Raw genomic sequence first — 72089 nt, forward strand, 5'->3', positions numbered from 1 at the left:
GAAATGATAGACCGCCCCAGTGAATCCAGCATAGATTTGTGATTGTATTCCTGAAATGATAGACCACCCCGGAGGATCCAGCATAGATTTATTGTGATTGTATTCCTGAAATGATAGACCTCCCCGGAGGATCCAGCATAGATTTATTGTGATTGTATTCCTGAAATGATAGAACCGCCCCAGTGGATCCAGTATAGATTTATTGTGATTGTATTCCTGAAATGACAGACCGCCCCAGTGAATCCAGCATAGATTTATTGTGATTGTATTCCTGAAATGATAGACCACCCCGGAGGATCCAGCATAGATTTATTGTGATTGTATTCCTGAAATGATAGATGGCCCCGGAGGATCCAGCATAGAGTTATTGTGATTGTATTCCTGAAATGATAGACCGCCCCAGTGAATCCAGCATAGATTTATTGTGATTGTATTCCTGAAATGATAGACCGCCCCAGTGAATCCAGCATAGATTTATTGTGATTGTATTCCTGAAATGATAGACCGCCCCGGAGGATCCATCATAGATTTATTGTGATTGTATTCCTGAAATGATAGACCACCCCGGAGGATCCAGCATAGATTTATTGTGATTGTATTCCTGAAATGATAGACGGCCCCGGAGGATCCAGCATAGAGTTATTGTGATTGTATTCCTGAAATGATAGACGGCCCCGGAGGATCCAGCATAGAGTTATTGTGATTGTATTCCTGAACTGATAGACCGCCCCAGTGAATCCAGCATAGATTTATTGTGATTGTATTCCTGAAATGATAGACTGCCCCGGAGGATCCAGCATAGAGTTATTGTGATTGTATTCCTGAAATGATAGACCGCCCCAGTGAATCCAGCATAGATTTATTGTGATTGTATTCCTGAAATGATAGACCACCCCGGAGGATCCAGCATAGATTTATTGTGATTGTATTCCTAAAATGATAGACGGCCCCGGAGGATCCAGCATAAAGTTATTGTGATTGTATTCCTGAAATGATAGACGGCCCCGGAGGATCCAGCATAGAGTTATTGTGATTGTATTCCTGAAATGATAGATGGCCCCGGAGGATCCAGCATAGATTTATTGTGATTGTATTCCTGAAATGATAGACCTCCCCGGAGGATCCAGCATAGATTTATTGTGATTGTATTCCTGAAATGATAGACCTCCCCGGAGGATCCAGCATAGATTTATTGTGATTGTATTCCTGAAATGATAGACCTCCCCGGAGGATCCAGCATAGATTTATTGTGATTGTATTCCTGAAATGATAGACCACCACGGAGGATCCAGCATAGATTTATTGTGATTGTATTCCTGAAATGATAGACCTCCCCGGAGGATCCAGCATAGATTTATTGTGATTGTATTCCTGAAATGATAGAACCGCCCCAGTGGATCCAGCATAGATTTATTGTGATTGTATTCCTGAAATGATAGACCGCCCCAGAGGATCCAGCATAGATTTATTGTGATTGTATTCCTGAAATGATAGCCCGCCCGGAGGATCCAGCATAGATTTATTGTACCAGGATACAAGTTAATGCAATGTTTAGATATTCTGGCAATAAAAACTTGTATTCTTTGTCATTTATTATTCCAGTATATAGACATAAAATTCAATTTTTTTCTTTCATGATTCAGATTTTAAACAACTTTCCAATGTACTTCTATTATCAAATTTTCATCATTTTCTTGTTATCCTTTGTTGAAAATCAGAAGGTAAGTTCAGGAGTGTGCACATGTTTGCAGTACTGTATGACAAAAGTTTTGTAACAATGTTATACATTAGCAAGAGCACTAGATTGCAGCAGTTTTATAACAATGTTATACATTAGCAAGAGCACTAGATGGTAGCAGTTTTGTAACAATGTTATAGATTAGCAAGAGCACTAGATGGCAGCAGTTTTATAACAATGTTATACATTAGCAAGAGCACTAGATGGCAGCAGTTTTATAACCATGTTATACATTAGAAAGGGCACTAGATGGCAGCAGTTTTATAATAATGTTATACATTAGCAAGAGCACTAGATGGCAGCAGTTTTATAACAATGTTATACATTAGCAAGAGCACTAGATGGCAACAGTTTTATAACAATGTTATACATTAGCAAGGGCACTAGATGGCAGCAGTTTTATAATAATGTTATACATTAGCAAGAGTACTAGATGACAGCAGTTTTATAACAATGGTATACATTAGCAAGAGCACTAGATGGCAGCAGTTTTATAATAATGTTATACATTAGCAAGAGTACTAGATGACAGCAGTTTTATAATAATGTTATACATTAGCAAGAGCACTAGATGACAACAGTTTTATAATAATGTTATACATTAGCAGGAGCACTAGATGACAGCAGTTTTATAACAATGTTATACATTAGCAGGAGCACTAGATGACAGCAGTTTTATAACAATGTTATACATTAGCAAGAGCACTAGATGGCAGCAGTTTTATAACAATGTTATACATTAGCAAGAGCACTAGATGGCAGTAGTTTTATGAATTTATCCACCAATCAGCAAGAATAACTGAGGTTATTCACCAAAAATGGGCCGGCATCTCAACTTACATTCTTGCATTTCAAATAAAGATACCAAGAGAATGAAGAAAATTTGATAATAGGAGTAAATTAGAAAATTGCATGCTCTATCTGAATCATGAAAGAAAAAATTTGGGTTCAGTGTCCCTTTAAATAATGATCTCTACCCTTTATTTCAATTCCTGTACTGCTGCTTTAAGACCTTATAGCTTTATTTTTTCCTTATTTTCTAATCAACTTCTAATAAAAAAAATTGTTTTTCCTTGTTTAGTTGTTTTTCTTTTTAAAGAAACATGAAACCCAAACATTTTGTCTCATGATTCAGATAGAGCATGTGATTTTAAACAACTTTCTAATTTACTTCTATTATAATTTTTTCTATACGGCAGCAGTTTTGCATGAATGTTATCTATTTGAAGAGCACTAGATAGCAGCAATATTTCCTGCCATGCTGTGCTCCAGAAAACTACCTATGTATCACTTCAACAAAGAATATCATAAGAACAAAGCAAATTTGATAATAGATGTAAATTGGAAACTTTTGTAAATGTTTTGTCTAAATCACAAAAGATCGTTTTTAGGTTCATATCCTTTTAAGAGGAAAGAAATATGGATGTACCTGAACCCAAACGTTTTCAATAATGCTATAATATAAAGTTTGACTATAAATCTAGTTCAGTTCAGATACACTCACAATGGGAATAGCTAAGTTAAAGAAATGGAGAGGAGTGAATATCCACAAATCCACAGATAATCTTTACAATTGGATATTTGAAATGAAAAGTCTGAACCACTCATTGGCTTAAATTTAGAATTAGATCTTACAAGTTTTTTTTATGATTAACCATATAAAAGCTATTTAAAAGATGAAACTTTCATTATTCAGATAGAGCTTACAATTTATATATAAAAAAATCTAATTAAAGGGATTATAAACCCATTTTTTTTCATGATTCAGTTGCAATTTTAAGCAACTTTCTAATTTACTCCTTTTATCAATTTTTCTTCGTTCTCTTGCTATCTTTATTTGAAAAAGAAGGCAGCTAAGGAGCCGACAGCACCCTGGACAGCATTTATCTACCAATCAGCAAGGACAACCCAGGTTGTGAACCAAAAATGGGCCGGCTTCTAAACTTACATTCTTGCTTTTTAAATAAAGACAGCTAGAGAATGAAGAAAGATTGATAATAGGAGTAAATTAGAAAGTTGCTTAAAATTGCATGCTCTATCTGACTCATGAAAGAAAAAATTTGGGTTCAGTGTTCCTTTAAGTTTAATGATTAAATTGTGCACAATAGCTCCTAGTGAGCATGTGCAATATTTCATAGTATATATGTATATGCATTTTCTGATTGGATGATGGCTGTCACATGATAAGGGGGCAGGAAAAATTAAACTGAAATTTGTCCCAAAAATATCTAATACTCATTAGAAATGAATTCCTATTGCTTGTATTTTTGTTATTCATTTGCTGATTAAAGGGACACTGAACCCAATTTTTTTCTTTCGTGATTAAGATAGAGCATGCAATTTTAATCAACTTTCTAATTTACTCCTATTATCAATCTTTCTTTGTTCTCCTGCTATCTTTATATGAAAAAGAAGGCATCTAAGCTTTTTTTCTTGGTTCAAAACTCTGGACAGCAGTTTTTGATTGGTGGATGAATTTATCCACCAATCAGCAAGGATAACCTAGGTTGTTCACCAAAAATGGGCCGGCATCTAAACTTACATTCTTGCATTTCAAATAAAGATGCCAAGAGAATGAAGAACATTTGATAATAGGAGTAAATTAGAAAGTTGCCTAAAATTGCTGCTCTATCTGAATCACAAAAGAAAAAATTTGGGCTCAGTGTCCCTTTAAGTAATTCTACTATATTTATTGATTCTTTAAAGGAATATGAAACCCCAAAAAATGTATTTCATGATTCAGACAGAGCAGCAATTTAAAAAAAAAAACGTTCTAATTTACTTCTATATAATGTTTTCTTTGTTCTCTTGGTATCTTTGGTTGAAAAGCAGGATGTAAGCTTAGGAGCCCACCCATTTCTGGAGCACTTTATGGCTGCAGTTTTGCAAATAATATTATCCATTTGCAAGAGCACTATATGGCAGAACTATTTCCTGACATGTAGTGCTCTAGATAATACCTAGGTATCTGTTTAACACAGAATTTCATGGGAACAAAGCAGATTTGATAATAGAAGTCAATTGGAAACTTTTATTAAAATTGTATGTTCTGTCTGAATGACAGAAGAAAAATGATGGTTTTTTTCTATCCCTTTAAGGGAAATGTGAGCTTCCATTTGTCTACATCTTAGCTGTTTTCTAATAATAAAAAAAAAACTAAATTTGTCATATTCCTGAGCTTTAGACTTTTTAAAATACCCCTAGGAGGGCTGACTGTTATTATTATAAAGAAGAAGGATCTTTTAAATAACTATTTTATTTTAGAATATGACAAAATTATATTGAGAGAAAAGATTAATTATATTATCCCTAAGGTTTGTTTTTATTTGATTTTACTTTGTATTTTAGTAATATGTTGAATTAATTATATTATGTATCTGCATTTTTGTATATATTTTAATTCATATATATTTTATATATACACATTTATTATGTGAATATAGATGTTATATAAAAGTACACACATATATATTTTATATATACACATTTTGTATGTGAATATAGATGTTATATAAAAGTACACACATATATATTTTATATATACACATTTTGTATGTGAATATAGATGTTATATAAAAGTACACACATATATATTTTATATATACACATTTTGTATGTGAATATAGATGTTATATAAAAGTACACACATATATATTTTATATATACACATTTATTATGTGAATATAGATGTTATATAAAAGTACACACATATATAAGTGTACATATAGAGTACATGGATTAGTGTCACTCATTGGAACTCTATATAAGAAGATACAGTGTGGGAAAACCCCACAGGAGAGTTGCAACTAGTTGTGAGTAAATTTGGTCACATGAGGCCACCGTACCTCAGACTGTGCTATAGCTAGTTCCTTAGCTGAGCTGGAACCGTGTAGATCAGTGCTCTGGGCGGCTTGTGGTGTCTGTGACAGGAAGAGGCTCCGGTGATGAATGTGACCTCCAGCCTGTGAGTACTTTGTGAATAAGCTTTATTAGTAAAATACATTATATTGTTTAACAATGTAACATATAGGATTAGAAATTCCTTCACACAAGTGGCAGCAGCAGAGACTACAAGGATCCTCCTTATCTACACATGTTTAGAGCTGGTTAAAGGGCTGTCTGATGGAGAATTATATTAATGCATTGTGAGTTTTTATATATCAGGTAGACTTGTTTATTGGATTTAGCTGACATTAAAGGGACAGTAAAGTCAAAATTAAACTCATGATTCAGAAAGAACGTGCAATTTTAAACCACTTTTCCTCTGTTACAGAGGGATATATGGACAGGTACAGAGGGATATATATGGTCAGGTACAGAGGGATATATATGGTCAGGTACAGAGGGATATATATGGACAGGTACAGAGGGATATATATGGACAGGTACAGAGGGATATATATGGACAGGTACAGAGGGATATATATGGACAGGTACAGAGGGATATATATGGACAGGTACAGAGGGATATATATGGACAGGTACAGAGGGATATATATGGACAGGTACAGAGGGATATATATATGGACAGGTACAGAGGGATATATATATGGACAGGTACAGAGGGATATATATGGACAGGTACAGAGGGATATATATGGACAGGTACAGAGGGATATATATGGACAGGTACAGAGGGATATATATGGACAGGTACAGAGGGATATATATGGACAGGTACAGGGGGATATATATGAACAGGTACAGGGGGATATATATGGACAGGTACAGAGGGATATATATGGACAGGTACAGAGGGATATATATGGACAGGTACAGGGGGATATATATGGACAGGTACAGAGGGATATATATGGACAGGTACAGAGGGATATATATATGGACAGGTACAGAGGGATATATATGGACAGGTACAGAGGGATATATATGGACAGGTACAGGGGGATATATATGGACAGGTACAGGGGGATATATATGGACAGGTACAGAGGGATATATATGGACAGGTACAGAGGGATAATTATATGGACAGGTACAGAGGGATAATTATATGGACAGGTACAGAGGGATAATTATATGGACAGGTACAGAGGGATAATTATATGGACAGGTACAGAGGGATAATTATATGGACAGGTACAGAGGGATAATTATATGGACAGGTACAGAGGGATAATTATATGGACAGGTACAGAGGGATAATTATATGGACAGGTACAGAGGGATAATTATATGGACAGGTACAGAGGGATAATTATATGGACAGGTACAGAGGGATAATTATATGGACAGGTACAGAGGGATAATTATATGGACAGGTACAGAGGGATAATTATATGGACAGGTACAGAGGGATAATTATATGGACAGGTACAGAGGGATAATTATATGGACAGGTACAGAGGGATAATTATATGGACAGGTACAGAGGGATAATTATATGGACAGGTACAGAGGGATAATTATATGGACAGGTACAGAGGGATAATTATATGGACAGGTACAGAGGGATAATTATATGGACAGGTACAGAGGGATAATTATATGGACAGGTACAGAGGGATAATTATATGGACAGGTACAGAGGGATAATTATATGGACAGGTACAGAGGGATAATTATATGGACAGGTACAGAGGGATAATTATATGGACAGGTACAGAGGGATAATTATATGGACAGGTACAGAGGGATAATTATATGGACAGGTACAGAGGGATAATTATATGGACAGGTACAGAGGGATAATTATATGGACAGGTACAGAGGGATAATTATATGGACAGGTACAGAGGGATAATTATATGGACAGGTACAGAGGGATAATTATATGGACAGGTCCAGGGGGATAATTATATGGACAGGTCCAGGGGGATAATTATATGGACAGGTCCAGGGGGATAATTATATGGACAGGTCCAGGGGGATAATTATATGGACAGGTCCAGGGGGATAATTATATGGACAGGTCCAGGGGGATAATTATATGGACAGGTCCAGGGGGATAATTATATGGACAGGTCCAGGGGGATAATTATATGGACAGGTCCAGGGGGATAATTATATGGACAGGTCCAGGGGGATAATTATATGGACAGGTCCAGGGGGATAATTATATGGACAGGTCCAGGGGGATAATTATATGGACAGGTACAGAGGGATAATTATATGGACAGGTCCAGGGGGATAATTATATGGACAGGTCCAGGGGGATAATTATATGGACAGGTCCAGGGGGATATATGGGGTGCAGGAGCATTACACCATAGTATGTGATCAGTAGAACATTTAGTCATTGCATTCTGTATCACAAAGGTCATGTGACCTGCATGAGTATATTATAGGCAAATTAAATTCCTGTGCTAGTTTTGTTGCACCCACTTGCATGGAAAGGGTTACTTAAACCGTGAGCCACCAGAGGGTGCAGCTGATGGGCTTAAAGAAAGTTGTGGACATAGTTTTTTTTTTTTTTAATGCCTCGCTTGGGGAACCTTAAAGGGACAGTAAAGTAAAAATTAAACTTTCATGATTCAGATAGAACATACAATTCTTAACACATTTCCAATTGACTTCAGTTATCAAATTTGCTTCATTCTCTTGTTATCCTTTAGAAAAGCAAAGTCAAATGGAGAGAGCAGCACCACTGTCCGTGCACGGCCAAAGGGAGTAAACTGCTATTTCCCTGTGTTGTCCAAAATACACAGAGTGCCAGCACAATGGATTAAAATAGAAATTTTATTAAAGACCTTTGTAAAAATACAAGTTGCAACGTTTCGGGGTAACCCCCTTAATCATGCAATTTGATACACATAATGAATACCGTCTTATTTATACCCTTTCAATTTCGCGCCAATACAATGTTGCACTATGTGCATGGCGCCACCTAATGGTCAAAAACATTAAGTATATCTTAACTCTTTATGCTACTTAAACATTATATCCAAAAATTAAAAACAAAGTGTCACCTGTACAAGTAAATATTTCCAATGCACAATAACTATTTGTTGGTGTATTATTAAACATCTTTGTCAGTGACTATTAACACAATAGAATAAATTGCACATTATAGACTACTTTTTATACAGATAATGTGCCAATACCAAAATATAATGGCTACTCAGAAAGGATCTAGTTTAAAGTGATATATAGGGTAACCGTACAGTCTAATAATCTGCCTCTCTCTATATTTTTTCACAGGGGCAGCTGTGATTGACATCGGTTTTAGCCAATCATCAGCTCACCATGCGCCCCCTGTGAAATCGGACCTGCACGCTCCCGTGCTCTCAACTCACTCATTACTATGTACTGGGCATGCGCAATTCTTACGCTAATTGCGCATCTCTAAATGACAATACTAATAATAATGAGTTATGTTATGTTACCCTGATGTTGTTGCTACTAGCACCATTTTTTGCTTTGTCCATAACTGGAATTTCTGAATAAATGCACTAAACTGCTGCCGCTCGGGTGCTTGTCAAGTTTGTGTTTTGTCTACATTGCCATGCACATAGTGCAACATTGTATTGGCGCGAAATTGAAAGGGTATAAATAAGGCAGTATTCATTATGTGTATCAAATTGCATGATTAAGGGGGTTACCCCGAAACATCGCAACTTGTATTTTTACAAAGGTCTTCAATAAAATTTTCTATTTTAATCCATTGTGCTGGCACTCTATGTGTATCCTTTAGAAAAGAGCATACATAAGTAGACTCGGGATCAGCAATGCACTACCAGGAACTAGCTGCTAATTGGTGGCTGTACATAAATGCCTCATCTTTGGGTCACTCAGTGTGTTCAGCTAGCTCCTGTAGCACACTGTTGCTCCTTCAACAAAGGATACCAAGAGAACAAAGCACATTTTAACTGCACTCACGGCAGAACTTTTATTTTTCACCTAGAATAGTAGACAAGCCCTGAAATGGAGACTGTAGGGTGTGGATACTATAGGTGCAATCTGAGGTCTAAATAGCTGAACATTCTCTTCAACAAAGGATACCAAGAGAACAAAACTTTTTATAATAGTTGTTTAAAATTGTATGCTCTATATGAATTATGAAAGTTTAATTTTGACTTCACTGTCCCTTTAAAACATAGAGTGTATTTGAACTTAACTAGATTATATGCATCACCGGTTCCCAGGATACATCAATAGAAATAATAATGCTCTTATAAATACACAGTTGGATACTGGATAGACCAATAGAAAATAGCAGCCCATGAATCAATCCGTCTTTCTGTCCATCAATCTGTCTATATATCTGTCTTTCTGTCTATATATCCGTCTTTCTGTCCATCTATCTGTCTATATATCCGTCTTTCTGTCCATCTATCTGTCTATATATCCGTCTTTCTGTCCATCTATCTGTCTATATATCCGTCTTTCTGTCCATCTATCTGTCTATATATCCGTCTTTCGGTCCATCTGTCTATATATCCGTCTTTCGGTCCATCTGTCTATATATCCGTCTTTCTGTCCATCTGTCTATATATCCGTCTTTCTGTCAGTCTTTCTGTCCGTCTGTCTGTCTATATATCCGTCTGTCAGTCTTTCTGTCCGTCTGTCTGTCTATATATATATCAGTCTTTCTGTCCATCTGTCTGTCTATATATCCGTCTTTCTGTCCATCTGTCTGTCTATATATCCGTCTTTCTGTCCATCTGTCTGTCTATATATCCGTCTTTCTGTCCATCTGTCTGTCTATATATCCGTCTTTCTGTCCATCTGTCTGTCTATATATCCGTCTTTCTGTCCATCTGTCTATATATCCGTCTTTCTGTCCATCTGTCTGTCTATATATCCGTCTTTCTGTCCATCTGTCTGTCTATATATCAGTCTTTCTGTCCATCTGTCTGTCTATATATCTGTCTTTCTGTCCATCTGTCTATATATCCGTCTCACAATTTGTGCCTGATAATAAATAACGCACTCCTTGACAGAGCCAGTTATTATCCTTTCCTGCAAAGCTCTCTGTCAGGTTAAAGGGACATAAAACCCAACATTTTTCTTTCATGATTTGGATAGGGCATACCATTTTAAACAACTTTTCAATTTACTTCTATTTAATTTGCTTCCTTCTCTTGTTGTCCTTTGCTGAAGCCTTTAGGTAAGCTCAGGAGTAGCAAGGAACCTAGGTTCTAGCTGCTGATTGGTGGCTGCATATATATAACGATTGTCATTGCCTCACCCATGTGTTCAGTTAGAAACCAGTAGTGCATTGCTGCTCCTTCAACAAATGATACCAAGAGAATGAAACTAATTTGATAATAGAAATAAAATAGAAAGGTGTTTAAAATTGTATGTTCTACCTAAATCATGAGAGAATAAATGTGGGTTTTATGTTCCTTTAATTCAGCCTGAGAATGAAGAAGATCTTTGTGTCCCTGACGGGTTTATAACAAATGATATGTTGGTATGAAGCGTGGGTTGGCATTGCTTTTCATGTGCATACTCGGCTGTTAGAACTGTCAGTGTAACGTTAGAGTGTGAGCTCTGTGGGGTAAATACGCCCGTCATTTACATTCGTTATCACAATATTATAGACTTGTTAGTAGTTGTGCGCACTCTTGGCACTATAGAAATAAAATTAAATCGTGTTATTTCTTGCAGGTTTGGAGATGATCCTGGTATTTATTATTTAATTGGTCTTCGGAGTTTCTCATCTCGAGGGCTGTTGAGTTATGTGTAGCTAAGGAAGCTGCTTTGCCTCTTACCTGTTCTTGTATGAACACAGAAATGCTTTGATTATGGTTCTGCCCAGAACTGTTAGTGTCGCATACCTGGGTGCAAGGGTGACGCAGTTATCTGATCTCCAGTCTTTATTTACCCATAATCTTCAGTGTAATGTTACTGGTAGGAATATTATATTGGGCTTGTGCTGCAGCTGAGAAACACTGACCGGGTGACTTAACCATTTTATTCTTGAACCTTTTTGTTGACCATTCATTCTCAGTCTGATCTCCTTATTGTAGACAGCTATGGCGGAGTTGATTACGGATCAAGAGGAGGAGAAGCGAGATGGGACACACTCTACATTAGAGAAAGCGCACTGCACTTCCACCACTGCCAAGAATCTCGCCATCCTCAAGGAGCGTTCCTTTGACATTAATTTTGAAGTTGGAGATGAATATGATATTATTGAGACAATTGGGACTGGAGCATATGGGGTGGTGTCATCTGCTCAGAGAAAAGATACCGGTGAGTGCTTATAGTTATGGACATATTACGGCCTCGGCACATATAGTCTATTCCTAGACGTTCAAAATGTACGGGAGAAGCAGATTTTGTGAGGTTGTGCAGTTTCCGTGCCTGGCTCCCCACTTTTGTATATTTTATTAGAAGAAGCAGCCTGTTGCCATACTGCTGAGCTATCTCACAACCTGTGGTATAGTAGGAGTTCTGCATGGTTCCTCCTTGTCTTCTAAACAGTTATCAATACTGCCTCACTGGACCAGGGGGTAGTTAAAGGGACATTAAACACTTTGAGATGGTAATCTAAAATAACTGTGTGTATATATATATATATATATATATATATATATAAAAATCTGCTTTATGCGTTCATTATTTATTTTGCCCCCCTTTCCTGTAATTCCACTCTGACATTGTGAGCTTTTCAGTTGCTGTTAGAAATGGAAGTGCAGAACACTGTTATATTCCACACAGCCATTGGCTGCACACTCTAGTGACCTATTTATAACTCTCCCTAATTGGCCACTGCTGAGAAGGTAACCTAAGTTACAATATGGCAGCTCCCATTGTTTTATAAACACAACAACTTTACACTTATTTTGTCAGTATTTAACCCTTTAAGGACACAGCTTTCAGTTTGCTCAATTGTTTTATGATGGAAAAATTCCGTCATATGTCCTTAAGAGGTTAATCAGCTAATGAATCTATAAACTACACCTACGTGTTATTCTCAGACTAATCTTTTCTTTGCCTCGTTTTACCGAGCATTTATTTAGTTTAATGTCCCTTTAATAACACCACTGATTATATTTCATATCGATTGCACAATGGAAGCCTTTACTTCAAGTCATTTTTAAATGTTCAGATATTTAGACCTTACCCTAAAGTTTTTCTTTCATGAATCAGATATAGAATACAATTTTAAACAACTTTCCATTTTACTTGTATTATCAGATTGGCTTCATTCTCTTGGTATCCTTTGAAGCAGTGCACTACTGAGAGCTAGCTGAGCACATTGAGTGACCCAATATGAGGCATTTATGTGCAGCAACCATTTAGCTCCCAGTAGTACATTGCTGCTCCTAAACCTACCTAGTTATGCTTTTCAACAAAGGATACCTAGAGCAAAAAGCAAGTTCATGCTCTATTTGAATCCTGAAAATGTAATTGGGGCTTTACTGTTCCTTTTTTTTTTTTTTTTTTTTTTTTTTTTTTTTTTTTAAAAACAGTTTATAGTCACTCTGGCGTTCTACCCAATGTCACTGTGCACGCTTGCAAGGCTTAAAAAAAAAAAAAAAAAATTGTTTTTTTTTTTTGCTTTGATTCTTCCTAAACTCATCTCATGGTCATAGGTCAAAAGGTCGCCATTAAGAAAATCCCAAACGCCTTTGATGTGGTGACAAACGCAAAGCGCACCCTGCGGGAGCTAAAGATTCTCAAGCACTTCAACCATGACAACATCATCGCTATTAAAGACATCCTAAAGCCGGTTATATCCTACTCTGACTTTAAATCTGTGTAAGTTTCACAAGATTATTTTTTTTATACCATTAAGTTCAGTTGCACAGGTGTTGCTGCTTCAGAAAAGTGTTCTCGCCCAGGTCTGATCATCAAACCGCGCTGGCAAGGAGATCATATTGTTAGCATTATTTTGTACCGTATGTGCCTCTTTATATAGTGAGAGAAACGGCTCTAAAGCTAACATTTCCCTTTATAAAATACTTTGTGACCTTGCGGTACTGAATACACTGCTTAAGTAATCTTACCAGACCACATAACTGTAGAGAATCTGGCCCTAGGAATTAAACCACAATTTTGAACAAATTTCTATTATCTAAATGTTTGTTTTTTGAGAACCTTTGTTGAAAAGCAGGATGGTAAGTTCAGGAGTGTGCACGTGTCTGCAGCAGTTTTGCAACAATGTTCTAGATTAGCAAGAGCACTAGATGGCAGCAGTTTTATAACAATGTTATACATTAGCAGGAGTACTAGATTGCAGCAGTTATATAATAATGTTATACATTAGCAAGAGCACTAGATGGCAGCAGCTTTATAACAATGTTATACATTAGCAGGAGTACTAGATGGCAGCAGTTTTATAACAATGTTATACATTAGCAAGAGCACTAGATGGCAGCAGTTTTATAACAATGTTATACATTAGCAAGAGCACTAGATGACAGCAGCTTTATAACAATGTTATACATTAACAAGAGCACTAGATGGCAGCATTTTTATAACAATGTTATACATAAGCAGGGGCACTAGATGGCAGCAGTTTTATTATAATGTTATACATTAGCAGGAGCACTAGATGGTAGCAGTTTTATAACAATGTTATACATTAGCAAGAGCACTAGATGGCAGCAGTTTTATAACAATGTTATACATTAGCAGGAGCACTAGATGGCAGCAGTTTTATAATGTTATACATTAGCAAGAGCACTAGATGGCAGTAGTTTTATAGCAATGTTATACATTAGCAAGAGCACTAGATGGCAGCATTTTTATAACAATGTTATACATTAGCAAGAGCACTAGATGGCAGTAGTTTTATAACAATGTTATACATAAGCAGGGGCACTAGATGGCAGCAGTTATATAATGTTATACATCAGCAAGAGCACTAGATGGCAGCAGTTATATAATGTTATACATCAGCAAGAGCACTAGATGGCAGCAGTTTTATTATAATGTTATACAGTAGCAGGAGCACTAGATGGCAGCAGTTTTATAATAATGTTATACAGTAGCAGGAGCACTAGATGGCAGCAGTTTTATAACAATGTTATACAGTAGCAGGAGCACTAGATGGCAGCACTATTTCCTATCGTGTAATGTGTCAGACATGTGCACGATACCTAGATATCTCTACAAAAAAATAAGAGAACATAGCAAATTAGATAATATAAATAAATTGGAAAATGTTTTAACCCCTTAACGACATGCGTCGTACAGGGTACGTCGCACAAAACCTGGTCTTTAAAGACCAGCGACGTACCCTGTACGAGACTGGGGTTGAAAGCGGCTGGAAGCGATCAGGATCGCTTCCAGCCGCTTTCCGGTTATTGCAGTGATGCCTCGATATCGAGGCATCACTGCAATAACATTTTACCCCATCCGATGCAGAGAGAGCCACTCGTTGGTGGGTGGGAGCCGACGTGGGAGGCGGGTGGGCGGCCATCGGTGCATTACGTAATGCAGCGGTGGGTGGGATCGTGGGCGGGCTCGCTGGGGGCGCGCACAGGCGCGCGCGCGGGGGAGGTGGGCGGGCGCGTGCACGGGGAGTGGGAGGGCGCGTGCACGGGGAGGGAGCGGGTGGGAACCATTACACTATGGAACAGATTTTCTATATTTAGAGGGAGAGAGGGGGGTATAAAAACATTTTATATATATATATAATCTAAGAGATCTGGGAGGGGGTGGGGGTTTAGTCTTGGGGGGGAAGCTACACTACAGAAAAGTGGGGGGAAAAATAAAAAATATATATTTTTTTTTGTAAACTGGGTACTGGCAGACAGCTGCCAGTACCCAAGATGGCTCCCAATAATGTAGAGGGGGAGGGTTAGAGAGCTGTTTGGGGGGGGATCAGGGAGGTTTGGGGCTAAGGGGGATGCTACACAGCAGCATATGTAAATATGCTAAAAAAAATAATAATAAAAAAAAAAAGATACCTTTTTATTTTAGTACTGGCAGACTTTCTGCCAGTACTTAAGATGGCGGGGACAATTGTGGGGTGGGGGAGGGAAGAGAGCTGTTTGGGAGGGATCAGGGGGTCTGCTGTGTTAGATGGGAGGCTGATCTCTACACTGAAGCTAACATTAACCCTGCAAGTTCCCTACAAGATCCCTAATTAACCCCTTCACTGCTAGACATAATACACGTGTGATGTGCAGCGGCATTTAGCAGCCTTCTAATTACCAAAAAGCATCGCCAAAACCATATATGTCTGCTATTTCTGAACAAAGGGGATCCCAGAGAAGCATTTACAACCATTTGTGCCATAATTGCACAAGCTGTTTGTAAATAATTTCAGTGAGAAACCTAAAATTGCGAAAAAATTTACGTTTTTTAAAATTTGATCGCATTTGGCGGTGAAATGGTGGCATTAAATATACCAAAATGGGCCTAGATCAATACTTTGGGTTGTCTACTACACTACACTAAAGCTAAAATTAACTCTACAAGCTCCCTACATGCTCCCTAATTAACCCCTTCACTGCTGGGCATAAAACACGTGTGGTGCGCAGTGGCATTTAGCAGCCTTCTAATTACCAAAAAGCAACAGCAAAGCCATATAAGTCTGCTATTTCTGAACAAAGGGGATCCCAGAGAAGCATTTACAACCATTTATGCCATATTTGCACAAGTTGTTTGTAAATAATTTCTGTGAGAAACCTAAAGTTTGTGAAAAAATTTGTGAAAAATTGAACAATTTTTTTTATTTGATCGCATTTGGCGGTGAAATGGTGGCATGAAATATACCAAAATGGGCTTAGATCAATACTTTGGGATGTCTTCTAAAAAAAAATATATACATGTTAAGGGATATTCAGGTATTCCTGACAGATATCAGGGTTCCAATGTAACTAGCACTCATTGTGAAAAAAAAGTGGTTTTGAAATAGCAAAGTGCTACTTGTATTTATTGCCCTATAACTTGCAAAAAAAGCAAAGAACATGTAAACATTGGGTATTTCTAAACTCAGGACAAAATTTTGAAACTATTTACCATGGTTGTTTTTTGGTGGTTGTAGATGTGTAACAGATTTTGGGGGTCAAAGTTAGAAAAAGTGTGTTTTTTTTCCATTTTTTCCTCATATTTTATAATTTTTTTTAATAATAAATTATAAGATATGATGAAAATAATGGTATTTAGAAAGTCCATTTAGTGGCGAGAAAAACGGTATATAATATGTGTGGGTACAGTAAATGAGTAAGAGGAAAATTACAGATAAACACAAACAACGCAGAAATGTAAAAATAGCCCTGGTCTTTAAGGGAAAGAAATTGAAAAATGGCCTTGGTCCTTAAGGGGTTAAAAGTGTTTGCTACGTCCGAATCATGGAAGAAAAATGTTGGGCTTCATGTCCCTTTAATGTTTTACATGACTGATGTCTGTCAGATCTTAAATAAATTTATTTATTTTATTGCTAACAATACGATACAGTAGGAAGAAAAAAGGGACTTTTCTAAAGGCAAATTTGTTGGTGTTGAGGTTCATTTTAGGATTCAGTATAATCTGTATATGAGTAATACATCTCAAACTGTTGTTTGTTCTGGTTTGCTATCAGTATAGGTTCCAAATGGTAAAAACTTTGCATTGGAATGCAGTGATGAAATGTAGTAATTTGTTAGTTTTACATGAATACTCCTTGGTAAGTTTTTGTTTAAACCAATCAGGACTGCCGTATGCACATAGCCTCCAGTCACCAACAGTGTCTAGAATTGGTTGATAAAACAACTGCATCTATGTAGACAGAGGAAGATGAAATACACCTCTGTAAATCTAACGTCCTTCCTTCTATTTTCAGGTATGTGGTTCTTGATCTCATGGAGAGTGATCTACATCAGATCATTCACTCTTCACAACCTCTCACACTAGAACATGCCCGATACTTCCTCTACCAGCTGCTGCGTGGGTTGAAGTACATTCATTCGGCAAATGTCCTCCACCGCGACCTGAAACCCAGCAACCTCCTCATCAATGAGAACTGTGAGCTGAAGATTGGGGACTTTGGGATGGCTAGGGGACTTTGTACCAAACCTGATGAGTACAAGTATTTTATGACTGAATATGTAGCCACTCGCTGGTATCGAGCCCCAGAGCTCATGCTGTCTCTCCACGAGTATACACAGGCTATTGACATGTGGTCTGTGGGATGTATTTTCGCAGAAATGTTAGGGCGAAAGCAACTCTTCCCAGGCAAGAATTACATCCACCAGCTACAACTTATCATGACTGTTCTGGGTACACCTTCCACCCAGGTAATCAGAGCGATTGGGGCAGAGAGAGTGCGAGCGTACATCCAGAGTCTTCCCTCACGCCAATCTGTGCCCTGGACCAGCTTGTACCCACAGGCTGACCGAAAAGCCCTGGACCTGTTGTCCAAAATGTTGAGATTTGACCCACGGGAACGGATTTCGGTGCGAGAGGCTCTTCGTCATCCTTTCCTGTCCAAGTATCATGATCCTGATGATGAACCAGAGTGTGTCCCAGCCTTTGATTTTGATTTTGACAAGAAGATTTTGACCAAAGAGCAGATTAAAGAGGCAATAGTTTCTGAAATAGACAACTTCCATCGCAGGCGAGAGGGAATCAGACGTCAAATCAGCTTTAAGCCTGCACTAACGCCAGCTATTGAGGGATCTGTTGGTGATGTTGTTCGGGAGAGTGACTTTCATTCGCCTCCTCTCCCCCCTCCAACACAATTAGATGTGGACATGCCAAGTGCCAACTCAGCCAGGGAAAGGGTGGACTTTCTGATGGAGTCTCCCATAGCTCCACAGAAAACGGAGACCATTGATCTGACCTCTCCTGTAGATAGTGCCGAGACAGAGGCACATGGGGAATACGAAAAGACTAAAGAGGATGTCCCAGTGGTGAAAGCAGACCCCGAACCTGTGCCAAAAAAGGAAGGAGCCATCTCAAATGATACCAAAGCAGCGCTAATTGCCGCCATTATACGGTCATCCCAGCGAAACAGGAGCAAAGGTAAAAGGAAGAACAAAACTCAGCTCTAATTTATTCAATTTGTAACAAATAGTGCATTTTTCTTTAAAGTGAAAGTAAATCCTAGCGTTTTACAAACGCTAGGATTGACTTTTTAAAAAATAAAGGGGACTTTCATTCATGAAGTATAAGATACTTCATGTAGAAAGCTCCTTTATTTGCTTTAACCAATCGCTGTTTTTTCGCTGTTAAAGCAGCCCACGGCTTAAAAATTTTTTTTCCTAACAGGTGACTTTTTCACCTCTTGGCCGATAGCTGTGCGGTAAATTCGGCTTGGCGCCCATAGGAGCCGGATTTACCGCACAGCTATTGGCTAAAAGGTGAAAACCTCACTTCTTAGCAAAAAATTTTTTTTTAGCCGTGTGCTGCTTTAGCAGCTAAAACGGCGATCAGTTAAAACAAATAAAGGAGCTTACTACATGAAGTTTCTTATACTTCATGAATGAAAGTCCCCTTTATTTGTTTCAAAAGTCAATCCTAGCGTTTGTAAAACGCTAGGATTTACTTTCACTTTAACACTCATTTACAGGAACATAATAGTAAAATGCTCTAATGTGCTAGCACTTTACTACGGTGTGTCTCTAACTATGTGTTTAAAGGGACATAGAAGTCAACATTCAAGTGCACTAATAATTAAAAAAAAACCAACTGATTTTTACCTTTCCCTGATCTTTGAAGAAACCCCCCCCCATAATAGCATACTGAGGTAGGCTCAGGTGTGTGCATGTGTTTAGAACACTACATTGTATAACATTGTTTCAAACGAAGCTGTCATATAGTGCTTGACACGTGCACGCTCTTGAACCTACCTCAGTATGCTCTTTTGGAAAGCAACTATAATTCATCGAAGGATAACAAGAGACATTTAAAAGTTAAATCTAAATTGACAGTTTTACTTACTTGCCCCTTTTAACCTATCTGCCTGGCCTGGACATGGGTTGGTGATTCGCAGCTACACACATATGGCTCCCCTGTTTGGCTGAAAATCCCATATCCAGTTCAGAGACTGAAGTACATTGCCGCTATGGCACACATGTGTATTTAAAACATTTAGCTCTGCAGGATCGGTTACCGCTGTACAAACAGATGATATTAGAGACCTGCAGTAGTTTGCTAGTAAAATGCTGTAGCCAGTTGGCCCCTGGGATTTTTCATGTGATGGTTTTGTACTTTGTAAAAACACAGTTCTCCAAATGTCTCCTTTGGCTCAAAACACATTTGATACATGAACCTTAACTTTTTTTTTCTTTAGTTAGTTTTGATATAACATTTTAAACCACTTTCCAATTTTCTTTTATTTATCTAATTTGCTTTGTTGTTTTGGTATCCTTTGTTGAGAAATGTACCTAGGCAGGTTCAGGAGCAGCAATGCAGTACTGGAATCTTGCTGTTGATTAGTGGCTGCACATATACCTCTTGTCATTGGCTCACTAGATGTGTTCAGCTAGCTCCCAGTTCTGCATTACTGTTCTTTCAACAAAGGATACCAAGGGCCGCTCATTAAAAGCTTGCCAGCATGAAGAGCAATCGCAACATATTTGCTTTTTCCCGAGCATTAAATGGCAAAGTAGGTATCTCTTACATTCAGAACCTGCATAGTGAGATAAACGGAGCTCAATCTAAAATTTGCCTTTAACAAATATATTAAAGACCTCACAGTACTGACGAGACTTAGATAATCTCACCAGACCAGAGAGCTTCAGGTAGCCAGGCCCCAAGAGAATGAAGCAAATTTATTCATAGAAACAAATTGTAAAGTTGTTTAAAATTTGTATGTGCTGATTCATGAAAGAGAAATTTTTGGTTTTCATGTCCCTTTAAACTAACCTGAAACATACATGAGTATTAGTTGCTTATTGGCTGATAAGACAACACCTCTTGCTACCGACACGCCCCAGAAACATGGAAACATTTTATTTTAAAGTAAAACCTCTAATATGTTTTAATACTTTTTATAAAAAAAAAAGTCCCTCTTCGTGTATAAATAGCCATCCATACACCCTCTGGGTCATACAAATCCTGTTAGTCTTCATTTGCTTTGCACTTTTTATTGTACTGGTGGGACAGGTGGGGTTTTTTTTTTTTTAATAAAGTAGGTGTTTTTGTAAAAATGTAACATGACAAATAAAATGATTATTGCCGCACTAACCTATCCACTCTGCACAAGGAGGAACAACAAGCACAGTCTCTTAACGGGCTGCTAATGTGCCCAACGTGTTCTGTACTATACCACAATGGGATTTTTATTTTCAGGATTTCTTATAATTCTCATAAACGGCTTGAGTGAGATGATTGAGTGAACTCTTGTATTCATTTCCTCTCAGCTTATGCCGCCCTGCAGTGCGTCCACCAAGTAATCAAGATTAGGACCACAAATAGCATTGAGTCATACAGATTTGTAACAAAGTACTGCTGGATATACACATCCTCCCTTTTTAATAATTTTATCATTGGAGCATTTCATCTATTGTGCAATCTTGATATTACATGCTGCCTTTCATTTAAAGGGATGTTATATACATTTGTTTAATAAAACTACTTTTATTTGCCAGGTTTATGGAAGCTTTTCCCTCTCCACCAGCGGTGGTGTGGGAGTTGTCTATTAGCCAATGGGAGTTGAATACATGTGTACTACATGTACTTCCTGTTTTTAAAATTAAACGAGATTATTGAAAAGTTGACAAAAACCACTATATATAAATATACTATACCTTTAATACTTACCAAGGCAGCTTGACCATGTTCCATCAGTCTCCATAGAAGCGAGCATTACAGAATTGTATTGGCTGCAGCACTCTGCAGGCTAGGACGACTACACATAAGGTAAACGAGGGTTGATTTTTATTAAAGATATTAACAAAACGTATTATCTTGCAGGAGATTAAAAGAATAGTGTATTTAGTTTCTAAGGGTCATTTTTTTTGGTGCCTATTTAATATTTTTCAAGCCACAAAATATATATTTTCAGCACATTTCTTACTGTTCTTGCAGGATGTCGTTTTGTGTGCAATATCTAACAATATCACCTTAAATATTAAGAGTTCAAACATATTGATAGATTTGGGTTCTGATTAATACTAAACTTGAGATTAATTATTTCCTTGTCTCTTCCCTCAGATGCCCCCAGCTCCATAACAGAGTCTCCAGAAACACGGAAGGCCATAACTGCTCAGGATCGTCAGCGAGAGCGGGAGGAGAAGCGAAAAAGGCGCCTAGAACGTGCTAGAGAGAGGGAGAAGAAGCAGAAAGAGAGAGAGCGTCGGGATGTGAAGAAGACAGAGGGTTTTGGGGGATTGGTGCTGAGCGAGAATGATAAAAACTTGTTGGAGAGGTGGAATCGAATGATCGACCAGACTCAGCACAATCCCCCTGTGCCCACCAACCAGAAAACAACTTTGTCAAACCACATTCCTCAGCCGGCACAGGCTCCTGACCTCTGCCAAAGGACTCAACCTATGTCACAACCAGTTTTTAATGTGCCCAACATGACTCCTATAGCAGAAGTTAGAAGTCAGCAGAATGGAACCATTACTGCCCCAACAGTAACAACCAACATCCAACTCATGCCAAGGTGCCTAAACCCTTGCCAAGTGCCCGCTCTGCTCCAATACGTCCCACCCACCACTGGAGCTTTTCAGATTGCACCTGTGGTGTTGGCTCCTCCTAAGCCAGAGCCTCTACCAGTAACTGCGCAGCTTCCTTCTGATGTCAAGTTCATTAACAGAGGTCAAGTGCATCCAAACCAGTTTTCCACCTCTTCAGGACTTAACCCGACCTGGTCTAGTTGTGGACAACAGGAGAGCTGGCCAGGTGCAGGGGATGGCAAGCGAGAGGCACTAAGTGTGGATCCATCTCTGTTCCTGCGTAATCCCACCAGTCTAGAGCAACCACAGGGAGTGCTGACGTATACCAGCGGGGTAAACTGCCGGGGTCAGGAAGACGCCAAACCATGTGATCTTACACCACTCCCACCCACAACCTTCAGTACTGCTGACACTTCCAGCACCATCTCTCCAGATATCAATTTGGTGACACAGCAGCTCTCAAAATCCCAGGTTAGATTTGCATTTGTTATATAAGGATTGTACATTTTAAAACAGCACTGTCTGGCCTCCCCTGATTCCATTGCAAAATGTCTTGTTAGTGAGTGTAGTTGCATCATTCCTCAAAACCAGCACTGAGTCAGACTAATGTTTAAGAAAATCTTTGTTACTTTTTTTTTTTTCCTTCTGATTACAAAGAGCAGACTCTAAAATGAAACCAAAATAACTTTACTGTTGGATAATTTTCTTATGTTATCTGATTCTTTAATATTCTAGATTTTTATCTATTAGAAACGAGTAACAATATGAAAGTAAAAGAAGGAACGAAAAAGACTAAGGCAGTAGAAAAAAAGGAAGTGGCCTTATCAGTCTTATTTAAAGCATAATTTTATGTAAGAACTTACCTGATAAATTCATTTTTCATATTGGCAAGAGTCCATGAGCTAGTGACGTATGGGATATACAATCCTACCAGGAGAAGCAAAGTTTCCCAAACATTAAAATGCCTATAAATACACCTCTCACTACACCCACAATTCAGTTTAGCGAATTGCCAAGTAGTGGGGTGATAGAAAAAGGAGTAAAAATACAAACAAAAAAGGTACTGGAAATATAATTGTGCTTTTATACAAAAAATCATAACCACCAGAAAAAGGGTGGGTCTCATGGACTCTTGCCAATATGAAAGAAATTAATTTATCAGGTAAATTCTTACATAAATTATGTTTTTTTTTTTTCATGTAATTGGTAAGACTCCATGAGCTAGTGAAGTATGTGATATAAATACCCAAGATGTGGAACTCCACAGAAGAGTCACTAGAGAGGGATACAATAAAAACAGCCATTTTCCGCTGAAAAAATTAAATCCACAAAAAATAAGTTTTTCTCATAAATTAAAAGAAGAAAACTTAAAACATTAGCAGAAGAATCAAACAAACAGCTGCCTGAAGAACTTTTCTACCAAAGACTGCTTCAGACGAAGCAAATACATAAAAATTGTAAAATTTAGTAAATGTATGCAAAGAAGACCAAGTTGCTGCTTTGCAAATCTGATCAACTGAAGCTTCATTCTTAAAAGCCCAAGAAACGGAGACTGATTTACATGAATGAGCTGTGATCCTCTGAGGTGGGGACTGTCCTGCCTCCAAATAAGCTTTATGAATCAAAAGCTTTAACCAAGATGCCAAAGAAATGGTAGAAGCTTTCTGACCTTTCTTAGAACCAGAGAAGACAACAATAGACTAGAAGTCTTCCTGAAATATTTAGTAGCTAAAACATAATATTTCAAAGCTCTTACAACATCCAAAGAATGCAGAGATCTTTCAAGAGCAGAGACAGAAGGAAGGAACAACAATTTCCCTACTAATGTTTTTAGAATTCACAACCTTAGGAAGAAATTTAAACGAAGTCCGCAAAACAGCCTTATCCTGATGGAAAATCAGAAAAGGAGACTCGCAAGAGAGAGCAGACAATTTGGAAACTCTTCTAGCTGAAGAGAGAGCCAAAAGAAACAACACTTTCCAAGAAAGTAGTTTAATATCCAAATAATGCATAAGCTCAAAAGGAGGAACCTGCAATGACTTTAAAACCAAATTTAAGACTCCAGGCTTTGGTTCGTATCAAGCCTATTATTAAATCCATCTCTACTCCTTGAGCAAAACAGTAAATATCAGGAAACTTAGCAATCTTTCTATGAAATAAAACAGAGCAGAGATTTGTCCCTTCAAAGTACTTGCAGACAAATTTTTATCCAAACCATCCTGAAGAAATGTAAGGTCTAACGGCTGAGATAATCCGCTTCCCAATTGTCTACACCTGGGATATGCACAGCAGAAATTAGACAAGAGCTAGATTCTGCCCAAGAAAGTATCCAAGATACTTCTTTCATAGCTAGGGGACTGTGAGTCCCACCCTGATGATTGACATATGCCACAGTTGTGATATTGTCCATCTGAAAACAAATGCATGGTTCTCTCTTAAAGAGGCCAAACCTGAAGAGCCCTGAAAATAGCACGGAGTTCTAAAATATTGATTGGTAACCTCGCCTCTTGAGGTTTCCAAACCCCTTGTGTTGTCAGAGATCCCCAGACGGCTCCCCAACCTGAAAGACTTGCATCTGTTGTGATCACAGTCCAGGTAGGACAAACAAAAAGAGGCCCCCTGAATTAAATGATGATGGTCTAACAACCAAGTCGGAGAGTTTAATGTTGGGATTTAAGTATATCAATTGTGATATCTGAGTATAATCCCTGCACCATTGATTCAGCATACAAAGCTGCAGAGGTCTCATATGAAAACGAGCAAAGGGGATTGCGTCCGATGTTGCAGTCATGAGACCTAAAACTTCCATGTACATAGCCACTGAAGGGAATGATTGAGACTGAAGGTTTCGACAAGTTGAAACCAATTTCATTTGACTCTTTCCTTATCTGGAAACCTAAAAAGGTGACCCTTGTCTGAGGAATCAAACTCTTTGGTAAATTGATCCTCCAACCATGTCTTTGAAGAAACAACACTTGTTGATTTGTGTGAGATTCGGCTAAATTTAAAGACTGAGCTAGTACCAAGATATTGTCCAAATAAGGAAACGCTGCAATACCCCGTTCTCTGATTACAGATAGAAGGGCACCGAGAACCTTCGAAAAGATCCTTGGAGTTGTTGCTAGGTCAAATGGAAGAGGGACAAATTGGTAATGCTTGTCTAGAAAAGAAAATCTCAGAAACAGATAGTGGTCTGGATGAATCGGAATGTGAAGATATGCATCCTGCAAGTCTATCGTGGACATATGACCTTACTGAACAAAAGGCAAAATAGTCCTCATAGTCACCATCTTGAAAGTTGGGACTCTTACAAAACGATTAAAAAAAACTTCAGATCCAGAACTGGCCTAAATTAATTTTCTTTCTTTGGGACAATGATTAGCTTTGATAAAACCCAAGACCCTGTTCCTGAAACAGAACTGGTATTATTACCCCTGAAAGCTCTAGATCTGAAACACACTTCAGAAAAGCCTGAGCCTTCACCGGATTTACTGAAACGTGAGAGTGAGAATCTTCTCACAGGAGGTCTTACTCTGAATCCTATTCGATACCCTTGAGAGACCATCTGAATCCACTGATTTTGAACAGAATCTGCCCAAAAGTCTTGGAATAATTTCAATCTGCCCCCCACCAGCTGAACTGGATAGAGGGCCGCACCTTCATGCAGACTTGGGGGCTGGCTTAGCTTTCTTAAAAGGCTTGGATTTATTCCAACTTGAAGGTTTCCATTTGGAACCAGAGTCTTTAGGGGAAGGATTGGTTTTCTGTTCCTTATTCTGTCAAAAAGAACGAAAATTATTAGAAGCTTTAGATTTACCCTTAGATCTTTTTATCCTGAGGCAAAAAATCTCCCTCCCCCCAGTGATAGTTGAAATAATTGAATCCTACTGAGAACCAAATAAATTGTTACCTTGGAAAGAAAGATGGTAATCTAGACTTTCTAGAATCTAGATACTATGTCAGCATTCCAAGATTTGAGACATAAAGCTCTTCCAGCTAAAATAGCTAGACATAGATTTAACATAAATTTTGATGATATCAAAAATAGCATCATAGATAAAATGATTAGCATGTTGAAGCAAACTAACAATGCTAGACAAAGCAGGATCTGTTTCTTGTTGCGCTAAGCTATCCAACCAAAAGGTTGATGCAGCCGCAACATCAGCCATAGCAATCTAAGCTTTCCTTAGATAAGATTCAAGTTTCCTATCTAAAGGTTATTTAAAAGAACTGTCTTCCATAGGAATAGCAGTACATTTGGCAAGAGTAGAAATAGCCCCATCAACTTTGGGGATTTTTTCCCAAAACTCTAATCTAGCCACTGGCAAAGGGTACTACCTTTTTAAACCTAGAAGAAGGAATGAAATAAGTACCAGGCTTAACCAATTCCTTAGCAATCACATCAGAAATAGCACCAGGAACTGGAAAAACCTCAGGAGTAACCACAGGAGGTTTATAAATAGAATTTAAAAATTTACTAGTTTTGATATCAAGAGGACTAGACTCCTCAATATCCAAAGTAACCAACACTTCTTTTAACAAGGAACAAATATACTCTATCTTGAAAAGATAAGAAGATTTATCAGTGTCTATGTCTGAGGTAGGATCTTCTGAATCAGAGAGATCCTCATCAGAGGATAATTCAGTATGTTGTTGGTCATTAGAAATTTCATCAATTTTATGAGAAGTTTTAAAAGACCTTTTTATTTGAAGGAGGTATAGCAGCCATAGCCTTCTGTATCGCATCAGCAATATAATTTTTCATATCAACAGATATATCATGTACTTTAGATGTTGAAGGAACAACAGATACTGTACTAGCACTAATATAAACCTTTTTCTGCATGCAAAAGCTTATCATGACAACTGTTACATACTACAGCTGGAAATATAATCTCGGCTAATTTACAACAGATGCACTTAGCTTTGGTAGAACTGTGATCAGGCAGCAGGGTTCCAACAGTTGCTTCTGAGACAGGATCAGTTTGAGACATCTTGCAAAATGTAAAAGAAAAAAACATTAAAGCAAAATTTACAATTTCCTTGTATGGCAGTTTCAGGAATGGGAAAAAATGCAAACAGCATAGCCCTCTGAGAATATCGAAGGCAAAAGGCATATAGGAAGTGGGGTGAAAAAATAAAATTCTCGTGCCAAGAATGATGCAATAAATAACAGCATTTTGCGCCCTTGCGAGCCTAATTTTGCCCGCAAAATTAAAAGAAATAAGTCAATTTGAAAAGGACTATACCCCAGATAAGACAACTTCCTAAACATGCTTCCCAAACTGAAACTGATAGTCTGCAAAAGGATATACTGTATACATAGACCTGACTCATGGCAAATATAAGTAAAATACATATATTTTAAACTTTATCCTATTATATAAAAGGCCAAGTGTGTTTGTCTGAAGCTGTCATGCGCAGTAGACAGCACAAGGACAAACACACCTGGCCTTACCTGACAATCCATGCTGTTTGCGGTGGACGTGGCCATGGGTGTGGCCGGGCGCGGTCGGCGTGACAGAGGGGGAAAGAAATAGAAAGAGAGGGGGAAAGAAATAGAGAGGGGGAAGAGCAGAAGAGATGGGGGGGAGAGAGAGCAAAAGAGAGGGGGGGGGAGAGAGCAAAAGAGAGGGGGGGGGGGGAGAGAGCCAAAGAGAGGGGGGGGGAGAGAGAGCCAAAGAGAGGGGGGGGGGGAGAGAGAGCCAAAGAGAGGGGGGGGAGAGAGCGCAAAAGAGAGGGGGGGAGAGAGCGCAAAAGAGGGGGGGGGGGAGAGAGCAAGGGGTGGGACCGCTGTACTGCAAAAAATGGCCCGTGTGAACGGGCTTTAGGACTAGTATTAATACATAAAGCGCCAAACCATAGCTGAGAGTGTCTTAAATAATGATACATACTTACCGAAAGACACCCATCCACATATTGCAGATAGCCAAACCAGTACTGTAAACTATCAGCAGAGGTAAAGGTATAAGCGTATATCGATCTGAAAAGGGAGGTAGGAGATGAATCCCTATCACCGATAACAGAGAACCCTTGAAAAGATTTCCCTAGAGGAAAACCATAAAATCAACAGGCGATACTCTCTTCACATCCCTCTGACAAACACTGTACTCTGAGAGGAATTGGGCTTCAGAAAGCTTAGAAGCGCTTATCATAGAAGAAATCGTAAAAAAACAAGCGCACACTTACTTCACCACCTCCATAGGAGGCAAAGTTTGTAAAACTGAATTGTGGTGAGGGGTGTATTTATAGGCATTTTGAGATTTGGGAAACTTTGCCCCTCCTGGTAGGATTGTATATCCCATACGTCACTAGCTCATGGACTCTTGCCAATTACATGAAAGAAAGTTGATTGTATTAAATGCATAATTATCTAATAGAGTACGGGAATGCCCTCCAGCCTTTCTGGGGAGGGTTAAATTGCAGGCAAAAGTGTATTGTAAAGTTATTTAATCATGCATTATCAAAAATGTTATAGGAAACATTTTAAGTTCAAAGTCCCTTTAACCCCTTAAGGACCAAGGCCATTTTTCAATTTCTTTCCCTTAAGGACCAGGGCTATTTTTACATTTCTGCAGTGTTTGGGTACAGTAAATGAATAAGAGGAAAATTACAGCTAAACACACACATATTATATACCGTTTTTCTCGCCACTAAATGGACTTTCTAAAGATACCATTATTTTCATTATAATTTATTATTAAAAATATTATAAAATATGAGGAAAAAATGGGGAAAAAAACACACTTTTTCTAACTTTGACCCCCAAAATCTGTTACACATCTAAGTTACATTGGAACCCTGATCTAAGTTACATTGGAACATCTAAGTTACACAGGAATCCCTGAATATCCATTGACATGTATATGTTTTTTTTTTAGTAGACATCCCAAAGTATTGATCTAGGCCCATTTTGGTATATTTCATGCCACCATTTCACCGCCAAATGCGATCAAATAAAAAAAATTGTTTACTTTTTCACAATTTTTTTTTCACAAACTTTAGGTTTCTCACAGAAATTATTTACAAACAACTTATGCAATTATGGCATAAATGGTTGTAAATGCTTCTCTGGGATCCCCTTTGTTCAGAAATAGCAGACTTATATGGCTTTGGCGTTGCTTTTTGGTAATTAGAAGGCTGCTAAATGCCACTGCGCACCACACGTGTTTTATGCCCAGCAGTGAAGGGGTTTATTAGGGAGCATGTAGGCAGCTTGTAGAGTGAATTTTAGCTTAAGTGTAGTGTAGTAGACAACCCAAAGTATTGATCTAGGCCCATTTTGGTATATTTAATGCTACCATTTCACCGCCAAAAGCGATAACATTTTAAAAAAACGTTAAATTTTTCACAATTTTAGGTTTCTCACTGAAATTATTTACAAACAGCTTGTGCAATTATGGCACAAATGGTTGTAAATGCTTTTCTGGGATCCCCTTTGTTCAGAAATAGCAGACATATATGGCTTTGGCGTTGCTTTTTGGTAATTAGAAGGCCGCTAAATACCGCTGCGCACCACACGTGTATTATGTCTAGCAGTGAAGGGGTGGTTAATTAGGGATCTTGTAGGGAACTTGCGGGGTTAATTTTAGCTTTAGTATAGAGATCAGCCTCCCACCTGACACATCAGACCCCCTGATCCCTCCTAAACAGCTCTCTTCCCTCCCCCACCCCACAATTGTCCCCGCCATCTTAAGTACTGGCAGAAAGTCTGCCAGTACTAAAATAAAAGGTATCTTTTATTATTATTTTTTTAGCATATTTACATATGCTGCTGTGTAGGATCCCCCCCCCCCCACAAACAGCTCTCTAACCCTCCCCCCTCTACATTATTGGAAGCCATCTTGGGTACTGGCACCTGTCTTCCAGTACTCAGTTTACAAAAAAAATTTTTTTTTAATTTCCCCCCCCCACTTTTCTGTAGAGTAGCTTCTCTCTTCCCCCCCCCCCCCCCCCCCCCAAACTAAACCCCCACCACCTCCCAGATCACTTCGATTTATTTGGATTAAATTTTTTATACCCCCCCCCCCCCCCCCCGCTCTCTCTAAATTTAAACAAACTCTGTTCCATAGTGTAATGGTTCCCACCCGCTCCCTCCCCGTGCATGCGCCCTCCCGCCCACCTCTGCACTCCGTAATCCACCAATGGCCGCCCATCCGCCTCCCACGTCGGGTCCCACCCACCAACGATTGCGGCCATCGATGTCCGGTGCAGAGAGGGCCACAGAGTGGCTCTCTCTGCATCGGATGGGGTAAAATGTTATTGCAGTGATGCCTCTATCGATCAGGATCGCTTCCAGCCGCTTTCAACCCCAACGTCGTACAGGGTACGTCGCTAGTCTTTAAAGACCAGTTTGTGCAAGACGTACCCTGTATGTCGTTAAAGGGATACTAGGCCCAAATTCTTTATTTAATTATTCAGACAGATCAGCAACTTTTCTAATTTTACTCCTATTATCAATTTTTCTTCGTTCTCTTGCCATCTTTATTTTAAAAGCAGCAATGGTAAAGCTTAGGCACCGGCCCATTTTAGGTTCAGCGCCCTGGATAGTGTTTGCTTCTTGGGCCGACTCCTAAACTTTAAATTACTGCTTTTTAAATAAAGATGGCAAGAGAATGAAGAAAAATTAATAGGAGTGAATTAGAAAGTTGCTTAAAATTGCTGCTTTATCTGAATCCTTAAAGACATTTTTTGGATTTAGTGTCCCTTTAACTAAAGGGATGTTAAACAGTTATTGCATGCTAGACGCAGTGATGTATTCAACGCTTGGCCTTAGCTTATTACTTTATAGAAACGCAGTGATGTATTCAACGCTTAGCCTTAGCTTATTACTTTATAGAAACGCAGTGATGTATTCAACGCTTAGCCTTAGCTTATTACTTTATAGAAACGCAGTGATGTATTCAACGCTTAGCCTTAGCTTATTACTTTATAGAAACGCAGTGATGTATTCAACGCTTAGCCTTAGCTTATTACTTTATAGAAACGCAGTGATGTATTCAACGCTTAGCCTTAGCTTATTACTTTATAGAAACGCAGTGATGTATTCAACGCTTAGCTTTAGCTTATTACTTTATAGAAACGCAGTGATGTATTCAACGCTTAGCCTTAGCTTATTACTTTATAGAAACGCAGTGATGTATTCAACGCTTAGCCTTAGCTTATTACTTTATAGAAACGCAGTGATGTATTCAACGCTTAGCCTTAGCTTATTACTTTATAGAAACGCAGTGATGTATTCAACGCTTAGCCTTAGCTTATTACTTTATAGAAACGCAGTGATGTATTCAACGCTTGGCCTTAGTGTCCCTTTAACTAAAGGGATGTTAAACAGTTATTGCATGCTAGACGCAGTGATGTATTCAACGCTTGGCCTTAGCTTATTACTTTATAGCAGTGATGTATTCAACGCTTAGCCTTAGCTTATTACTTTATAGAAACGCAGTGATGTATTCAACGCTTGGCCTTAGCTTATTACTTTATAGAAACGCAGTGATGTATTCAACGCTTGGCCTTAGCTTATTACTTTATAGAAACGCAGTGATGTATTCAACGCTTGGCCTTAGCTTATTACTTTATAGAAACGCAGTGATGTATTCAACGCTTGGCCTTAGCTTATTACTTTATAGAAACGCAGTGATGTATTCAACGCTTAGCCTTAGCTTATTACTTTATAGAAATGAGAACTTACAATTTTTATTGCTAAATTACAGGAAAAGGGAACAAAATAAATAGTGTTAAGTTTTTAACTACACTTAATGAAACTTTTTATATTACGATATGATACTGTTTAAAATCCCTTTAATAAACCGCTGTTTTACATACATTTTGTGAAATTGTGGTAGGAAAATCCAAATGAAATAATTATCTATAAAAGGGAATAAAATAATGTGCTCTTATGCAACAGATCATGCTTTTGTGGCCCTTAAATTATTTGTTTAACCCACACAAAGGTAAAACCCTGCTCAGGAGCTGCAAGCTTTGCTGGTAATCACATCTGAAGTGGCAGTCATATGACCTGGCTAATCACCGGCTGTAACCTTTCAGGGGTTATACAGGTATATAGGGTCACTAGTGCTAAAATGTAATGCCCTAACTAATCAGTGTGTTTTTGCATTAGAATTAGAGATTTAGTTGGCGCATACAAATAATGATAGCAGTTCATTTCCATGTGATCTTCATAGGGGTTGTAGAGATCTCTCTCTCACTCACTCTCTCTCCTGACATTTCCAGGTGGAGGACCTTCTGCCGCCCGTCTTCTCTGTCACCCCTAAAGGAAGTGGTGCTGGGTATGGAGTGGGATTTGATCTGGAGGAGTTTCTCAACCAGTCTTTTGAGATGGCGTCAGATAATCGCGAAAGGTATGAGCAATCTATAGAATACGGCCGTGAGGACCAGACCTTAAAAAAGATGGTTTATTTCCGTCATAGCGATTTAACCAATTTGCTTTTCCTGACACAAACACCGACCTCATCCTCTGTAATAAAACCGGTCACGACAAACCAAAGTCTCATTACGTATTAGTCAGCACTGTCTAGTATAACAATCCAGAGCTCTGTCGTATATCATAACGCTAATTCCCCACATTGTGAGAAGTTTCCTGTGTGTATCTTTCTACCTGTCCCTAGCTCTTTTAATTTGCTGTTAAAGGGCCATTAAAGTCTTTATATATATATATATATGGCACATATCCGCAATTAATCTCTGCATAGTAAAAGATCTCTATGCAAATCATGTAACAGAATATTGGCATTAGCACAATGTACAAGGTTAGGGAAAACAAGAATAGCTCACTGCTACACCCCTTAAGTAGCCTGGGGGAATGAGTATTCTTGGTCTGTTTTATTGTGCTCAGTAAGGAACCAATGGGAATAAGCTTATGCTGTAGTCTAACCAATCACTGTGTAGGATAGAAAGATATACAGAGGGCGACTCCTAGTGCAGATTAGTAAGAAAAGTGTGTTCCCACCAGCTTAACCCTTCAGAGATATACTCACAAAGTATAAAGCACACTGTAGTGCTAATGGAGCAAGCTGGGTATATTAAAGTGGCCCAGCGCACATACCACTCCGGTGAAGAATAATCCAATATGTTTAAAGTGCTCAAAAGAGAATAAAGGCGACTCCAGAAATATATATATATATATATATATATATACACTTTATATACACTTTATATAAAAATATAACAGTGTAAAATATGCTACGCGTTTCTCAGAGCTGACCACTCTGTTTCCTCAGGCAAGTAAAACTGTGTAGGATGTTGCAGTGTCAGACATGTCGCCATGCTTAAAGGGATAGTAAAGTAAACATTAAACTTTCATGGCTCAGATGTAACATGCAATTTTAAACAACTTTCCAGTTTACTTCTATTATCAAACATGCATCATTCTTTTGGTGTCCTTTGTTGAATAGCATACTAGGTAGTCTCAGGAGACGCAAAGCACCACTGGGAGTTAGGTGCTGATTGGTGGCTGCACATATATGCCCCTTGTCATTGACTCACTAGATGTGTTTAGCTAACTTCCATCAGTGTATTTGTGCTCGAGAACCTGCTCTTCATCAAAGGATAACAAATGAACAAAGCAAATTTAGATAATAGAATTCCGTTTTTGGAAAGTTGTTTAAAACTGTATGGTCTACCTGAACGATGAGTTTATTTTTTTACTTTACTGCCCTTTTAAGTATTATGGGATGCCCCAGTCTCTCTGTACTTATGGTACAAGAGAAAGCATGAATGTGTATTGCAATGTTTTGCTGTGCTTCATTTAAACATTTTGTGGGAGGTTCAGTCTTGAGTTTTAATGTCCTTTTAACCCCTTAAAGACAGCGATGTACCCTGTCTTACCGGAAGGCTTGCGGCGAGACCGCGCTATTGAAACTGGCACCCCCATAGAAAGACCAGCGACGTATAGGGGTTAAAGGCTTTTTTTTTTCATGATTCAGATAGCGCAGCAACTTTCTAATTTACTCCTATTAGTTTTTCTTTGTACTCTTGGTATCTTTATTTGAAAAGAAGGTAATGTAAGATTACAAACTGGCCCATTTTTGGTTCAGAACCTGGGTTGCACTTGCTTATTGGTGGCTAAATGTAGCCACCAAGTGCTAGCCAGGGTGCTGAAACTAAAAATGTGCCCGCTCTTTAGCTCGTACTCCTACTTTTTCAAATAAAGATACCAAGAGAATGAAGAAAATAGGAGTAAATTAGAAAGTTGCTTTTTTTTAAAACAAAATCACATCCTTTTTTACTGCAATTAGTTTTCAGATGCCAAACTTTTTTTTTTACGTATGTTAGAGTGGACTATTTTTATAGAGGGGGTTTTTTGTTTTTAATTTTTCTGTGAGGTATTGAAGAGGTTTGTGATTCCGGTCTCTTCCTCAGTGCAACTCATAAAGAAGTCAAGGTATCTGATAGATGCATCCTCCGTTTATTATAATGCAGAGTGACTCACAGCTCAGGGCACGTACACATCTTTATGAACTGTACAACTCTCCAGTTGCGCTAGATTTTCCCCCGCTAGACATTGGTTTCATGAACCGGTTTTATTGAATCTAGGCCAATTTCTTGTTACTGCTTCACATTTTAAGTAGAACATAGGTTTTATTTTTTTTTGTTTTTTTTCCCTTCTTTGGGTCTGGGAGTGGGTGGTTTAAAACAAATGATGTTCATCTGGTACTTTTTTTTTTTTTTTTTTTTTTTTTTTTTATATATAAAAGGACATTGTATACTAGATTTTTCTTTGCAATCATGTTTTGTAGATGATCAATTTATATAGCTCATCTGGGAGTGTTTTTGTAACCATGTGTAGTTCTGCTGGTTTTTTTTTTTTGAAGAACATTGTGCTGATTTTCAGACAACTAACCAAGCCCAACAGTGTCAGATGTATACGCGCGTTTAGACTCTGCTGTTTGTTATCTGTCTTTTCATGAGGGGGCAGTGTCTGCTCTTTTTGTTTACCCAGCCCCTTTTACTGGGTGTCCCAGACTACCTCATCAACAATGCTAAACTGGGAGTTTCTAAGTAAGTTTTTAAAAGGTTCTATACCGGATTTTTAGATCAGTGTATCTGCATATTCTGGTGTATACTGTCCCTTTAAGCTTGTGAATGTGCTACTGTCCACTAACAGAGGTGTGGGTGTTGTCCTTATATTAAACACTCTATCACTAGACCTAAATATTTATTTAAAGCAATATATATGTTAGTTACATTTTTCTTTCTCATCTCCTCTAAGGCCATTAGAGACAAATCTAAGTGAGCTAATATGAGAAGTCTTGCAGGGTTTTATGGCCGTGTGAGTTGTCAGCAATGCATTAAGGGTCACGGACAACAGTTTTGTATTCTGTTCTAAAGCTATTAATCTTTCTTCCTGCAGCTTGGTAGACTCTGCTCCTCTGTCGGCCTCACTGTTAGCGGATTGGCTGGAAGTTCACAACATGAACCCTGCAGATTTGGCGTCGCTACAAGACGACCTTCAGCTGGGGTCTCCAATGATCATTTCCGACTTGCCGGACCTCCATGATACATGAAGACAAGCCTGAGAGTGAGCACTGCCTGTGAGATCATAAGACAGACAGGGCTTGGCTTGCTAAGCTGCGTTACAGACTCACAGGTGGTCCCAGAACTCCCCCAGAAGATAAGGCCTCACCTCTATTACCGCAGCTATGCAAGGGCAGAAAGACAGTGTTATAGAAGCCTGAAATTACATGGCTACCGGGCTACCGGGATCTGAATGCTTTTCTATAAGGCTTCGAGTGCAACAGTAGATGGGGTTTTTTCTGTTGTCACCTTCCACTTCTGCATCTGTCATTGCATCATGACCATCAGTACAGAGGAAATAACAGGGACATTGCACATACAGCATCCTGCATGAATCACCTACACTACTCACATGTATTGCCACACGCACTGTTCACGTGTTCTGTATCCTGCACTGCTCACACGTACTGTACACTGTATCTTGCACTGCTCACATAACCTGTACCACTGTATCCTGCACTGCTCACACGTACTGTACACTGTATCTTGCACTGCTCACATAACCTGTACCACTGTATCCTGCACTGCTCACACGTACTGTACACTGTATCTTGCACTGCTCACATAACCTGTACCACTGTATCTTGCACTGCTCACACGTACTGTACACTGTATCTTGCACTGCTCACATAACCTGTACCACTGTATCCTGCACTGCTCACACGTACTGTACACTGTATCTTGCACTGCTCACATAACCTGTACCACTGTATCCTGCACTGCTCACACGTACTGTACACTGTATCTTGCACTGCTCACATAACCTGTACCACTGTATCCTGCACTGCTCACATAACCTGTACCACTGTATCTTGCACTGCTCACACGTACTGTACACTGTATCTTGCACTGCTCACATAACCTGTACCACTGTATCCTGCACTGCTCACATAACCTGTACCACTGTATCCTGCACTGCTCACACGTACTGTACACTGTATCTTGCACTGCTCACATAACCTGTACCACTGTATCCTGCACACATCTACCGCCACACTCACTGTATCCTGCACTGCTTACGTGTTCTGTATGCTGTATCCTGCACTGCTTACTTGTTCTGTATGCTGTATCCTGCACTGCTCACATGTACACTATATTCTTCACACATCTACTGCCACATTCACTGTATCCTGCACTGCTCACGTGTTCTGTACGCTGTATCCTGCACTGCTCACATGTACACTATATTCTTCACACATCTACTGCCACATTCACTGTATCCTGCACTGCTCACGTGTTCTGTACGCTGTATCCTGCACTGCTCACATGTACACTATATTCTGCACACATCTACTGCCACACTCGCTGTATCCTGCACTGCTCACGTGTTCTGTACGCTGTATCCTGCACTGCTCACATGTACACTATATTCTGCACACATCTACTGCCACACTCGCTGTATCCTGCACTGCTCACGTGTTCTGTACACTGTATCCTTCACACATCTACTGTCACACTCGCTGTATCCTGCACTGTATGCTGTATCCTTCACACATCTACTACCACTTTCACTGTATCCTGCACTGCTCCCACGTACTGTATCCTGCACTGCTCACACGTACTGTACACTGTATCCTGCACTGCTCACACGTACTGTACACTGTATCCTGCACTGCTCACATGTTCTGTACCTCTGTATCCTGCACACATCTTCTGCCACACTCACTGTATCCTGCACTGCTCACATGTTCTGTATCACTGTATCCTGCACAGATCTACCGCCACACTCACTGTATCCTGCACTGCTCACATGTACACTGTATTCTGCACACATCTACTGCCACACTCACTGTATCCTGCACTGCTCATTTGTCCTATACACTGTATCCTGCACTGCTCATTTGTCCTATACGCTGTATCCTGCACTGCTCATTTGTCCTATACACTGTATCCTGCACACATCTACTGCCACACTCACTGTATTCTGTACTGTACACTGTATTCTGCCCGGCTCACGTTTTCTGTATCCTGCACTGCTCACGTGTTCTGTACCACTGTATCCTGCACACATCTACTGCCACACTCAATGTATCCTGCACTGCTCACGTGTTCTGTACCACTGTATCCTGCACACATCTACTGCCACACTCAATGTATCCTGCACTGCTCACGTGTCCTATACGCTGTATCCTGCGCTGCTCATGAGTTCTGTATCCGGCACACTTCTACTGCCCCACTGTATTCTACTCTGCTCACATGTTTATGCTGTATCATGCACTGCTCATGTATTGTACCACTATATCCTGCACTGCTCATGTGTCCTATACACTGTATCCTGCACACTTCTACTGCCCCACTGTATTCTACTCTGCTCACATGTTTATGCTGTATCATGCACTGCTCACATATCCTTCACAAATCTATTGCCACACTGTATCCTCTACTGTACCGCTGTATCATGCACTGCTCACGTGTCCTGTACGCTGTATCATGCACTGCTCACATATCCTGCACAAATTTATTGCCACACTGTATCCTCTACTGTACCGCTGTATCATGCACTGCTCACGTGTCCTGTACGCTGTATCATGCACTACTTTGCGCATCACTGATAACACATGCAGACCTGCACAGCTTCCCATGCTGATCATGTGTCTTGAGCTATACATGTCATATGCTGCACTGATCACATACTCAGCACATACAGCATCCTGCAGTGATTACATTAAACCAATCACAAATTCAACCTTGCATACGTCACAGATTGCACATCCTGTGCTGGTCTCGTACCCTCCTCTGGGCGAAGCATCCTACTCTGATCATGTGCCCTCGTCTGCGCACACACAGATTCCAGTGCTGATCATGTGCCCTCTTCCATCTACAAACAAAGCATCCTGCAGTGAACACGTGCTTTACACTACCTCCTGCGCCAATCAGTCGTCTGCGCACACAGTATCCTCGCATGCTTTCCGCTGCACACAGTTTCCCATAGTGATCACATTACTGTACACATCACTCCCTGTCAAAATATTATAGACCCGAAGGTGGATCCTGTAAGGCTCAGATCGTCTTACACTCTTTGCAATTTCCAATGTACTGTAATTTTACAATTGCTTTTAATAAAATTCTATTTATTTAATATCTGGTTTAGATTTCAGATCTGTAATAAAGTGATAACGGAACCCTTTTCTTTCATGTAATTAGCAAGAGTCCATGAGCTAGTGACGTATGGGATATACATTCCTACCAGGAGGGGCAAAGTTTCCCAAACCTCAAAATGCCTACAAATACACCCCTCACCACACCCACAAATCAGTTTTACAAACTTTGCCTCCTATGGAGGTGGTGAAGTAAGTTTGTGCTAGATTCTACGTTGATATGCGCTCCGCAGCAGGTTGGAGCCCGGTTTTCCTCTCAGCGTGCAGTGAATGTCAGAGGGATGTGAGGAGAGTATTGCCTATTTGAATGCAGTGATCTCCTTCTACGGGGTCTATTTCATAGGTTCTCTGTTATCGGTCGTAGAGATTCATCTCTTACCTCCCTTTTCAGATCGACGATATACTCTTATATATATATATATATATATATATATATATATACCATTACCTCTGCTGATTTTCGTTTCAGTACTGGTTTGGCTTTCTACAAACATGTAGATGAGTGTCCTGGGGTAAGTAAGTAAGCTTATTTTCTGTGACACTCTAAGCTATGGTTGGGCACTTTTTTAATAAAGTTCTAAATATATGTATTCAAACATTTATTTGCCTTGACTCAGGATGTTCAACATTCCTTATTTTCAGACAGTCAGTTTCATATTTGGGATAATGCACGTGAATCAATTATTTTTCTTACCTTAAAAATTTGACTTTTTTCCCTGTGGGCTGTTAGGCTCGCGGGGGGCTGAAAATGCTTCATTTTATTGCGTCATTTTTGGCGCAGATTTTTTTGGCGCAAAAAATCTTTCTGTTTCCGGCGTCATACGTGTCGCCGGAAGTTACGTCATTTTTTGACGTTCTTTTGCGCCAAAAATGTCGGCGTTCCGGACGTGGCGTCATTTTGGCACCAAAAGCATTTAGGCGCCAAATAATGTGGGCGTCTTATTTGGCGCTAAAAAAATATGGGCGTCGCCTTTGTCTCCACATTATTTAAGTCTCATTTTTCTTTGCTTCTGGTTGCTAGAAGCTTGTTCCTTGGCATTTTTTCCCATTCCTGAAACTCAAATTTAAGGAATTTGATCAATTTTGCTTTACATGTTGTTTTTTCTCTTACATATTGCAAGATGTCTCACGTTGCATCTGAGTCAGAAGATACTTCAGGAAAATCGTTGTCTGGTGCTGGAACTACCAAAGCTAAGTGTATCTGCTGTAAACTTTTGGTAGCTGTTCCTCCAGCTGTTGTTTGTATTAATTGTCATGACAAACTTGTTAATGCAGATAATATTTCCTTTAGTAATGTACCATTACCTGTTGCAGTTCCATCAACATCTAATGTTTAGAATGTTCCTGATAACATAAGAGATTTTGTTTCTGAATCCATCAAGAAGGCTATGTCTGTTATTCCTCCTTCTAGTAAACATAAAAAATCTTTTAAAACTTCTCTTTATACAGATGAATTTTTAAATGAACATCATTCTGATTCTAATGACTCTTCTGGTTCAGAGGATTCTGTCTCAGAGGTTGATGCTGATAAATCTTCATATTTATTTAAAATGGAATTTATTCATTCTTTACTTAAAGAAGTACTAATTGCTTTAGAAATTGAGGATTCTGGTCCTCTTGATACTAAATCTAAACGTTTAGATAAGGTCTTTAAATCTCCTGTGGTTATTCCAGAAGTTTTTCCTGTTCCTGGTGCTATTTCTGAAGTAATTTCCAGAGAATGGAATAATTTGGGTAATTCATTTACTCCTTCTAAACGTTTTAAGCAATTATATCCTGTGCCGTCTGACAGATTAGAATTTTGGGACAAAATCCCTAAAGTTGATGGGGCTATTTCTACCCTTGCTAAACGTACTACTATTCCTACGTCAGATGGTACTTCGTTTAAAGATCCTTTAGATAGGAAAATTGAATCCTTTCTAAGAAAAGCTTATCTGTGTTCAGGTAATCTTCTTAGACCTGCTATATCATTGGCTGATGTTGCTGCAGCTTCAACTTTTTGGTTGGAAACTTTAGCGCAACAAGTAACAGATCATGATTCTCATAATATTATTATTCTTCTTCAACATGCTAATAATTTTATCTGTGATGCCATTTTTTATATTATCAGAGTTGATGTCAGGTTTATGTCTCTAGCTATTTTATCTAGAAGAGCTTTATGGCTTAAAACTTGGAATGCTGATATGTCCTCTAAATCAACTCTACTTTCCGTTTCTTTCCAGGGTAACAAATTATTTGGTTCTCAGTTGGATTCTATTATCTCAACTGTTACTGGTGGGAAAGGAACTTTTTTACCACAGGATAAAAAATCTAAGGGTAAAAACAGGGCTAATAATCGTTTTCGTTCCTTTCGTTTCAACAAAGAACAAAAACCTGATCCTTCATCCTCAGGAGCAGTTTCAGTTTGGAAACCATCTCCAGTCTGGAATAAATCCAAGCCTTCTAGAAAAGCAAAGCCAGCCTCTAAGTCCACATGAAGGTGCGGCCCTCATTCCAGCTCAGCTGGTAGGGGGCAGGTTACGTTTTTTCAAAGAAATTTGGATCAATTCTGTTCACAATCTTTGGATTCAGAACATTGTTTCAGAAGGGTACAGAATTGGTTTCAAGATAAGACCTCCTGCAAAGAGATTTTTTTCTTTCCCGTGTCCCAGTAAATCCAGTGAAAGCTCAAGCATTTCTGAAATGTGTTTCAGATCTAGAGTTAGCTGGAGTAATTATGCCAGTTCCAGTTCTGGAACAGGGGCTGGGGTTTTATTCGAATCTCTTCATTGTACCAAAGAAGGAGAATTCCTTCAGACCAGTTCTGGATCTAAAAATATTGAATCGTTATGTAAGGATACCAACGTTCAAAATGGTAACTGTAAGGACCATCTTGCCTTTTGTTCAGCAAGGGCATTATATGTCCACAATAGATTTACAGGATGCATATCTGCATATTCCGATTCATCCAGATCATTATCAGTTCCTGAGATTCTCTTTTCTGGACAAGCATTACCAGTTTGTGGCCCTGCCGTTTGGCCTAGCTACAGCTCCAAGAATTTTTACAAAGGTTCTCGGTGCCCTTCTGTCTGTAATCAGAGAACAGGGTATTGTGGTATTTCCTTATTTGGACGATATCTTGGTACTTGCTCAGTCTTTACATTTAGCAGAATCTCATACAAATCGACTTGTATTGTTTCTTCAAGATCATGGTTGGAGGATCAATTCACTAAAAAGTTAATTGATTCCTCAGACAAGGGTAACCTTTCTGGGTTTCCAGATAGATTCAGTGTCCATGACTCTGTCTTTGACAGACAAGAGACGTCTAAAATTGATTTCAGCTTGTCGAAACCTTCAGTCACAATCATTCCCTTCGGTAGCCTTATGCATGGAAATTCTAGGTCTTATGACTGCTGCATCGGACGCGATCCACTTTGCTCGTTTTCACATGCGACCTCTTCAGCTCTGTATGCTGAACCAATGGTGCAGGGATTACACAAAGATATCTCAATTAATATCTTTAAAACCGATTGTACGACACTCTCTAACGTGGTGGACAGATCACCATCGTTTTATTCAGGGGGCTTCTTTGTTCTTCCGACCTGGACTGTAATTTCAACAGATGCAAGTCTTACAGGTTGGGGAGCTGTGTGGGGTTCTCTGACGGCACAAGGAGTTTGGGAATCTCAGGAGGTGAGATTACCGATCAATATTTTGGAACTCCGTGCAATTTTCAGAGCTCTTCAGTCTTGGCCTCTTCTGAAGAGAGAATCGTTCATTTGTTTTCAGACAGACAATGTCACAACTGTGGCATACATCAATCATCAAGGAGGGACTCACAGTCCTCTGGCTATGAAAGAAGTATCTTGAATTCTGGTTTGGGCGGAATCCAGCTCCTGTCTAATCTCTGCGGTTCATATCCCAGGTATAGACAATTGGGAAGCGGATTATCTCAGTCGCCAAACGTTGCATCCGGGCGAATGGTCTCTTCACCCAGAGGTATTTCTTCAGATTGTTCAAATGTGGGAGCTTCCAGAAATAGATCTGATGGCGTCTCATCTAAACAAGAAACTTCCCGGGATCCTCAGGCGGAAGCAGTGGATGCATTATCACTTCCTTGGAAGTATCATCCTGCCTATATTTTTCCGCCTCTAGTTCTTCTTCCAAGAGTAATCTCCAAGATTCTGAAGGAATGCTCGTTTGTTCTGCTGGTAGCTCCGGCATGGCCTCACAGGTTTTGGTATGCGGATCTTGTCCGGATGGCCTCTTGCCATCCGTGGACTCTTCCGCTAAGACCAGACCTTCTGTCGCAAGGTCCTTTTTTCCATCAGGATCTCAAATCCTTAAATTTAAAGGTATGGAGATTGAACGCTTGATTCTTGGTCAAAGAGGTTTCTCTGACTCTGTGATTAATACTATGTTACAGGCTCGTTAATCTGTATCTAGAGAGATATATTATAGAGTCTGGAAGACTTATATTTCTTGGTGTCTTTCTCATCATTTTTCTTGGCATTCTTTTAGAATTCCGAGAATTTTACAGTTTCTTCAGGATGGTTTAGATAAAGGTTTATCCGCAAGTTCTTTGAAAGGACAAATCTCTGCTCTTTCTGTTCTTTTTCACAGAAAGATTGCTAATCTTCCTGATATTCATTGTTTTGTACAAGCTTTGGTTCGTATAAAACCTGTCATTAAGTCAATTTCTCCTCCTTGGAGTTTGAATTTGGTTCTGGGGGCTCTTCAAGCTCCTCCTTTTTGAACCCATGCATTCATTGGACATTAAATTACTTTCTTGGAAAGTTTTGTTCCTTTTGGCGATCTCTTCTGCCAGAAGAGTCTCTGAATTATCTGCTCTTTCTTGTGAGTCTCCTTTTCTGATTTTTCATCAGGATAAGGCGGTGTTGCGAACTTCTTTTGAATTTTTACCTAAGGTTGTGAATTCCAACAACATTAGTAGAGAAATTGTGGTTCCCTCATTATGTCCTAATCCTAAGAATTCTAAGGAGAAATTGTTGCATTCTTTGGATGTTGTTAGAGCTTTGAAATATTATGTTGAAGCTACTAAGTCTTTCCGAAAGACTTCTAGTCTATTTGTTATCTTTTCCGGTTCTAGAAAAGGCCAGAAAGCTTCTGCCATTTCTTTGGCATCTTGGTTGAAATCTTTAATTCATCATGCCTATGTCGAGTCGGGTAAAACTCCGCCTCAAAGGATTACAGCTCATTCTACTAGGTCAGTTTCTACTTCCTGGGCGTTTAGGAATGAAGCTTCGGTTGATCAGATTTGCAAAGCAGCAACTTGGTCCTCTTTGCATACTTTTACTAAATTCTACCATTTTGATGTATTTTCTTCTTCTGAAGCAGTTTTTGGTAGAAAAGTACTTCAGGCAGCGGTTTCAGTTTGAATCTTCTGTTTATGTTTTTCATTAAACCTTATTTTGGGTGTGGATTATTTTCAGCAGGAATTGGCTGTCTTTATTTTTATCCCTCCCTCTCTAGTGACTCTTGCGTGGAAAGATCCACATCTTGGGTAGTCATTATCCCATACGTCACTAGCTCATGGACTCTTGCTAATTACATGAAAGAAAACATAATTTATGTAAGAACTTACCTGATGAATTCATTTCTTTCATATTAGCAAGAGTCCATGAGGCCCGCCCTTTTTTTGTGGTGGTTATGATTTTTTTGTATAAAGCACAATTATTCCAATTCCTTATTTTATATGCTTTCGCACTTTTTTCTTATCACCCCACTTCTTGGCTATTCGTTAAACTGATTTGTGGGTGTGGTGAGGGGTGTATTTGTAGGCATTTTGAGGTTTGGGAAACTTTGCCCCTCCTGGTAGGAATGTATATCCCATACGTCACTAGCTCATGGACTCTTGCTAATATGAAAGAAATGAATTTATCAGGTAAGTTCTTACATAAATTATGTTTTTTCTGGGGCTTTCTGACTTTCACAGAGTAATTCTGTTGCATCCACCAGAATGGGAAACCCCAGAATTTTCTTTCATGGTTTGGATAGAACATACAATTTTAAACAACTTTCCAATTTACTTCTTTTCAATTTGCTTCATTTTCTTGCTATCCTTTGCTAAGGAACAGCATTGCACTACTGGTCGTTAGATGATCACATCTAGCTAGCCAATCAACAGAGACAAATGTGTGCAGGCACCAATCAGCAGCTAGCTCCCACTAGTGCATGATAAGTGTATTCTTTTTCAACAAGGGATACCAAGAGAGCGAAGTGCATTTGAAAATAGAAGTGAATTTAAAAGTTTCTTAAATTACATTCTCTATCTGAATCATGCAAGTTTAATTTGGACTTTCCTATCCCTTTAAAACTACAATAAACATTGTTGCAAACACTGCTGCCAGCTGGCTATAGACATGCATGTTCCTGAGCTCACCTAGGATTAATCTTTAGCAAAGGATACTAAGAGAACTAAGCAAAATTTATGATAGAAGAAAATGTTTAAAATTTCATACTCTAGCGCAGGCATCTCAAACTTGGCCCTCCAGAGGTTTTGGAACTAAATTTTCTATGAAATTTCCTATGATGCTGAGCATCATGGGAAATGTAGTTCCAAAACCTCTGGAGGGCCAAGTTTGAGGATGTCTGGGTAGTCAGTCAACTTGTTTCATTTTGCCTTTACAGCAGTAATTTCTCGGGGGACAGAGACACTTCTGCAGTGTTCATACCATGATTTTAAAGGACCATTGAATGTAGTGGAATTGCATAATTAATAAATAGACAATGCAATAGCACTCTGAATTTCAAATATTCTTCTGAGTTAGTGATATTTTCCCTTTATCATGTGACGGCATCAGCCAATCACAAAACTCATTTACTGTAAACTCTTGCACATGCTCAGTTGAAGCTGGTGCCTCAGGGTGTGCAAATAAAGACAATTCGATAATTGAAGTAAATTGCTAACATTTTATTTATTTTAAATCTCTTCCTCCTATTTAGTATCTCTTTAAAGATTTTAACAAAATAAACTTTGGGCATGATATTCAAAACCTCGCTGCTCAGGTGAGATATTCTAGGGAGTCTCGTCAGAAACACAAAGTGTTGTTGCAATGTCTTTTTATTGTGTATTTTTTGATTATGCAATTCTACTGTATATAATGCCCTTTTAGGTATTTCTGGCTTAAAGGGACATAATACTCGTATGCTAAATCACTTGAAAGTGATGCAAAAGAACTGTAAAAAGCTGATAGAGATTCTCAGGTGATATTTTACTATGTAAATAAGATATTTTACCTCACAATTTCCTCACCTCACCAGAGTAAGTGCTCTGTAAAAAGTTATCTTTCAGTTGCTGCATTTCAGTTGCTGAAATGAACAGCAGCCAATTAGCATCAGCAGTGCTAAAGTCATTAACTGCTTTACTGTGATCTCATGAGATTTCATAGTAAACTTCCTTAAACTGAATAAATAAAATAAGTGTGCATGAGGCACGTTCCATTGCAGGTCCCGGGACAGACATACTGATTTGCTGCTTAAAGTCCTTTACAATGGGGTGTGAATACTTAGGACATTTTGAGGTAAAATATCTTTTTTACATAGAGATGTTCAGGGGATATTTTCTAGTCAGCCTTTTACAGCTATGCTGCATCACTTTCAAGTGTTTCAACATTTGGGTATCATGGCCCTTTAAGCTTGCTGGAGTGTTTTGGATAACAAGTACTTAAAAAGGCAAAATAACAAAATCATGCCTCAGTCTTGTTATAGCTCTCAGATTATAGCAAACCCAGATTGCAACATTTTTTGGAGATTACAAAGTATACAATATTGGGATGTGACAACTGAATCAGGTTTTCTGATGGATGTTTCAGAAATATAGACATATAGTGTACATGTATTTGTTATGTGCAAACATAGTACTTGTCGTATTACATTTATAAAACCAGACAAAAGATGCTGTAATTTAATTTCTGATCTGGGAAAATAAATTCCAACTGAGAAATATGTGCTAAGTCAATACAACCAGCACTGACAAGCCCTATACAACAAGTAAATAGTGAAATAGGCGCAGTGTACAGTATTGATAAAGAGATCACAATCTGTGCTGTACTGAGGTTTAAGGGTTTTTAGCTAAATATTTATTGTTGATATATTAAAAGGACATTCTAAAGTCAAAGTGACCTGCACTGATTACGAAGCGCAAATCTGTTTTAAGCAATATTGACCCTAGCGAACTATGTCCTAGTTTCCATTGTAGTTAACTGGTGGTAACAATCTCCATTAAGGGGCAGTTGTAGTAAAACAATTACGTAATTTTATTAATAGAGACCAGCAGCTCTCTTTCTCAGTGAGTTAAAGGGACAGTCAACACCAGAATTTTTGTTGTTTAAAAAGATAGATAATCCCTTTATTACCCATTCCCCAGTTTTGCATAACCAACACTGTTATATTAATACACTTTTTACTGCTGTGACTATCTTGTACCTAAGCATCTTATGACCGCCCCTAATCACATGACTTTTAGTTATTATCTATAATCTATCTATAATTATCTATACTTGCAGTTTAGCCAATTAGTGCAGTGTCTGCCACAACTCACGGGCGTGATCACAATGCTATCTATATGGTTTACATGAACTACTCTCCCCTGTTGTGAAAAGCAAATACAAAATCATGTGATTAGAGGCGGCCTTCAAGGGCTTAGAAATTATCATATGAGCTTTCCTAGGTTTGCTCTCAACTAGAATACCAAGAGAACAAAGCAAAATTGTTGATAAAAGTAAATTGGAAAGTTGTTCAAAATGACATGCCCTATTTGAAAATAAAAAAAATCTTTGGCCTTGACTGTCCCTTTAAACTCACAGGGCTAGATTACAAAAGGAGCAGTAGTTTGCGCTCTGTGATTCACGCTTGTATTAAGAGTTAAAAGTAAAGTTTGCTCGTGTTCACAAAGTCACGGTAACAAATATATACTTTGTGAAGTTGCAAATCCAAAACCACATTCCCCCATAGGATTCAATGGAGCTGAAAAAGTTGTAAAAACCCCTAACGCCCACAAGTCACGCAAACATGATCGCAGTTAATTAAAAGCGCAACATAAAATAATATTGCATATCTCATAATCCAATGTTCTGCACATATCTGAATAATTTTTGCAAAAAAAAAAAAATATTATTTAAAATAACATAGAACAAAATTTTCCATTATGTGAAGAAAATTTAAATGTTAAATATTTACTCTAAATACATAAACACTATTAGATATGAATATTGCATAAATATGATTGTTCACGTTTTAATCTACTTGACTGCAAAGGGCTCCAATTCACATATATACAGGTAGCCCTCAATTTACGCCGGGGTTAGGTTCCAGAAGGAATGGTTGTAAATCGAAACCGTTGTAAATTGAAACCCAGTTTATAATGTAAGTCAATAGGAAGTGAGGGAGATAGGTTCCAGGCCCCTCTCAAAATTTGTCATAAGTAACACCTAATACATTATTTTTAAAGCTTTGAAATGAAGATTTTAAATGCTAAACAGCATTATAAACCTAATAAAATAATCACACAACACAGACTTCACTTTCATTTTTCTGCAAACAGTTCTTTCTATGCATTCCAATGTGGACTGATTTATAGGCAGGAAGATCTTGTTCCTTTGAAATCTGCTCGATAGCTCAGGTCTGGATAAACTGATTAATTTCAGCTTGCTTGGCTTTGCTGCAACAGAAGCGGACAGCTCAACCTACTGGTTATTTTAATAAATGCACTGCTTCTCAATGCTTTTCAATAGCAGTCACATGACTGGGAAAAAAGGTTGTTATTCTGAAACGGTGTAAATTGAACCGTTGTAAAACGAGGGCCACATATATATATATATATATATATATATATATATATATATATATATATATAATCTGTCTGTAAATACATATGTACGTACTACATATTTAGACATGTATCTCTATGTTAAAGCCATTTTGCAGTCTTTTCCCCCTTCCTTCCTTCCTAACATCTCATATCTTTGAACCCTTAACTTTTTTTGCCAATTGTTTTTAATATTTTTTTTATTATAGTGTTATGAGTATACTGTATGATGTGTAACACTTTTTTGACTCGTGTAACAGCTCTGAGGTTGTGGTAATCATTCTAGCGTAAACCATGATTGCGCTCAAGCTTTCGCATTTACTTTCAACTTGTATTATGGGTGGAAGGTGATATTAATCAGTGGACCTAGCGCAAGTGTATACACCTATTGCTCCCTTCTATGGGTTTCCTAGTAAACCTCGTAATAGTTGTATAAGTAGATGAAGCGAGCGCCAAAAAGGCTAAGGTGGATGTATAAAAAGTCAGTTTTATTGTACACAGTATAAAACACAAATCAAGCTAAAATTCATGGATCCATGATTTACAAGATAAAAACAATAAGTAAACAGTAAGTGTAAAAGCAGCAACAGTCTATGAAAAAGACAACAAAAATCTTCACATAGAGATGAAAATAAATAGCAAATGCATATATGGTTGAAAAAAAAATGTCCCAATAAAAATATTTGATGTGAGTTCCAATAAAGTTGTCCCAATAAAGTGTACTGTGTGAAAGTGTCCAAAATGTTCAAAACCAATCACTCCAAAATAAAAAAAAGTGAAAACAATGAACAAATGGTGAAAAGATATAGAAAAATATGAAAAAGTGAAGTTCTAATTTAGAAGGTAGTATAAAGTATCCATAGATACAAAATGCAACAATCAAAATGTTAAAAATATTTGTGTGAAGATGGTGAACTTATTATGTCTCCTAATTAGTGATATCCATCAGTGAATGTAATAAATCCTAAATAGTCCTGTGAAAAAAGAAAAAAACAATACTGCAGAAAATATAAAACACTTAGTTAAGGTATAAGAAATTTGCTTACTTTCAGTTAAATGTCGACGTGTTTCGGCCTAACAGGCCTTTTCAAGACTATCATATGGGTGGAATTTATCTTGTGTACAAACTTTAGCGATCCTCTTGTAATCTAGCCCATGGCATTGCAGGGTCAATAATGATTTAGAGCACATAATGGCTTTTTAAAGGCTGTGGAGATGTTTTGTTATAACCAGTTTATAAGGTTACCGTTTCGGCCTTGTTAACCTGGATGGTTATGAGTTACACATGCTGCAGGGTGTACAGAAAGAAACCCATATTGTGGATAGCACATACATATTACAGCTGGACAGCACTTGTTCCTCTGCACACCCTGCAGCATGTTTAACTCATAACTGCCCAGGTTAACATGTCTGTGGTGGTAACCCTACCAGTTTACAATAGAAACTAGGCCTATGTTTATTACCCCTGCATAGGTAAACTCTCACTTGGGAGCTGCAGGCATTGACCAAAGACATTAGGACTGATAATTGATTCATGGAAACAGAGATGGAACCACCACTAGTGCCTGAACGATGCCAAAGGGGCCTGAGTGCAATGCAGCCCTTGCGTCCACCAATCATCAAGTTTCTCCTGTGCGCAGACAGTGACAAGCATGAAGGCAATGCCACTAACGAGCGGATGCAGCAAGCACAGGGCAGACAGAGTGGAACTGTAAATCTGACATCCCAACACTGAAATTGAGAGAAGACTAAGCCTACCCTGATTGGCTGTTTACTCCCCTGACCAATTACTGGCCCTAATCAATTATGGTCAAGGCACATGTGGGTGAGGGGTGTGTGTGTGTGGGGGGGGGGGGGGGGTCTATAACATTTATATAAATATTTGAGAAAACTTTACTTGCTGACTGACTGCAAAAAAGGCAGTTCAGCAAGAAGTGAGAATTGAGAAATTTGCAAGACACTAGGTAAGAAATCTGTACTGTTTTTTTATTTTTTTTACAAATACATTTTGTTTATATAAAAAAAGGTTTGTAGCGTGTTTTTTCATAATCATTGTTTTTCAAATTATTTGTACTGTTTACATTTTGTTTATAATGAACAACCACCTATTTTTGTTGTGTAAATAATTATATTTATTGGTATTATTAGTTTTGCTGACCCCTCACTAACCTTTCAATAGGGGTGGGACATTAAATTCCTGCACCAGGGCCCTATGTTCATTAAAGGGACTTTATACACTAGATTTTTCTTTGCATACATGTTTTGTAGATGATCCATTTATATAGCCCATACAGGTTTTTTTCTTAAAAATTGATAGTTTTGCTTATTTTTAAATAACATTGCTCTGATTTTCAGACTCCTAACTAGGGTTGCCAGCTGTCCTTAAAAAAAATATTGGACAGCCAGCAGGTAATGGGGGGGGGGGGGGGGGTTGCTGTAGGAAAAAAAAAGCACACAAATTATTTTTGATTTTTATAAAACAAAATATATAGACATATATTTATATTTTGCATGCTTTTTTGTTCTAGATGTGTATATATTGATATATAATTAGGGTTGACAAGTGTCCAGTATTCAACCGGACAGTCCAGTATTGTAACAGGCTGTCCAGTAAAATCTGTACAAAAATACTGGACACTTAAATGTCCAGTATTTTTAAAGACCGCTGTCAGCTAAATGTAAAGGACCTTCTAGGCCTTTATGCATTAGAAATATGGCTCAAAAAAAAGTTACACTGTGCATTTTCTATTATATGTGTTACAGGCAACCATGAGGGTGGTCAATCATTGCTGGGTTGGTTACCTCTAGCAGCCAAGGGGGTTACATCACTGCTCTGTACATGTGTTACTGGCAACCAAGGGGATAAAATGACTGCTTAATTATTTTTTGCTCTCAGAGTTTCAGGCTCATATTACGAGTTGAAAGTAAAAAGTTTGCTCGCTCATGTTCATAACGTCACAGTAAAAAATAGACTGAGAAGTTGTGAATACAAAATCACATTCCCCCATAGACTTCAATGTAGCTGAAAAATACCTAGCACCCACAAGTCACATAAACACGATGGCGGTTATTTAAAAGCATAACATAAGAAGATAATATTGCATCTTTCATAATCTAATGTTCTGCGGATAGCAGAATATGTTCTATGTATTATTAAAGAGATATTTAAATGTATATCTGATGGATATTTGCACAAATATATATTTATACATACATATATATATATATGTATATGTATATAAACTTGATTATAAATAGGTCTAGACGTATACAGATATATAGGATTATCTATTTAAAAATACATAGAACATATTCCCCATTGTGCAAAAGCATTGGAATGTGAGATTTATGTAGTAAATACACAGTTAAACACTTATCTACTTAACTGCAAAGGGCTTGAATGCACTTATATACAGTATATGTCTATAAATGTATTTAAGTGTTTATATTCTGTAAATACGTATATACAAATATAAATACATATGTACACACACACACATATATATGTATATATATATATATATATATATATGTATATATATGTATATATATATATATATATATATATATATATATATATATTTAGGCATGTGTATGAATGTATCTCTATGTTAAAGCCCTTTGCAGTATTTTTTTCTAATATATAGAACACCTGAGACCTCATATTTTTTAACCCTTATAACTTTTTAATGCAATATTTTCATTTAATAATTTTGTATCAGATAGTGTTATTATGAGTGTAACTGTACTTTTAAATGTTGATGTGTTTTGTAAATTCAGCAAAGTATATCAAGGGAATTAAGCACATTTGATAATAGGAGTAAATTGGAAAATCATTTAAAATTGCCTGTAATATTCTAATCTGAATCCGGAAAGAACAAAAATGGGTTTTATATCCCTTTAGTAGATCCCATACGATGTAACCTGTAGTGTATTGCTAACATTTAACAATAAATGCTTTTAAGAATTAGAACATTATATTTTTTTATCAAGGCAAAGAATTTACTAGAAATGTGCAAAAAGGCATACTTTATTATTCAGTTTGTAAACAAATAATGTAGTTATCCTCTTTCTTTGGTAATTACTTTGATCTGACACCAGATAAAAGAGCAATTTAAAATATCTAAATAGCTGATTTCTAAGTTTTAATAGGGTTGTTTTTCAAGTTCTCAGTATACTGTAACTAAGCCTTCTTTAGTAGGTGTGTTACAGTGTGATGAGCTTGTAGACAACGTGCTAAATGGAGGTCTGCACTGAATTAAGCATGGACATAACTGCTAGCGGTTTTCAGGTGATCCAGTTGCTGCTGGGTGATTCGGGTGATCCAGTTGCTGCTGGGTGATTCGGGTGATCCAGTTGCTGCTATTATTAACAGATATTCTTTGTGTCCTCATATTTAAATATACAAATATATTTATTGCAGATATGTGCAGAACATCTGATCATTTAATAGTTTTAGGTAGGAACACTTTTACTATGTCAAGGGCACATGGAAATTAGGCAAAATCTTGAATCTTATGATATATGGAAGCCTTGTTATTCTATAATAGTTCTGCTTACATACAAACCTAGTACAAAAAGAGTGGTGTCTTGCAGGGGAATAATATATTGTAATACTACAAATGTAAAGTGTTTTCTTTTACAAGATATGACGAGTTCACGGATTCCATCCTAACTTATGGGATATCACCTCCTGGTCAGCAGTAGGAGGCAAAGAGCACCACAGCAGAGCTGTATATATAGCTCTTCCCTTCCCTCCCACCCCAGTCATTCTCTTTGCTTGTGTTAGTGATAGGAGAGAGGTAACGTGAGATGTGAGTTTAGATTCTTCAATCAAAAGTTTATTATTTTATGTTTAAATATTTTTATTGAGATTATAACATCATATAACATCACATCAATTTACCACCTGTATCCCGAGCGGTTAAGTGGTAAGATCATTATACAAATAGCTGGAATGAAGCTAACAGTCTTGCATTTTACCAGGTGGTTTTGAGACTTGTTTTCTCAAAGGAGCTTTTTAAGAAACCTATAACATAGGAATTTACAAACATTTCTAACTATAACAGGATAAGAACAAGAAGACCCCAAGTTATACTCTAAAAGTTTTCTCTGAATCACCTTGTATCTAACTTGGGTTAGAGATATTAAGGCCACAGTGAGCCCAAGAAAGGAAGAAAGAAAAAAGAAAGGAAAAGGAAAAAAAGATCAGCGAGAAAATTTGCTTTAGTTGCTGAGATTTGCCTCCCTGCCTGTCCCCCCTCACGGGCCAGCGGCTGTCGATACCATCTCCCAATTAACAAGGAGAAGGTTAAATTTAAGTGCTAGGTCTTTTATTTAGTGTCCAATAAAACCAGATCTTCTTGAATTGTGTTTGTGTGTCTAGTACCTGTGATGCAGACTCATACATTCGGTATGTTAGGGAAATCCTATTTTGAACTTCTTCCCAGGGGGGGGCCGAAACCTTCCAGTATTTTGCAATACTCACTCTAGTAACTGTGCATATGATTCTGATGAACGTGTTTATCTGTTTGTTAAATTTGGGAAGGGGTAAACATAGAAACATAGAAACATAGATATTGACGGCAGATAAGAGCCATAGGCCCAGCAAGTCTGCCAGACCTTACCTAACAGTATAAACTTATCTAGTTCGTAGGATAGCCCTATGCTTGTCCCATGCATTTTTAAAGTCCCCCACAGTGTTTGTTGCTACTACCTCTTGAGGAAGTTTATATGTGTAACAGTGCATGAGTTGGTGCCAGGCAGATAGTATCCTCTAGGACCGAGCTGAGTAAGTTAGAAGTTTTAGTCCAAATTTCCTGTATTTCCCTACATTCCCACCACATATGGCAATAGGAACCTATTTCCCCACATCCCCTGTAGCAATATTTGTTGTGACTAGTAGATACATGGGCTGTTTTAACTGGGGTCAGGTACCATCTGAACATGGTCTTGATTGTGTTTTCTCTCAAATCGGTACTCAGTAGTCCCTTACAGGCTGTATGGAACACGTCGTCCCACCACCCCCTGTCTTTGTATATGTTTAGGTCTGATTCCCAGTTAATGAATAATTTAGACTTGTGTGGGTTTCCAAATGTTTGTATCTGTATGTATAGTTTGGATATGGCCCCTTTAGGTCTGTGGGAAGATTTGAGTAGGTTTTCTAACGGAGTAGTAATGTTTGGCTGAAAGTCTCTGGTGTATTTGCAAATCACTGAGTTAACCTGTAGGTACTGAAACCATTGTAGCTTTACTGTATCAAGTTGTGTCTGTATCTGGTTAAATGTTTTAGGTTTTCTACCATCCATCCAATCTGCCACTCTGTACAGTCCCTTATTGGACCATTTATCAATTGTAAAATGTAGGTCTATAGGAGTTAGAGATCTAATTGGACGCGCTAGTGTTTGGTTGGATAGTAAATTTTGTCGTTTAGTCAGGAAGGACCACATCTGAGATGTATGTATTGTAACCTGTGAGCCAGGTTTGTTTGAAAGTTCTCTTGAGGGGTAATCCCTCCACAGAACGTCATCTGGATATGATGAATCTCTTAGCTTGGCCTCTAGGTCAATCCAAATGATTTCCCCAGATCTATTTCCCATTAGTGTTGTCTGGGCTAACCTCGCTGCCCTATAATAATCTATAATGTTGGGCGCACCCACTCCCCCCAATTGTCGGTGTCTCAAAATGAGTGTGGATATTATCCATGCTGTTTTGTTCCCTCTAATAAATGCTATTAGGTCTTTTTGTAGTGTCTTTAGGTCTTGAGGTATGTACAGTCTTTTTGATTCTGGGGAGACAGTGTAACTCAGAACAGACTGGCCATTATTTGCTTCAGCAAAAAGGGGTAATCAAATTGCAAGGGTATTTTATTTGCATGGATGTTTCTCCCCTTTATTATGTCTGTGAATAACATTGGGCTTGTTTAAGTTCTTAGCCCGGTTACATTACGGTGACACATTGAATGTGGGCTGAGGCTGGGGACTGTTTAGGGAGTTTTTTACTCCATTTGTAATGCTTATCTTTTGCACTCATAGCAAAATAGCTGGCATTCGAGGGGGCACATTGTTTTTTTTTCAAGTCGTTCCTATCCGACATTAGTATTCCCTTGCGTTTTATACTTAGAGGATCAATCTACCGCCCACGATGGGCGGGACTTAACGTTCACGCGCTTAGCCGCGCAGTTGATGTTCCGGCTTCCGACAGTGTACCTCAAGGCTACAGTGTTTCCTAGATCCGCTTGTCTTCAGTATATCTGATTTGCAAGCGGTCTTAGGCACGCAGTTCACGGAGGGCTTCGGTTGGCTTGTGAGGACAGGTAGGCACCACAGCAGGGCTGTGGCTAGGTGCAGGGGTCAGTTTTAGTGAAGTAGCTGCTTGTTAAAAATCAAAGCTAATGTAACCTAACGAAAGTGAATTAGGTTCCTTATTACGATAAAGTGATTTCTAAACAAGAAAAAACTGAGAGGATGCGCTAAAGTGAAAGTGACAGTGATAAAAAATTACAAACCCTTTGGTATATTTTTCAAAAAGGCATCTGTGTAAATGAATCTGTATAAAAAGATATAATATGTATATTGGGGGTCTCATGTGTGCAAACAATTTCTGGTCAGTGACAATATGTGCAATTTGAATATAATTATGGTGACAATATTGAATAAAATAACATAAAAGCGAGAGTATATATATATTTAGATATATGCAAATATCTCTCAGTGTCCATAAAAAAGAAAAGTCCACTTCAAAATAAAGGATATAAATTTGGTGTATCCAGGTATTAGGCTTGCTCCGCTTGTATCCACGGTGTAGTGGGTCAGGATATCTAGGAGGAGGAGGAGAAGACAAGGGGCGCCAACATAGTGTAAATCAGATATATGTGATGTGAAGAAATAATTCGCATAAAATCTACTCACAAATATAGTGGCACCTTGAATGAACTAGGTGCGTTCAGGCAGGCTGACATTCAGGACCAGCAGTCAGTACGCTGGAGGTCTCGCCCAGGAGACCTGTGGATAAGTAGAGGGAACAGCAGCTGTGGATGAAGGAGAAAGCCGGTTCGCCAAAGCAGGAATGCAAACCGCTGTGTTAGTATTCCGAAGTGCTGCTCACACAATCAAACTTGGTTCTCGGGCAAACTGACAGCGTCAGTATAAACGATTGAGCTGGTTGAAAGTCCCACTGGAAATAAAGGCTGCAAGTAGCAATAATAGAGAAGCAAAAACCAGGTCTGGCTTAAAAACTTATTTATTTGCTACACGTTTCTCAGTCCGTGAAGGACCGTTTCATCAGGCATATAAAGAAGTGTTTAACAGGTTGCTAATTTCGGTTGGCTTGTGAGGACAGGTAGGCGCCACAGCAGGGCTGTGGCTAGGTGCAGGGGTCAGTTTTAGTGAAGTAGCTGCTTGTTAAAAATCAAAGCTAATGTAACCTAACGAAAGTGAATTAGGTTCCTTATTACAACTTCCCTAAATTTGCATGTTGAGCGCTGCGCAGTAAAAATTGTACCGGTTTATTTTTTAAAGGCACAGCACATATTTGTTGTTATTTACAGTTTTCATGTGACACGACCAATATTGCACTTTGTTTATTTTTTGTCATGTCTAACCTCCAGGACAGTACTTGTTCTATGTGCTTAGATGCCAATGTGGAAGCCCCAATTACTTTTTGTCCCTCATGTACTGAGAGGGCTTTACAGTTTAAAGAACAGATTTTCTTTAATGCAAGCATATCTAAGGATCAAGAAGGAAAACAAGAGGGCGACCCCTAGTGCAAATCAATGTGGAACCAGTGATGAATATCTGTAACTGCTTGCGAATGGATACTCACAAAAAGTAATGCACCTTATAGTGCAAATATAGCATACTAGGAATATTATGGTGTCCTAGTGCACAAATCCGCCCAAAAAGCACTGTTGGGATCGATGGTGAACTTTAAAAATATCAGGATGATGGAAAAACAGAGAACTCCAGTATCGATAAAAAAGTTTAATTAAAAATATACACAGATCTACAATGACATCTGTAGTAAAATTGCAACGCGTTTCTAAGCGCTAACCACGCTTTTTCCTCAGGCAAAATGATTTTGCCTGAGGAAAAAGCGTGGTTAGCGCTTAGAAACGCGTTGCAATTTTACTACAGATGTCATTGTAGATCTGTGTATATTTTTAATTAAACTTTTTTATCGATACTGGAGTTCTCTGTTTTTCCATCATCCTGATATTTTTAAAGTTCACCATCGATCCCAACAGTGCTTTTTGGGCGGATTTGTGCACTAGGACACCATAATATTCCTAGTATGCTATATTTGCACTATAAGGTGCATTACTTTTTGTGAGTATCCATTCGCAAGCAGTTACAGATATTCATCACTGGTTCCACATTGATTTGCACTAGGGGTCGCCCTCTTGTTTTCCTTCTTGATTTCCAGATTACAGATATCTTTTCTGCGTTTGGGAGGAGCAGCCCTCAGCAAAGTGCACAGTTAGCTGGGACACTGTGAAGTTCCCAGAACGTTCATCTAGGCATTATCTCTGCCTTCACACACTGTGAGTATGCTTACTTTTGCATTATTCCTTTTATAATAATTGGCTACACTAGGAGGCGCCCTTTTTTCTGCTCCATATCTAAGGATGCTTCTCAGCCTGATGAGACTCAGGGTATGCCGCTACTTTCTCCCCAAGCTTCACAACCTTTAACACCCACTCAAGCAACGCCGTGTTCTTCAACTGCGTCCACTTCATTCACTCTGCAGGATATGGCTGCAGTTATGTCATCCACTCTTACAGAAGTTCTATCTAAGTTGCCAGTGTTACAAGGCAAACGTAGTAGGACAGAGGCCAATGAAGTTCCTATGACTTCTGATGCTTTAATGGCTATCTCCGATGTACCCTCCCAGGGCTCTGGATTAGGTGGTAGGGAGGCCCTGTCCGGGGGGAACTTTCTGACTCAGGAAGTGCATTGCCCCAGACAGATTCGGAAGTGATGTCTTTCAGGTTTAAGCTTGAACACCTCCGTCTGTTACTACGGGAGGTTTTAGTGACTCTGGACGACTGTGACTCTATTGTGGTCCCTCCAGAGAAATTGTGTAAGATGGACATATACCTTCTTATTCTGATGTTGTTCCGGTTCCTAAGAGAATTTAGGATATTATTGCTCGGGAATGGGAAAGACCGGGTATCCCGTTCTCAACTTCCCCTATGTTTAAGAAGATGTACCCTATAGCTGACACCGTGCGGGATTCTTGGCAGACGATCCCTAAGGTGGAGGGGGCTATCTCTACTCTGGCTAAGCGTACGACTATTCCTATAGAGGACAGTTGTGCTTTCAAAGACCCCATGGATAAGAAGTTGGAGGGTCTTCTCAAGAAACTTTATGTTAATCAAGGGTTTCTTTTGCAACCGACGGCCTGCATTGTAACAGTCACAACTGCGGCTGCCTTTTGGTTTGACGCTCTAGAAGAGTCTCTTAGGACTGAGACTTCTTTAGAGGAAATACAGGATAGAATTAAGGCCCTTAAGCTGGCTAATTCTTTTATCGTGGATGCTTCCTTTCAGATTGCCAAATTGTTGGCTAAGAATGCAGGATTCGCCATCTTAGCACAAAGAGCCTTATGGTTAAAATTTTGGTCTGCGGATGTATCCTCTAAATCTGAGCTTTTGGCTATTCCTTTCAAGGGAAAGACCCTGTTCGGGCCGGACTTGAAGGAGATCATTTCTGATATTACGGGAGGTAAAGGTCACCTTCTCCCTCAAGATAAAACATCTAAGCAAAGGGGACAACAGAGTAATTTTTGTTCCTTTTGAAACTTCAAGGGAATCCCCTCTTCCACTAAACAGGAAGGGAATTTTTCCCAAGCCAAGTCCACCTGGAGACCCAACCAGGCTTGGAACAAGGGTAAACAAACCAAGAAGCCTGCTGCTGCTTCCAAGACAGCATGAAGGGGCGGCCCCCGAACCGGGACCGGATCTAGTAGGGGGCAGACTTTCTTTCTTTGTCCAGGCGTGGATCAGAGACGTTCAGGATCCCTGGACATTAGAAATCGTGTTTCAGGGGTATCAGTTGGAATTCAAAAATTCCTTTCCCAGAGGAAGGTTCCTTCTTTCACGATTATCTGCTGACCAGATAAAGAGAGAGGCGTTCTTACGCTGTGTAGGAGATCTATCACTCATGGGAGTAATACGCCCATTCCAATTCAGGGGCAGGGGTTTTACTCAAATCTGTTTGTAGTTCCCAAAAAAGAGGGAACGTTTCGACCCATTTTAGATCTCAAAAGTCTAAACAAGTTTCTCAGAGTTCCATCCTTCAAGATGGAAACTATTCGGACCATTCTTCCATTGATCCAGGAGGGACAATATATGACTACCGTGGATCTAAAGGATGCATATCTTCATATCCCTATACACAGGGATCATCACAAGTTCCTAAGGTTTGCCTTCCTGGACAAACATTTTCAATTCATGGCTCTTCCTTTTGGTCTGGCCACAGCACCCAGAATTTTCACAAAGGTTCTGGGGGTCTCTGCTAGCGGTTCTCAGGCCGTGGGGCATTGCAGTGGCACCTTATCTGGACGACATTCTGATCCAGGCGTCGTCTTATCAGCTAACAAAGTCTCATACCGACATTGTCCTGTCTTTTCTGCGGACTCACGGTTGGAAGGTGAATCTAGAAAAGAGTTCACTAATTCCACAGACAAGGGTTCTTTTTCTGGGAACTCTGATCGACTCTCTATCCATGAGAATCTTTTTGACGGAAGTCAGAAAGTTAAAGATTCTGAATACATGCCGTTCCCTTCAGTCCAATCCTCGGCTGTCAGTGGCAAAATGCATGGAGGCAATTGGATTGATGGTGGCAGCAATGGACATCATTCCGTTTGCTCGTTTTCATCTCAAACCCCTACAGCTGAGCATGCTCAGGCAATGGAATGGAGATTATGCAAATTTGTCTCCTCAAATAGATCTGGATCAGGAGACAAGAGACTCTCTTCTTTGGTGGTTGTTGCCGGATCATCTGTCCCAAGGGTTGTGCTTTCGCAGACCTTCATGGGTGATAGTGACAACAGACGCCAGCCTGATAGGGTGGGGTGCAGTCTGGAACTCCCTGAAGGCTCGGTGTGTGTGGACTCGGTTGGAGTCTCTACTTCCCATCAATATTCTGGAGTTGAGAGCCATATTCAATGCGCTTCAGGCTTGGCCTCAGTTGACCTCGGCCAAATTCATCAGATTCCAGTCGGACAACATCACGACTGTGGCTTAGATCAATCATCAGGGAGGAACAAGGAGTTCCTTAGCGATGACAGAAGTATCTAAGATAATTCGGTGGGCAGAAGCTCACTCTTGTTATCTGTCGGCAATCTACATCCCAGGAGTGGACAACTGGGAGGCGGATTTTTTGACCAGACAGACGTTTCATCTGGGGGAATGGGAACTCCACCCGGAGGTCTTTTCCGACCTGATTCTCAGATGGGGCAGGCCAGAATTGGATCTTATGGCATCTCGTCAGAATGCCAAGCTCCCGAGATACGGATCCAGGTCCAGGGATCCTCAGGCCGAACTGATAGATGCCTTGGCAGTGCCTTGGTTGTTCAACCTAGCTTATGTGTTCCCTCCATTTGCTCTCCTTCCCCGGGTAATTGCTCGAGTCACACAGGAGAGGGCTTTGGTGATCCTCATCGCTCCGGTGTGGCCTCGCAGGACTTGGTATGGTGACCTGGTGGACATGTCATCTCTGCCACCGTGGAAGCTTCCATTGAGGCAGGACCTTCTCATTCAGGGACCCTTCCAGCATCCAAATCTAATTTCTCTGCAGCTGACTGCTTGGAGTCGGAGATTGAAAGCTTGATTTTATCTAAGCGAGGGTTCTCTGATTTGGTCATTGATACTTTGATTCAGGCACATAAGCCTGTTACTAGAAAGATTTACCATAAGATATGGCGTAAATATCTTTATTGGTGCGAATCCAAGGGTTAATCATGGAGTAAGATTAGGATTCCTAGGATTTTATCCTTTCTCCAAGAAGGATTGGAGAAAGGGTTGTCAGCAAGTTCCTTAAAGGGACAGATTTCTGCTTTGTCTATTTTGTTACACAAACGACTGGCAGATATTCCGGATGGTCAATCTTTTTGTCAGGCTCTGACTAGAATCAGGCCTGTGTTTAGACCAATCACTCCTCCTTGGAGTTTGAATTTAGTTCTTAATGTTCTTCAAGGGGTTCCATTTGAACCCATGCATTCCATAGATATTAAGTTGTTATCTTGGAAAGTTTTATTTTTGGTTGCTATTTCTTCTGCTCGCAGAGTTTCTGAGCTTTCAGCATTACAATGTGATTCTCCTTATCTTGCATACCAAACCTGGTTTTCTTCCTAAGGTTGTTTCCAACAAAAATATTAATCAGGAAATTGTTGTTCCTTCATTGTGTCCTAATCCTTCTTCAAAGAAGGAGCGTCTATTACATAATTTGGACGCAGTCCGTGCCCTGAAGTTTTACTTGCAGGCGACTAAGTAATTTCGTCAATCATCTTCATTATTTGTTGTTTTTCTGGGAAACGTAGGGGTCAGAAAGCTACGGCTACCTCTCTTTCTTTGTGGCTGAAGAGTATCTAGGGCTGTGGCTTCCTCATGGGCATTTAAAAATGATGCTTCCATTGAACAGATTTGCAAGGCTGCAACTTGGTCGTCTCTTCATACTTTTTCCAAATTTTACAAATTTGATACCTTTGCCTCGTCCGAGGCTGTTTTAAGACGGGTCTTTATTTTTGTTAAACTTCAGTCACCTCTGCACCTTGGCTTTTCCATTCTCTTTCTAACTTCGGTCGAATGACTGAAGTGGGAGGGAAGGGAAGAGCTATATATAAAGCTCTGCTGTGGTGCTCTTTGTCTCCTCCTGCTGACCAGGAGGCGATATCCCATAAGGAAGGATGAAATCCGCGGACTCGTCATATCGTAAAAGAAACAAATTTATCAGGTAAGCATAAATTTCCTTTTTTCACTATAGGCAGGTTGTTTCGCCCTTGTTGGGGCTCTTCAGTATGATGTAGGTGCTATGTTATTGGACTCAAGCATTGATTTAAGGTTTACGGCTATATGCCAGTTTTGCTGATGATTACATTAATTTTCGTAATCACACTTACAAAGCGTGAAATTAATGCTTGAGCAGAACAGCAGCACCAACCATAGACAGCCTGTTTGGCCCATTTGGGGCTCATTCCTCCATTGTATTAATCCTAGCAAAAGATAAACATACTTATCTGTGCAAAATTGCAACACTTACAATTCAAAATCCATTTCAATATTATAGGCAGCCCTGTAGCAAAGGGTGGAATGCTCGAGGACATCAGCATCAACCATAATGACTTGAGTGAGAAAGAGTCCCAAAGAAGCGAAACAGGCTGCCTATGGTTGATGCTGTGTTATTTAAGCCTCATGTATTTCACAGTTTGCTATACTACTGGTTTAAACTGACAGGAGCATAAGGGGTGCCATATTAAAATGCATTTTGAATTAGTAATATTCTGTGGGATCATTTGTATATTTTATGCATTGTATATTTATTCCTTGCTGAACTAATTAAATGGAGGGTTTTATCTCACTCTATTAACAATACATTTATTTGGTACAATGGGAGTCCCTGCTCTAAAGGATTTCCATGGGTGTAAGTGCAGACCCTGTTCCAAGGAGCTTACAATCTAGTGTTTCAGTGCTTTGCTCAATGAGCTTACAATCTTGTATTTAAGGAGAACTTACCTCTGGGTACTTACAGTGTAGAGAAATAAAATAAATCCCTCATGTAAGACTGCACTCAGCATGTGACATAACACTAGTCCCTCTGAAATCTTCAATCTTCCTGCCACTGCCATAGAGTATTCCAGTCTTCGTTATACTGCTTGCCAGATATGAATCAGTCTATGCACATCTTGTAAGGATTTTTCACCCAATGCAAGAACATAGGTGCATGACACACTGTACCTTATAATACAGTTTTTTTTTCAATTTCTAATCTGAGGTATAAAATACAGGACCATCCCATGACCTATCAAATCGTGTGCTTCACTAGGACTCTCTGCTTCAAAAATACAACAGTAGTACTTGTCCCACGGTGACTGTAGACATAGTTTCACAGATATAGTAGTCCTTGTTCCAGGTTGCTGCAGTTCTCAGATAAAATTGTAAACCAGCTGCAAGGTGCTTATTGGTGTCCCTACACCAAGGCATTGCATTGAGGATATAAGTGCAAACATATTAATCATATCATTGTATTCTCTTCACCAAGATCCTTAACATTATTCCCTTAGACAGATATGTGCAGTAAGAATGGATTTAAGCCATTCAATTTGATTTAATATCAGTTTATTAAAGTTATAGCAGTGAAAGTGTAATTATGATTTATTGTTGGTGTTATGACTCAAGTTCTAGTGTCACAGAGATGATTTGTATATTTTATATCAATAAGCCTTGAAAAGTACAGAAAGCTTTAAACATACAGAACCAAATTAAAGCTAAAGATTTCTATGAAATGGGAAAGTAAAGAAAAAGCGTGACAGAAAAGGGAGAAATGATCTGACCTCACTGCACATGTCTGTAGGCTCTTGTAGCAGGATCTGTATTTACAATCTACTGTGGTAATGAGATGTCTTGCTCAAAGAGCTTACAAACTTGTTAATCTCAGAAAATCTTACCTTAGATACTTACAGTTTAGTAATATAAAAATCCTTGAAGGAAATCTGCCATCAGCGCGTATACTGCTGGCCATATGCGCATCAGTCTGATCTAAATTTATTTCAGATCCCCAATTGCCTTTTCTTCATCCGGGTCAAGCAGAACAAACAGCTGCATCAGATGCTGCACCTTACAGTACAGTGTTTCATGAGATTCCCAGCACCAGTGAGTTTGCAGCGTGAGGACATCTGCCATCAGTGCGTATACTGCTGGTCAGATGCGCATCTGTCTGATCTGATTTTATTTCGGATCACCAGTTGCCTTTTATTCATCTGGGTCAAGCAGAACAAACAGCTGCATCAGATTCTGCACCTTACAGTACAGTGTTTAATGAGGGTCCCAGCACCAGTGAGTTTGCAGCGTGAGGACATCTGCCATCAGTGCGTATACTGCTGGTCAGATGCGCATCTGTCTGATCTGATTTTATTTCGGATCACCAGTTGCCTTTTCTTCATCTGGGTCAAGCAGAACAAACAGCTGCATCAGATGCTGCACCTTACAGTACAGTGTTTAATGAGGGTCCCAGCACCAGTTGGTTTGCAGCATGAGGACATCTGCCATCAGTGCGTATACTGCTGGCCAGATGCGCATCAGTCTGATCTGAATTTATTTCAGATCCCCAGTTGCCTTTTCTTCATCCGGGTCAAGCAGAAAAAAACAGCTGCATCAGATGCGGCACCTTACAGTACAGTGTTTAATGAGGGTCCCAGCACCAGTTGGTTTGCAGCGTGAGGACATCTACCATCAGTGCTTATACTGCTGGCCAGATGCGCATCAGTCTGATCTGAATTTATTTCAGATCCCCAGTTGCCTTTTCTTCATCCGGGTCAAGCAGAAAAAAACAGCTGAATCAGATGCGGCACCTTATAGTACAGTGTTTAATGAGGGTCTCAGTACGAGTAAGTGTGCAGCGTATAAATTGCAGACCCATACGTGGGGTTAATATTCTAGGCCTTTACTAGAAGTCCTTGCTTTAGAGCATTTGCAGACTAATGATGCAGTAATTCTTACCATCCTTAAAGCTGCTTAAAGCCTTTACTGCCAGCTGCAAGTCTTATAAAGATATGTAGAGGAAGCCCAGAAAGGCATTGGTGTGTCCTACAGTTTTGGCTATAATACTTATAATGCTATAATACTTTTAAAAAAATATATTTATAAATATTATAATTATTATATTATATTTAATAAATTATATTTATTTTTAAATAAAGGTGTGAAGATAATATTGATTATTATTATGCAAGGTTTGTATGCTATGTTTTGTCTGAGTACTGGTGCCCATAGGAAGCTACAGAGTTTAAGCTATTACTTCTGTAATTTATCTGTATTATTTTACAGTGTATAAAAGATGACTTAGCATTATTCAGTTACTGAGTTGGGGGTGATCATGGTAACACTACCTGTTGTAATTGGTGTTCATACCTGCAGCTCCCACTGGATGCCATTTGCATTGTGTTGGACGTAGTCACTGTTCTTCTAACCAGCACATATACAGAGCTGTAGTTGTAAAGTCTAGCCCAGTCAATACTAAAGCTCAGCAGGATCAGTCTGGCAACTCTAGTAACGTGTGCAGCAGTTATGAGGGTGGTTGCTTTGTGTTGTCAGTTGGTTTTGTGACATAACTGCTGCATCACATAAGCCACTCCCCTAAGACTGTCACCATGACAACCAGGCATCACATTATACCATGACTGTCAGTTTAGCCTGTTATTAGTGTAGTTTTAACATAATATGTTTAATTATGCATAATAAAACAACTTTGGAATATACTCATTCTTTATTTTGCCCCTTTTCATGTAATTATCTCTGAAAATTGTACATTGATTTGGAACTGTATATGTTATTCTGTAGGATGGTAACAAATGTCTTGTAATTACAAGGTGTTTACTGTCCCTTTAAGTTCTAACAAAACTCCCATTATAAATCCTGAGTTTCTATTGCTTATATGTTGGGAATAGATTATTAAAATGTCATGAACTGCTTTGGTCTGGTAATATCTACAGAGCTATGGCTGAGCCTCAGGATCATGTCATGTGATTACCTCTGGGGTTACCAGCCATACTAATTAGCATATGTAATTGTGCAGTGTAGCTAAGAAACTACAGTTGCTAGGTCTGCCATTACTTAATAGTAGATTCCGCACATTTAGAAGTCTTTATGTCTATATCAATTTTATATTAATTATAGTTGACCTGAACCATACAAATAGGGTGACCAGTATTTTAGCAGGCTGTTCAGTATAATCTGTACAAAAATACTGGACGCTTAAAGACCCCTGTCAGCTAAATTTAAAGGGCCTTCTAGGCATTTATGCATTAGAAATATGGCTCAAAAAGAAGTTACACTGTGCATTTTCTATTATATGTATTTTAGGCAGCCATGGGGTTTGTTCAATCATTGCTGGGTGTTTACTTCTGGTAGCCAAAGGGGTCACATCACTACTATGTACATGTGTTACTGGCAACTAAGGGGATAAAATGACTGCTTAGTTGTGAAAAATATATGTGGTGGGATCAAGGGTGGGGCCTAAGATTGAGCTTTTGTGGTGACATTGTGTGAACCCAGCTACAACCTGTGTCCAGTCACCTATAGGTTGTCCGGTATTTTTATAGCGCACAGCTGGCAACCCTAGCCTTGCACCCAGGCCTGCCTGGGGTTAACTGTCTGTGACTCTGGTGACAGTGCAGCTTCCTGTAAGTGCTGTTTTGCACCCAAGGCTGTACATGTTACAGGGTCATAGGATGTGTGCCCGGTCCGGCCTGAGAGTGCTGACCCCACCCGTGTTTTGTATATGTTTGGGGAGATTACATAAGCCTGTGCACCCTCCATTTTTTCCCCAGTTGTTTGAATGTGAGCCTGCATTGTGTGGCTGTTTAGGGACCCAGGTTTATGGAAGAGACCTTGACGAGGTACCTGGGCTTTTCCCATTTGGCCAGAGGCGGTAACTAACTGCTTTTTATCTTAATTGAGAGCTTGTGAGTGAGTGCTGGACTTTCTCTGTGTGCTATATATATATATATATATATATATATATATATATATTTGCAAGAAAAAGTATGTGAACCCTTTGGAATTATATGGATTTCTGCACAAATTGGTCATAAAATGTGATCTGATCATCATCTAAGTCACAACAATAGACAATCACAGTCTGCTTAAACTAATAACACACAAAGAATTAAATGTTGCCATGTTTTTATTGAACACACCATGTAAACATTCACAGTGCAGGTGGAAAAAGTAAGTGAACCCTTGGATTTAATAACTGGTTGAACCTCCTTTGGCAGCAATAACTTCAACCAAACGTTTCCTGTAGTTGCAGATCAGACGTGCACAACGGTCAGGAGCAATTCTTGACCATTACTCTTTACAGAACTGTTTCAGTTCAGCAATATTCTTGGGATGTCTGGTGTGAATAGCTTTCTTGAGGTCATGCCACAGCATCTCAATCGGGTTGAGGTCAGGACTCTGACTGGGCCACTTCAGAAGGCGTATTTTCTTCTGTTTAAGCCATTCTGTTGTTGATTTACTTCTATGCTTTGAGTCATTGTCCTGTTGCAACACCCATCTTCTGTTGAGCTTCAGCTGGTAGACAGATGGCCATAAGTTCTCCTGCAAAATGTCTTGATAAACTTGGGAATTCATTTTTCCTTCGATGATAGCAATCCGTCCAGGCCCTGACGCAGCAAAGCAGCCCCAAACCATGATGCCCCCACCACCATACTTCACAGTTGGGATGAGGTTTTGATGTTGGTGTGCTGTGCCTCTTTTTCGCCACACATAGTGTTGTGTGTTTCTTCCAAACAACTCAACTTTGGTTTCATCTGTCCACAGAATATTTTGCCAGTACTGCTGTGGAACATCCAGGTGCTCTTGTGCAAACTGTAAACATGCAGCAATGTTTTGTTTGGACAGCAGTGGCTTCCTCTGTGGTATCCTCCCATGAAATCCATTCTTGTTTAGTGTTTTACGTATTGTAGATTCGCTAACAGGGATGTTAGCATTTGCCAGTGACTTTTGTAAGTCTTTAGTTGACACTCTAGGATTCTTCTTCACCTCATTGAGCAGTCTGCGCTGTGCTCTTGCAGTCATCTTTACAGGACGGCCACTTCTAGGGAGAGTAGCAGCAGTGCTGAACTTTCTCCATTTATAGACAATTTGTCTTACCGTGGACTGATGAACAGCAAGACTTTTGGAGATACTTTTATAATCCTTTCCAGCTTTATGCAAGTCAACAATTCTTAATCGTAGGTCTTCTGAGAGCTCTTTTGTGCGAGGCATCATTCACATCAGGCAATGCTTCTTGTGAAAAGCAAACCCAGAACTGGTGTGTGTTTTTTATAGGGCAGGTCAGCTGTAACCAACACCTCCAATCTCATCTCATTGATTGGACTCCAGTTGGCTGACATCTCACTCTAATTAGCTCTTTGAGATGTCATTAGTCTAGGGGTTCACATACTTTTTCCACCTGCACTGTGAATGTTTACATGGTGTGTTCAATAAAAACATGGCAACATTTCATTCTTTGTGTGTTATTAGTTTAAGCAGACTGTGATTGTCTATTGTTGTGACTTAGATGATGATCAGATCACATTTTATGACCAATTTGTGCAGAAATCCATATAATTCCAAAGGGTTCACATACTTTTTCTTGCAACTGTATATATATATATATATTATTTTTTTTTGGCGTACTGGCATCTTTTCTTTTACAAAAAAAGCACTGTGTACATGTGTGTGTGTGTGTATATATGTATATATATATATATATATATATATATATATATGTTACAAATGCGGTCAGAATGGTAAAGTCAAATGCAAATCTTCTTGGGTCTCTATGTGCTCCTAACGACTCTAGTTAGTGAGTCAAAACAGTGTTTTCTAAGGCGTATACTCTATACAAACAAAATAATCAAATATTTATACTTTGTGTAGAGACCGTAGTGTAAAATGGCAATCACACAATTGTATCTGATAAAATGACAAATGTATTTAATAAAATATGTATAAATATATATATATATCATATTCCCTATAGCAGAGTAAAACAATTAATATAAATATAGGGATATAAAATGAACAGTTCGTAATGGCAAGCAAAGCGGTTGGCCAACCTGAAAAACAGTAAAAAATATATATATGTCCAAAATTGTCTTTAAATGAAGTAGATACTTATCTCTCAAATAGAGAGCTATATATCCAATTAGGAAAAAAACAGATCTAAGTCTAGATCTCAAAGAAAGGATCCTGTGTGTAGCGCTACTTGTGGGCGACTGATGTCCGTAATACCTCCATATACCTTGGTCTATATGTCCCAATGTGAATCCTATGTGTAGCGCTACTTGTTGGAGACTGATGTCCGTAATACCCCATATACCTTGGTCTATATGTCCCAATGTGAATCCTCTGTGTGGCGCTACTTGTGGGCGACTGATTTCAGTAATACTCCCATATACCTTGGACTATATGTCCCAATGTGAACCCTATGTGTAACGCTACTTGTGGGAGACTGATGTCCGTAATACCCCCATATACCTTGGTCTATATGTCCCAATGTGAATCCTATGTGTGGCGCTACTTGTGGGAGACTGATGTCCGTTATACCCCCATATACCTTGGTCTATATGTCCCAATGTGAATCCTATGTGTAGAGCTACTTGTGGGAGACTGATGTCCATAATACCCCCATATACCTTGGTCTATATGTCCCAATGTGAATCCTATGTGTAGCGCTACTTGTGGGCGACTGATGTCCGTAATACCCCATATACCTTGGTCTATATGTCCCAATGTGAATCCTATGTGTAGCGCTACTTGTGGGAGACTGATGTCCGTAATACCCCCATATACCTTGGTCTATATGTCCCAATGTGAGTCCTATGTGTGGCGCTACTTGTGGGCGACTGATGTCCGTAATACTCCCATATACCTTGGTCTATATGTCCCAATGTGAATCCTATGTGTAGCGCTACTTGTGGGAGACTGATGTCCGTAATACCCCCATATACCTTGGTCTATATGTCCCAATGTGAATCCTATGTGTGGCGCTACTTGTGGGAGACTGATGTCCGTAATACCCCATATACCTTGGTCTATATGTCCCAATGTGAATCCTATGTGTAGCGCTACTTGTGGGAGACTGATGTCCGTAATACCCCCATATACCTTGGTCTATATGTCCCAATGTGAATCCTATGTGTGCACTACTTGTGGGAGACTGATGTCCGTAATACTCCCATATACCTTGGTCTATATGTCCCAATGTGAATCCTATGTGTGGCGCTACTTGTGGGAGACTGATGTCCGTAATACCCCCATATACCTTGGTCTATATGTCCCAATGTGAATCCTATGTGTGGCGCTACTTGTGGGCAACTGATGTCCGGAATACCCCCATATACCTTGGTCTATATGTCCCAATGTGAATCCTATGTGTGACGCTACTTGTGGGTGACTGATGTCCGTAATACCCCCATATACCTTGGTCTATATGTCCCAATGTGAATCCTATGTGTACACGCGTTCTAACCTTGAATCCTTTTGTGGTCTGTTGAGTGGTGTTACGTTAGTCTTTTTCTGTAAATCTTTTTTTAGCCCGTGAGGGTTTCATATCCACCCTCTACCTGTGTCTTCTGCGGTGTTGTGTTTCCTAAGTAGAGCCGGTCATGGAGCTGCTGATCCGAATCCTGTATGCAGTCCTTAGTTGAAAGGCATACCTAGGTAGGCTCAGGAGTAGCAATGCATTGCTGTGAGCTAGCTCCTGGTTGGTAACTGCACATAAATTCCTCCTTTCATTGGATCACCAAATGTGTTTAGCTAGCTCCCCAGTAGTGCATAGTTGCTCCTTCAACAAAGGATACTAAGAGAATGAAGCAAACTTGATAACATGAGCAATTTGGAAAGTTATTAAAATCACATGCTCTATCTGAGTCATAAAACATTTTGGGATTTATGTCCCTTTAAAAGGGGCTGCCAGGTAATTTTTGTAATCTAAGGTAACAGGATTTGAAATGGGGCCTTATTAAAATGGGTTCTCCTTTAGTAAATCCTTATTGATAAATGTGTTATGTTGCCTACCTCCTTGTTTTATTCACTAAAATAGGGAAACAAAGGTTTGGGATATTATTATAAGTGGTGGTAACTGGAAAAAAAATCCCACGACGAATATCCCACAACGAATACTACCAAATATGTTTTTTTTTTAGCTTACTTTCCTTTTAAAGGAAACAAAAAACTCTAAATCTAGTAATCATGACTCACAAATTAATCCTTTTTTTTTTTTTATATATATATATAATTATGGCTCAAAATAGGAAATCACCTATCATAGGAGACCACTGCAAAATGATCAGTTTCTCTGTTTTTACTATTTATAGGTGTGTGTTTGAGTAAAATGAACATTTTTGTTTAATTCTATAAACTACTGACACCATTCCAAATAAAAATATTGTCATTTATAGCATTTATTTGCAGAACTTAACAACTGGTCAAAATAACAAAGATGCAGTGTTTTCAGAGCTTGAATAATGCAAAGAACACAAGTTTGTATTCTTTTCTTAACAACACAAATGCTAATGTTTTAATTTAGGAAGAGTTCAGAAATCAATATATGGTGGCATAACCCTGATTTTCAGTCACAGCTTTCATGTGTCTTGTCATGTTCACCACCAGTCTGTTACATTGCTGTTGGGCGACTTTATGCCACTCCTGGCACAAAAATACTATCAGCTCG

At 39.0% G+C, this 72089-nt stretch overlaps 2 protein-coding genes across 2 annotated transcripts; both read left to right on the forward strand.

Annotated features, from left to right (window-relative positions):
* The first annotated feature begins 5597 nt into the window (after nucleotides 1-5597).
* LOC128642388 (mitogen-activated protein kinase 7) lies at nucleotides 5598-38821 on the forward strand. The gene is made up of 7 exons (XM_053695142.1): nucleotides 5598-5702; nucleotides 11671-11896; nucleotides 13243-13408; nucleotides 17424-18604; nucleotides 21740-22677; nucleotides 32440-32567; nucleotides 35579-38821. Exons 2-7 carry the CDS (start codon nucleotides 11677-11679, stop codon nucleotides 35730-35732), a joined length of 2787 nt encoding a protein of 928 aa, XP_053551117.1. The 5' UTR covers nucleotides 5598-5702; nucleotides 11671-11676; the 3' UTR covers nucleotides 35733-38821.
* Nucleotides 36827-38821, forward strand: LOC128642389 (uncharacterized). The gene is made up of 2 exons (XM_053695143.1): nucleotides 36827-37277; nucleotides 37310-38821. The coding sequence occupies exons 1-2, from the start codon at nucleotides 36827-36829 to the stop codon at nucleotides 37885-37887; spliced, it is 1029 nt and encodes a 342-aa protein (XP_053551118.1). The 3' UTR covers nucleotides 37888-38821.
* Nucleotides 38822-72089: the final 33268 nt, after the last annotated feature.

This window comes from Bombina bombina, chromosome 11, assembly GCF_027579735.1.
Source record: "Bombina bombina isolate aBomBom1 chromosome 11, aBomBom1.pri, whole genome shotgun sequence".
Taxonomy (NCBI): Eukaryota; Metazoa; Chordata; class Amphibia; order Anura; family Bombinatoridae; genus Bombina; species Bombina bombina.

Coding starts and splice junctions, on each gene's coding strand:
- LOC128642389 (XM_053695143.1), top strand. CDS start 36,827: ATGTACACTATATTCTTCACACATCTACTGCCACATTCACTGTATCCT. Junction 37,278..37,309: donor ATCCTGCACTGCTCCCACGT/ACTGTATCCTGC, acceptor CACGTACTGTAC/ACTGTATCCTGCACTGCTCA.
- LOC128642388 (XM_053695142.1), top strand. CDS start 11,677: ATGGCGGAGTTGATTACGGATCAAGAGGAGGAGAAGCGAGATGGGACA. Junction 11,897..13,242: donor TGCTCAGAGAAAAGATACCG/GTGAGTGCTTAT, acceptor TCATGGTCATAG/GTCAAAAGGTCGCCATTAAG. Junction 32,568..35,578: donor GCGTCAGATAATCGCGAAAG/GTATGAGCAATC, acceptor TTCTTCCTGCAG/CTTGGTAGACTCTGCTCCTC.